Source organism: Chaetodon trifascialis, chromosome 11 (assembly GCF_039877785.1).
Source record: "Chaetodon trifascialis isolate fChaTrf1 chromosome 11, fChaTrf1.hap1, whole genome shotgun sequence".
NCBI classification, from domain to species: Eukaryota; Metazoa; Chordata; class Actinopteri; order Chaetodontiformes; family Chaetodontidae; genus Chaetodon; species Chaetodon trifascialis.
The window spans coordinates 5,169-77,257 of NC_092066.1; the positions used below are offsets into that span (position 1 = coordinate 5,169).

The 72,089-nt window shown below is 42.2% G+C and overlaps 2 protein-coding genes across 13 annotated transcripts; one reads left to right on the forward strand and one right to left on the reverse strand.

Annotated features, from left to right (window-relative positions):
• Positions 1-2,194: 2,194 nt before the first annotated feature.
• On the reverse strand, positions 2,195-42,752 carry amph (amphiphysin). 12 transcript variants are annotated; one of them, XM_070975188.1, is made up of 24 exons: positions 42,551-42,734; positions 31,715-31,795; positions 27,074-27,128; positions 25,928-26,022; positions 24,756-24,851; positions 24,565-24,672; positions 24,324-24,409; positions 21,884-21,959; positions 20,172-20,254; positions 19,357-19,495; positions 15,972-16,091; positions 15,766-15,849; positions 15,238-15,264; positions 15,113-15,136; positions 13,980-14,835; positions 13,126-13,895; positions 12,811-12,840; positions 12,208-12,249; positions 11,305-11,655; positions 9,195-9,239; positions 8,190-8,240; positions 3,427-3,615; positions 3,177-3,278; positions 2,195-3,053 (listed from the first exon to the last, which is right to left on the reverse strand). In XM_070975188.1, the coding sequence occupies exons 1-24, from the start codon at positions 42,617-42,619 to the stop codon at positions 2,949-2,951; spliced, it is 3,684 nt and encodes a 1,227-aa protein (XP_070831289.1). In that variant the 5' UTR covers positions 42,620-42,734; the 3' UTR covers positions 2,195-2,948. The 12 variants fall into 12 exon arrangements, with proteins under 12 accessions (XP_070831289.1, XP_070831288.1, XP_070831285.1 ...); XM_070975187.1 differs by having other exon boundaries at positions 13,126-13,601; positions 13,686-14,835; XM_070975184.1 differs by having other exon boundaries at positions 13,126-14,835; positions 15,972-16,082.
• An 8,696-nt stretch (positions 42,753-51,448) lies between these two features.
• inhbab (inhibin subunit beta Ab) lies at positions 51,449-55,985 on the forward strand. The gene is made up of 2 exons (XM_070974648.1): positions 51,449-51,866; positions 54,933-55,985. The coding sequence occupies exons 1-2, from the start codon at positions 51,449-51,451 to the stop codon at positions 55,709-55,711; spliced, it is 1,197 nt and encodes a 398-aa protein (XP_070830749.1). The 3' UTR covers positions 55,712-55,985.
• The last annotated feature ends 16,104 nt before the right edge of the window (positions 55,986-72,089 follow it).

Genomic DNA, 72,089 nt, shown 5'->3' on the forward strand with positions numbered 1-72,089 from the left:
AAACAGAGAAGAACAGGAAAAGGGTAAACAAACAGTAAAGAGACAACAAAACAAAGCCAAAAAGAGGAAACAAAAGGAAAAACAAACAATGAAGGGTAAAACAAAACAAACAGAGAAGAACAAGAAAAAGAAAAACAAATATTGAAGTGAAAACAAAAACAAAGCCAAAGGAGGAAACAAAGGAAGAACAAACAATGAAAAGAAAAAAGAAAAAATCCAAATAGGGAAAACAAGAACAAAGAACGACAGGACAATTTATTTTTATTAAAAATATTTTTTATTAAGAACAATTCATTTTTATTAAGAACAATAAATAATTGGATTTTCTTAAAAAACAGTAGGTAGGTACATTTGGCTATAAATTCATAATTGGGAAATTAATAGGGCATTGGGAAGAACAATAATAATTAAAAATTGGATTAAAAATAATTAATAGTAATTGGATGGATCATAGGGGGTTTAAAAACAAATATATTAAAATCAATAAATATTATTTACATTAAAAAACATTAAAACAATTTTTAGGGGCTTAAAATACAAATTCATTATAACATGTTAAAGTTAAATTAAAAAAGACCTTACCCAAAAGTTAAAAACCTAAAACTAGGGGGTGGAGCTCAAATTGATATAAAAGCAGGGAAGGCACAGTTCTCTTTCAGTTGGTTTTTAGTTTAGTTAAGTTTTCTTTTTGGGGGGATGTGCACCTGGCCTGAAGAAGACCTAGTCTGGTCGAAACGTCACGGCGGTGCACATTAAGGCCTAAGGGGGGTCTTTATTTTTATTTTTATTTTTGTTTTTATTTTTTATTTTTTTTGATTATTACATATATAACAAAGGCGACATGAGACCAAAAGAACTGAAGGGACTGTAAATAAAAAACAAAGGGGAAACAAACAGTTAAGGGAAAATAAAGCCAAAGGAGGTAACAAAAGGGAAAACAAACAAGGCAGGGAAAAACAAACCAAAACAGAGAAGAACATAAACAAGACAAACATAGGGAAAGTGGTTGGAAGGGGGGCTGGGCACGGCCTATGTAGGCCCGTGCACTTCCTTCTCCTTCGGGAGAAGGTTCTAACCCCAACTCCTAAAAATCTTTCATCCTAACCCCGACCACCCTAACCCTACTGTAGTTACCCCTAATATGAATAAGAATAAAAACAATGATAATTATTATTGATCCCCTAACCCCACTTACCTGTAACCCTAACCTCATGATGTGATGAATTTTGGAGAATTATTCTCCTTCTCTTTTTCCTCCATCCTCTCCGCAGCTCTCTTTCCAAGCGACCTCTTGATTTAATGACATGCTGCTTCAATAATCATTATATCATATATGTTCCTTTTGTAGCATTATTTCATGTATATCCACTCTGTATCATAATGATTACACTCAATATATATTGAACACACATTTATGTGTCATTTTTTATTGAATACATATATATGTGTACATTCTGGACTTGGGGGGGGGGGGGGGGGAGTTGGGCTGATCCGCGAATGGGGCAGTGCTGGATGGAGTGTGCAATGATCGTGCCGTCCCCAAAGGGGAAAAGGTCAAGGTTCCAAGGCTCTAGCTCGCTTCCCAAAGTTCGGCAACTTTTGGCAAATGTTGCCACATCAGCTGTCGTCCCCTTAATCTACAATCTACAATTTCATTTGAAAACTTTTTTAATTTAAGTTCATTAAAACACTCCTTTCCCTTTTTAGAAAACAATTGAAGTTCATTGATGTTTTTATTAAAACAAATGCATAACTACAACATGGATGGAGGTTGGACTGAGGTACGCTACAGCAGGAGGCACAAGTGTACCCGCCAACCCCAATATCCAAAGGACCAGAGGTACGGGGGTCCTATGGGTGTAAGGACAGTGTACCTTCCATCTCCTTCTGGAGAAGGGATTTTGTCCCCTAACCTATCCCATAACTTCGGAACCCTACATCCTACCAACTCCAGAGTGGTACCATTGGACTTGCAGTGGCCACAAATGGGGGGTAGGTCAAGGTTCCATCTCTCTATCTTGCTCGCTGGCAGATCAGACAAAAATCCCAAAGTCCAATTATGATCAACACCCCTATACCTTCCCTGTGATCATACACTTCTGCATGAATAACTGGTCACCTTTAGCTGTCTTCTGATTGGATCCATTTCTTGCAAATATGCTGTTCATAGAACGTGACATATGCAGCTACACAATGTCTTTCAATATTGGGAGATTCTTTATTTTTTTCAATTCTCAGAAAACTTTTTCATGCTGGATGTGGGCTGGATTGTTTACCAATTCTCAGATAATACATATCAAGATTCCTTTGGCAAAAACACTGTAACACTCACTGATGAGTTAATTCATCACCACATCTGCCAAAGAAAACATCATGACACACACTCAAACATGATCTTACAGAAATACACAAACAGTGATTCAAGGGTAATAGTAATGATGTATCTGAAGACAAATAAAATTCAAGAGGTTCGTGTTACACTCAAAAACATTTAAAATGATCACAGCACTACAGATTCTGGCATATTCCACAGCAGAGCAACAAAATCAGGACCACACACCCAGTGCAATGAAGGTAGAGTTTTTCTTTTCTTTTTTCTGCTTTTTGTAGGTGTGGACATGTAGAGATTGCAACATTCCCAATAAATCATACACCATTTTTTCTTTCAACAACAACAACAACAACAAAAAACATGTCTCAGTTCAAGAGGGGTAGACCATACTATCACATCATGCTTATTAATTTTCAGTTATGCTGGGAATAGTACTAGTTTTCATTATACTGAATTATAGTTTAAACAGAGTTTCATCTACCAGAGAAAAGCCTTGCGTTGTCCAGATGCAGCAACTTATAAGGTGTTTGCAAGGATTGGCTACATGCTGATGGCACAGCTAGGACACCAATGTCTCAAACTTCTGCTAATTATTCCCTCCAGATGAAGACACTAATTACTCCAAACGCTGAGTAAAGTTGTCTGGAAAAAGTCCTTTTTGAGCACCAACTCCATGTGTTAACCAGTCACTTTCTTTGATCCCTGTCAGCCAGCCAGCATCCTGTAACAAAAAAAAAAAAAAAATCACTACTAGCCATAACTGCTGTTAAGACTGTTCACTCCTTCCTTCCAGGATGCTTGGCTTCTAATTACTGGAGTTTAAAATATCACCATTGACTCTCACCTGATCCTCTAACGAAGCAGTGGGAACCACCAACACCACATCTCCTCTCTTCAACTCGAGCTCATCTGCATTTGCAGCCTCAAAGTCATGCATTGTCTCCACCTGCAGGAAGAAAAACATCACCACCTCAGCTCACAACAGAATTGAGCATGTACACTAATTACGTATGTACAGCAAGTGTGTATTTCTTTAATTTGCTGCTTTAAATGTTTTATCCTCCATATATGTTCGTATGTGGAGAACATCACACCTTGTAAAGAAAGTCATCAGGGAGTCCAGAAACTCCACCAGATGGACTCATGTGTTTGACGGTCTGATTCTCAGCTGTCACTCCGTTGTCACTGATTGCAGTGGGAGAGATGATGTCAGCATCACGATCATCATCACCCTCATTGCTGGATGCAGGCTCTATCACCACAGAGGGGATCGGCATCTTTTCCTGCAGAGCACAAACAGCACTTTGCTCTCATATCAATAACTTTTGACACAATTACAGATAATTATATGAAATTTGAAAGTACATGTACAACGCTATTTCCAGAAAAGTTGGGATGCTGTCTAAAACGTAAATACAAACAGAATACAATGATTTGCAGAGCATTGAAAGTCAATATTTAATTGAAAATAGCACACAACGACAACATATCAAATGTTGACATTTCATTGTTTTTGAAAATTATGTGCTCATTTAGAATTTGATGCCAACAACATGTTTAAAAAAAGTTGGGACATTGGCAACAAAACACTGAGAAAGTTGTGAAATGCTAAAAGAAAACAGCTGGTGGGACGACTTGACTTGAGAATCCCTCGGCCTTGCAGCGGAGGAGCTGGAGCTTAACATATCAATGTGCTGATCAGCCACAGGGGCTCATTCAGCAACAGACTGATCCATCCCACTGAACGACAGTGACAGAATTTATTTTATTTTATTTTAGAAATAAGTATCTACATTTGCTCCTTCTAACTCTTAAGTGTATTACCTTTCTTGTTTTTCATTTTTATTCAGGGGTTTTATCAAATGGAATTTCCATTTCCATTTGATAAACATTTTTCAACTACAATAGTTTGAACAATGGTTAGGGGGTTGGACTTATGCAAATGAGATGCAATGAGCAGCACTGTGTTACCTGGCTCCCCTGGAGGTGAGAATCTTTCAGGGTGGATTTCTCAAAAAAATAGTTTGAGAAGTATCTACATTCAAATGGCCACATCTTCCTGAAATATTTTCAGATTTCCATGTGTTAGACATCGTTGGAAAGCTTTGAAACTACACTTTCAGGATCTGTAAATAACTCAAAATGCCCCCTGGAGACTTGTTGCTGGTTTTCTCGTGGCTGGTCACATATTTCTATTTAAATGTAATTTACTCTCATCTAAACAAAACAATAATCTTATTCAGCTAGCTCAGTAATGCGTGTAGTGTGTGAATGGATGAAATGCATATGACACATTCAAACTTGCTGCTGCTGGAGAAAGAGAACAGAAAGGGGCTAACAACCCTGCCCACTGGCTCGTGCACCAGGGACCAAAACCAATCTCACACAGGCTGAGATGTCACCATACAAAATTCACTACAATTTCTCTATTGGGGATACAATTCTGGAAAATGACCCATCATCCTGCTTTTAGTATTCTAAAATATTTTGGTGAAATTTTATACAGCTTTTGGTGGAATGGAGAATGTTGTGCATACATTACAAATGAAAGTAAAGCACTGAATGTCACTGTGAATTTATTGTCTGACATATCAGAACACCATCTGTAACATTTGATATCTGATATCCAAAGAATGTCTACATCATTTTTGTGACCATTTGAACAAAGACTTGCCAACATATAGAGGTTAAATAAGTTACATATCTAGAAAAAGGATTAGGGTTAGACTCATGAATTGATCAGGTTGCAGTGAGACAAACTTTAGTCACACTTCATTGGAGGTCGAAAAATATTCAGCTCTGTAGTACATGCCTTTTTTTTTTTTAGTTTGGACTGTGAAATGTCTAGAGATTTAGATTAGTTGTAATGAATTACTTCCAATTTAATCAATCATCATCAAATTTTATGAATTGATTGAGTCTGACCCTAGATGGTATCATATTAATTTTGCATGAATTCACATGGCCAATTACGAGATGTCACATGGTGGCAGAATATTCTAGAATTCTATAGCTAAGTGTGGACTATGCTATCTTTCCAGTAAACCAACCTCCACTCTCCCACCCTCTTCCCTCACCCTCTGTCTCTCTGAGATCAAATCCTGGTTCACCTCCAACTTCCTTAAACTCAACAGTAACAAGACCGAACTTGTTCTCATCGGCTCTAAATCAACCCTATCCAAAACCAACAGTTTCTCCCTCAACACTGACAGCTCCACAGTGTCCCCCTCCCCTCAGGTTAAGAGTCTGGGTGTCATCCTCAGCAGATCACTATCTTTCCACTCTCACATCAATAGCATTAACCGGTCTGCCTATTTCCATCTACATAACATCAATCGTCTCCGCCCCTCTCTCACCCCTCACACCACTGCCATCCTGGTTCACAGCCTTGTCACCTCCCGCCTTGACTACTGTAATTCACTCCTTTTCGGTGTCCCTCACAAGTCCCTCCATAGACTTCAACTGGTTCAAAACTCTGCAGCCCACATTATTACCAGAACTCCCTCCTCGCATCATATTACCCCCATCCTGCAGCAGCTTGACTGGCTCCTGGTCAAATTTCGAATCACTTTCAAAATCCTGCTGTATACATTTAAGGCCATCCACAACCTCGCCCCCCCATATCTATCTGACCTCATCTCCATTGCCACCCCCTCTCGCTCCCTCAGATCTTCCTCCTCTCTCCACCTCTCTGTCTCAGCACCACGGGGAGCAGAGCTTTCAGTCCCTCTTCACTGCCACCTGACATCAGAAACACTGATTCTCTCCCCATCTTCAAATCCAGACTCAAAACTCATCTGTTCCAGACTGCCTTCTCTCTTTAATTTCACTTCTCCTTTTAGCCTGTTTTTAACTTGATGTGTTTTTCATTACTGTGCTCTTTATTCTGTGTATTTTGCTTGTGTTTTTACCTACTCTGTAAAGTGTCCATGAGTGTTTTGAAAGGCGCTTTTAAATAAAATGTATTATTATTATTATTATTATTATTATTATTATTATCTGAATATGACTTTTAATTGCTGAAGACAATTTTGATTTCTGAGTGTTTATGTAAAATTGAACTTGAAGACACATTTGAATACATACATAATATCAAAACGGATTGACGTGTCGAAATTTCCTTGATAATGTTAGATAAGCCAGGTCCACAGATGATCCTGACTCAGTTTCAGGATGATTTTTCCAAAACCCAATTGGTTTCCAAAAAATTTGCAAAATTTGATATATTACAAGAAGAACACCATGGCACAAAAGATGCACATGAGTTCAGTGATTAAAATGATGTAAGAATTTTGACTTTAGACCAAGCTGTTTTCAAGGTAATTCCAAAAATGTAAAGTCGACGGCTATAGCACCAGCTACAGAATAAAAAACATCCAAGATGGCACCACAAGTGGCTGCCTTGGTGCTGTGATCTCTCTTACTCTAGGCATTGGTTAATGTGTTAAATTTGCAGCTCACTTTCCCATTTGAGTGATTTTGGTCTAAGAAATTTACTGTTTAAACACTTCCACTGAAGAAGAAGAAATGAAAACAAAACCATTCGGGCTTGCTTCCTGGGGCCCGTTGCACAAAAATAGGATTAAGACATCCAGGATAAGTGACTGAGCTGAGTTCAACCAATCCAAAACATGAGCGTCCAGGCTTAATCGGTTGCACAAAGACCAAGCCAGGATGAGCAAACACGGATTCAACAAGCCAGGTGAAACCTATCCTGGATCAGTGTGTGCACGCGGCTTCCTCAAATAGACCCCGCCATCGATCACAGTTCACCGATTCACCATGGCAACCAGAGCGGCATACTTCTCCCAGTCGGAGGCAGAAGTCCTCATGGAGGCTTACGAGGAGGTGAAGGACCAAATTAAAAAGAAAGGCAACACCGCCACAGTTAGAGAACAGCGAGAGAAAGCGTGGCAAAGTATTGCAGACTGGACGGTTCATGCCTCCGCGACATCCATTCATTTCTGATAATGGACACCTAGTCAGATATTATCCCTTACATAATTTCCCTTTATTTATATTTATATTGGATGTACATTTTATATACAGTCTATGGGAATCTATCTGATGATTGCAACATCATCTAAAATCATCATTTATCTACAATGATTGAAATTAATTAAAATTGAAATTAATGATGCTTCTGTTTTGTTTTGTGTAAATGATGACGTGGATCAGGTTGGATGTGGTAACAGTGTGTAGTGCTCAGTGGAATAACTGTTGGTTTCCGTTTGTGGTGACTGCTGACTGAGATAAGGGATGAGATTCAATAGATCCTGGAGCTTCGCCTGGTCTGGAGCTGGCCAGCTCCACAGAATAAATCTCCATGGTAACTCATCCCATAACAGATCCCACTTTCTGCTATCCTGCTTTTGTGCAACCAGATCACAGATAAGTTGAGCCAGGATAAACAACATATCCCAGCTTAATCCCTTATCCTAGTTTTGTGCAACGGGCCCCTGGATCCTGAGGAGGATTTTTTATTTATTTCTTGTTGAGGTACAGACTCATTCATTGGTAATTGAACTGTTGGTTTTATATTGAACACTGATTGCCTCCTTTGATTTTACATTTTCTTGAGTCTGTTCACACTCATATAGGCTCATTCAAATAAAATTAAGTTTGTAAGAAAGTGAAAATGTGAAACAGTAATAAGCTAGTTGTGTGCTGTTGCTGCCAAGCTCAACATTAAATTTACACCTGACCTTAAATAAAAATCACATACAGATCTTTAAGTAACAAATCTAACGATCCCTGAAATAGATTTTGCTACTTTTGGAATGATCTGTTGCTGAATTAGTGGTTGTAATGACAGTCGAGTGATGAGTGATATATCAGTTCATTAAGTGGTACTTACCGATGGAGCTGCTTCACCTGGAGATGTTGTGGTTTCATCAGCAGGAGGAATCTGTGTGCAGACACAAATGATTTCATTAAACACGGAGAGTTTTACAGTCATAAACCACAATTTAGAGCAGCAGTTTACAGCAATGCGAGTTCATGACTATTACAGATAAAATTACAAAATCAATCTTTGAAAAACACTTATTTAATGAACTATTGTAGCACAAGATCATTTACTTAGGTTACAGGGTTAATAATGAACTTAAAAATTCGGAAAGTTAGAGTTCAGTGGTCTGTGGGAGGTGATATCGGGAATCTTGCTGTTGTCTTCAATCTGACCTTTTCATTAAGGACTGATCTTCACATCTTTGACAGTATTAAACCATTAATCAAACATGTCGGTTATTTACTGATGACAAGGACTAATAACTACACTGTTACATAAATTAAATAGCCTTAGATTTGTTAATCACTCAATCAGTTACACTTTGAACAGTCATAAATGAAAAACAGTCTGACTTTTTCCTGTTTGGTGCATCCCAGTCATGCAAATTCTTTATTAATTAAATAATTATCAAAATTATCTGAGTAGATTCCTGCTTTGCATTGCATAGCAGTCATTCATTAGAGATATAAGGGTTCGGTATGCTTAATGGAGACTACTCACAAAATCAAATCATCACAAATAGGATTCAGAATGTCCATTACATCCATAACAGAACATTTTTATTCAACATGAAAGTTGCAAATGAAACCAGAGTTTTACAAGAAGGCACATGAAGCAGTAGGTCACAAAAATGAAACAAAATAACGTACTCTGATCTATTTATTGTTTAATCACTTGAGAAATACAATTAATAAATCAAATGATTCATTAACAGCTGTATTTGACATATTAAATTCTTTAGGCATTATCGCCAAAATACTGATACATTATTAAACTTCTTGATTTATGATAACATTGAACAAAAAGCCAATAACTAATAAAAAAAAAAAAAAAAAAATCGAAGGTACATACCTCACCAAGCTCTGCCTTCTCAGAGCCTGGAGATCCAACAGTTGACTTTGGAGAAGAAATCACATTTTTTTCCATTATTCCTTAAAAATAACCAACTCGTATTGAGACACACTCTAACCATAAACCTACCAACTGGACCAAAACCCTAATGAAAGCGATTACAGCAATGAATTCAAAATGTAAATAGGTCATTTAATGTTAAATGTCCTTGACTGACACTTTACTAATGATGTGGATCAAAAGATGATGACATCATGATGAAGATATGATGATGTGATGATGATGAATTCTTCTTTTCTTTCTTCTTATCTTAAAGAGCTCATAGTACCTTATTGCCCCACTCGAACACTGCGTTCCCAGAATGCATTTCCACTTATGGTTCCTAAAGTCTCAAAAAGCAGAACAGGAGTCAGAGCATTTAGCTATCAAGCTCCTCTCCTGTGGAACCATCTTCAGTCTTTGTCCGGGAGGCAGACACTGTCTCTACATTTAAGAGTCGTCTTAAAACTGTCCTCTTTGATAAAGCTTATAGTTAGGGCTGGCTCAGGCTGGTCCTGGACCAGCCCCTAGTTATGCTGCTATAGGATTAGACTGTCGGGGGACATCCAAAGACACACCGAGCTCCTCCGTCCTTCTGTCCCTCTCCATCCGCACGCTCTCATGTCCTACCACGGCGTCTTACTAACTTAGCTCCTTCCCCGGAGTCTCTGTGCTTTGTCGTCTTGCAGGTTCCCATGGACAGTGTCTGAATATGGATTGTGGATTTCAGCTGCGTCTCCTGCCTTGGCCCTGCCTGACATCCACTGCAACTGCTACTGCTGTTATTACATCCACTGTCACTGTTACTGTGACTGCATGTCTGTCTGTCTGTCTGTCTGTCTGTCTGTCTGTCTGTCTGTCTGTCTGTCTGTCTGTCTGTCTCACTCTCCCTCTCTTGCTCTTCCTCTCTCACCCAGCCGGTGGAGGCAGATGGCCGCCCACCCAGAGTCTGGTTCAGTCTGAGGTTTCTGCCTGTTAAAAGGAAGTTTTTCCTCGCCACTGTCGCCAAGTGCTGCTCATGGGGGAATTGTTGGTCCTCTGTAGATAAAGAGTTTGGTCTGTACCAGCTCTGTATGGAAAGTGTCCTGAGACAACTTCTGTTGTGATTTGGTGCTATACAAATTGAATTGAATTGAATTGAATTGAATTGAATTGAATTGAAGCTGATGTGATGGTGATGATGATGATGGTGACCGTAGTGGTGATAATGATATAGTGATGATGACGGTGATGATGACGACGATGATAGTGGCGATGTTAATAGTGATAACAGTGGTGATGATGATGATGTTGTGGTCCTGTTTTTTGTTGTGTTTTGTGTTTGCTCCTACTGACTTCTCTCTCCCTTTTCCTGCAGTGTGAGTGCCGAGGGGCGAGGCGATGTCCTGGAACGCTGGTCTCCTGGCACACCTGCAGCTTGTTCTGCCTAATCAGCCAGCTTCATAAGCCACCCTCTCTTTGTCTCCAGTGCCGGATTATTCTCACTGCTTCTTGCATGTTGTTGCGCTGCCTGAGATCATCTGCCCCTCGCCACGAGTTTAGCCCACCAGTAATTGTTTCTCGAGTTTGTAAGTTTTGGTGCTTTGCCACCTTTTGTGTTGTACTTTGTTTCTGATTTTTCTCCCTGTCTGAAGGTGATTTTGTGTTCGGTGTTTTTAGTTGATACTTTCCTCCAGTGAGAATTTCTGTTGATACTTTGTTCATACTGTCGTTCCGGAAGAACTGAATTTCTGTTGCTACTTTGTCAATAAATCTTTATTTGTTACCACTCTCTGCGTCCGGGTCCTGGCGTCCTTTGTTCTGGCCATAACAGGTGATATAATAATAATGACGATGATGATAACAATGATGACAATGATGATAATGGTGATGATGATGATGATGATGATGATGATGATGATGATAGCAATGATGATGATTATAGCAAAGGTGATGATAGCAATGATGATAGCATAATGATGATGATGATGATGATGATGATGATAGCAATGATGACAATGATGGCGATGATAGTGATGGTGATGATTACGATGATGATGATGATGATGATGATACAGTGATATTCACTCACAGCAGGCTTCTCCTCCTTCACGCTGCCAGGGCATTCTGCTGTATCTTCCTCACCAGCAGGAGCAGCTGCAGGTTCTGCCACCTCTTCCTCAGAAGGAGATGCTGGATATTCGCCTGGCTCTACTCCAGCAGAGGGAGCTTCAGGTTCGCCAACAGCAGGGGGAGCCAGAGGTTCATCGGCAGGAGGAGAAAGTGGAGGTTCCTCACCAGCACAGGAAGCTGGTGGTTCCGCAAAAGGAGGGGAAACTGGAGGTTCCTCACCACCATGGGAAGCTGGAGAATTGTCTTGTTTCTCAGCAGGTTCTGTCTCTGAGGCTTCAGGTGCCTCAATTGGTTCAGCATCAATTTTGTTCTTTGGCAAGGAAATAAGGTGGTTTACCTTAAAACTGTTCAAACATGGCACTTTGGCCACAGATATTTTGTATAGAATTTTAAAAAAGGCTCATAATTCTTTGTGTAAATGGAACATCCATGAATACAATGTTAAGCTTCACGTGCTTGCTTGTTTTGTTCATCTCATACTTCATTAAAGTTAAAAATACCTACCACATGGTACACATTGGATACTTTCTCCACAATATTAATATTTGTACATGATGCAAAACCACAAATAAGTGTGTCAGATTTTAATATATGCCAGCTTTAAAAATATTACACATAATATCAGAATATAATTTTGAGATAAAACAAAAAGAAAACTGTAGATCAAACATAAGCAACAACTTAACTAATGTTTTAGTTAACAGAACTAAAACTGACAAAATGTATGCAACAAGCAGATTAAAGAATACAGCTGCTCAACAGAAACAGTAAATCAAAGAAATTTACACATCATTCCTAATAAACATGCATAAGTTACCTTAAAAAAAAAAATGCACATGATGTACTTAAATTTCAAACTTACCATCTGATCAAAATCAGCAAAAAATGATGGTGCAGTGGTATCCTTCACAGTGCGCATGTTGAAAACACAGAAGAGCATGTGTTGAAGAAAGGACATTGCTGGGGAAAATGCCTCTGATGATTTCATGATATAAGTATGCTGTTTGGATCAATGTCTCTTTTAATGTCCTGCAGCAACTTCTGACCTTTCCAGTGACATTTAACCTCTAACCTATTTTTCTAACACTGCAGAGGCTGACACACCTCTTGTTATCTTGTAACTAGTTGACTAACTGGTCAAATATGATGTGGTCATTTATTTGCTTTTGATGTCTTAACTTTGCATGTGTTCTGCTCAAAGATGAAATATGAAAAGACTTTGTAGGACATCAAACTTTGGCCACTGAGAGTTAACTCAAATCTGAAACCCTAAAAGATACAGCTGGAAGGCTAAACAGTACAATGAAAATGACAATTAACTGGATAAAATCAAAAGTCCCTGCAGGCTGAATTAGACCTGAACATTCTGTGACTGAAACATTACTGAATTTATTTCTGCAAACTGCAGATTTCATAATGTCATCTAGACAATGTGTGCAAATGTAGGTTTAGTTTGAAAAATTACCTGTGAAAATCCATTAAATGCATCGGTCACCTAAATTGAATTGCAAAGACACAGAATCAGTACAAAAAGCATCCATGTAAGATGTTCATGAGTTGTACAGATGGATTCGGTATGAAAATTTAAGTATGGAATGAAGAAAAAGCAAGCAAGAGGGGAGGTGGGAGGAGCTCAGGCTGGGATCCAGGTTTTAGGCAACTACTTTCACTTTGTTTCTCAATATGTGGGAGAGCAGAAAATAGGAAAAGGGTTTTCATTTTATTCTAGTCTACTCTATGCTATAATCTACTTCACTGAAGAGGGGAGGAAGTCCAGTACCTCTTCCTTTTCTGTATCTAGCTCTTGGTACAACTTCCCAAATCTCCGGTTTGCAGCCTCATCTTCGGACATGTCTGAATTTTCTGGTTCTTTGTGAATTCTGGGAACATTAACATCTTTAATTTCTTCTGCTGCTGAGACAGGCGCAGAGTTTCGTTGAGCGATGGAAGAGTTGAAGCCACTGCTGTCACTAATTTCCTGCGAGGACGTAGTGTTGGAAACTCCTGGGAAACTGTTGGCAAAAGGGTCTGTATCCCACCCATTTCCACCCCCTGTGGCCACAACTCTACCTTCTCCACCCCCTTTGTCCCCAAACTGTCTTTCAGCAAAAGGATCTGAATCAAACACACCTCCTCCCTCTGTTTCTGCAAAAGGATCTGAATCAAACACACCTCCTCCCTCTGTTTCTGCAAAAGGATCTGAATCAAACACACCTCCTCCCTGTGTTTCTGCAAAAGGATCGGAATCAAACGCACCTCCTCCCTGTGTTTCTGCAAAAGGATCGGAATCAAACACACCTCCTCCCTCTGTTTCTGCAAAAGGATCAGAATCTAACGCACCTCCTCCCTGTGTTTCAGCTGAAGGAACTGAATCAAACACCTCTCGTCCCTGTGTTTCAGCAAAAGGATCTGAATCAAACGCACCTCCTCCCTGTGTTTCTGCAAAAGGATCTGAATCAAACGCACCTCCTCCCTGTGTTTCTGCAAAAGGATCTGAATCAAACGCACCTCCTCCCTGTGTTTCAGCAAAAGGATCTGAATCAAACGCACCTCCTCCCTGTGTTTCAGCTAAAGGATCAGAATCAAATGTTCCTCCTACTTGTGTTTCAGCTGAAGGAACTGAGTCAAACGCACCTCCTCCCTGTGTTTCTGCAAAAGGATCTGAATCAAACGCACCTCCTCCCTGTGTTTCTGCAAAAGGATCTGAATCAAACGCACCTCCTCCCTGTGTTTCTGCAAAAGGATCTGAATCAAACGCGCCTCCTCCCTGTGTTTTCGATGTAAAAGATTGTTTGTCTTGTTCCCCGGCAGATTCAGAATATGACACTGATGTGAGATTAGTTTGTTTTCCTGGTAGCTCTTCTTCAGCTGAACAGTTTCTGTCTGCTTCACTGCTCCTTGGTAGAGCCTGCTCAGCACCATCACATCCACTTCCCCAGCCCTCTGAATCATTCACTGGGTGACGATCTTCATATGAAATTTCATCATCAGCACTTGCCCACCCTCCCCCCTGAACTCCATCACCCCACTCCTCAGCAGTCTCATATTCAGATCCAGACCCATCTGGAGACCTAGACCACTTGTCTTGTCTGTCCTCTGTACAGTCCTCAATCTGCTCACCATATTCATTGGTGAATATAAGTCCCGGGGTGGACTTCCTGCGGTTGTCCTGCCATGCTGATTCTCCCTCTGAATCTGCCTGCCCTGTTTCATCTTCATCACCTCTGTCTGCAGAGGGATTAAGGTTGGGATTAGATTGAGAGTCCGGGCTGCTAACCTCGACTTCAGTTGCTGTGGCTGCCTCACTGTCCTTAGGAGGTGTAGTTGTGTCTCCACCTGGCTGGGGCCAGCCCTGAGCCCCACCCTGTGCCCCACCCTGTGTCCCCTCTGGCCCTATAGCAGCGGCCTCGGCTCCTGAAGTAGTATCTCCATTAGATGACAATGAACCAAAGTCAGCAGACCAGTTGGCGACGAAGCCGGCATCTGCAGCCTGCTTGGGAAAGGCAGGGAATGGGTTAAAGTTTTTGCCCCCCTGAGTACTAAGTCCAACTGGAGGACCAGTGCATGAAAATATTCTGGGTAAATTAAAAAAACTACAAACATGGCCATCAGAGCTAAAGTAGCCCCATGCTTCATATATGTCATGAGTAATTTGCCAAGTCGATTGCGCTTTGTTGCATTTTACTTTTATCCATTCACCAACAGGGTTAGTAACTGATCGGGTTTTAATGATGGTGAGAAACAGATGAGTAAATGTGTTTACTTACAGGCTGAGCTGTTTGGGTGTTTGCCTTTAAAAAAAGTGATAAAATATGGTTAATATCTACAGACACAAACATATTCAAACTCATACCATTAAGCAACTTAAAATAAGACAGAGGATTTTACTCACCGACCACATATCCCACGGTACAGCTGTCTGAAAAGGCCAGAGTACAAAATGTTAATGTAAATAAACCCATTTCACAAATTCATATCAAGACCAGCTCCTGATGGGACTAAAAGGAACAGACTGGGAAGAATAAACTATACCTTTGATCAAACATCTCCACTCAACCATAAAGTTCACATATATTAAAAATGGATGATGATGATTAAGTTTTACTTATTCTTGTATTTTGCTCCAACACCAAGAGCGTAAATATTAAACTCACTTGAACAAAAAAAGTAACAACTTCATCATCAGGTGATCAGTTACTTGTCTGCCTGTCAAGCAATCAGTCACCTGTGCAACTCTGCAAGTTTTTTGTAATGATCTACTTCAGTTAGTCAACAGTCACTGGACTAGTAAAATGTAGTTTCCACACTGTCATTCAATTAATAAGACCAGTGTGTTGATGAAGCAGGCGGAGCTAGTATTCCTTTATTCAGTTAAACATGTTCAGGTGACGACACTGCTGCACGTGAAATGTGAAGGAACCTGCGGTATCGGTGAAACACTTTCATCTGGCTGAAAAGCATCAAAGTCCAAATCGAGAAGAGATTCTCCAGGTCGTTCATTGGGCTGTGGACAACAACAAAGCAGAAAAAAAGCAAACAGGTAAGCAAGTGGATAGAACACACTATGCATTACTTGTCAGTTTTTATTAATGAAGTAAACAGTAAACCTGTGAGAACTCCACAGACCTGTGATGGTGAAGGTGCTGGTAAAAATTCTCCTCCAAACAGGTCGATGATCTGCTCCTCTGCCACCTCCTTGGTGGGCGTGACCTTTGGTGGTGGAGGCACCGGCGGTCCCTTTTTAAGCTGCCAAAACATATGATGACCCATTATCAAATCAACACAGAGTAAGTTTAATCAAGCAGCACATTTTCAATTTCTCTGATCCATTTCACTGTTTAATGTTATAAATTAAATAGGATGGATGGAGCCACATGTGGATGATAACGAAACGATGACACCACAGTTTGTCTGTTGTTGTTATTATAATTAACTACTACTACTTGAAAATGGCAGCACCTGTGCGGTTGCCACAGTAAGGATGCAATAGTTGGTTTGTAATTGGTTGCACAGTTTCAACAAGTGCTGAAAAATGTGGCACACTGTTAAGTGCTTGTATTTCTATTAACTCTGTCATAATTGCGGTCTTAAAACATAGATTTGAACAGCAGCCAGTTCCTGCAACAACTGCTTTGAATCATGAAAAGTTTAAGGGCTATGGCCAAATCCATATCTATCTTCTTTTTTTTACTCTGTTCTTTGACACCAGAAACAGAAAAATGTCAATGAGATCAATGTCAATTCTGAATTTAGTGGCATTATAACACAGCATAGGTTCTGACAAAGAGAAGGTATATGCTCTGGATAAAGAGAAATAATTCCTCCAACCATCCGTCAGACCTTCACTGCAGGCAGCAGCAAACATTTCCAAGAAAACAGAAAGACTATAGGTGTCGATATGCAGCTTCCCCAGAAGCAAGTTAAATATTTCCATGACCCAAAACATTAGATCATCTTAAACCACAGTCACAAGGCTTTCTCTGTGCCTCACAGTATTTAAAACAAAGAAAGTATTTGCATTGATGCTGTGGAGATGTGACTTTCTAAAATGTTACTGAACAAAACTGATGGAGAATTAAAATATTTTATTGCTGATGGGACACATTGAGAGTAACTAGCTGACTAAGCAACACATTGTTTTGTGGCTGCAAAATGTTTGATCACTCAATATTCAATGTGTGGAGTTTTCTATATAGTCTCAATGCAGCATGGCATGATATCACATTCAACTGCTAGACCAGCATAACGTCAGCCTGGTTCATGGTGGATAAACAACGGCACAGTGAAACAGACTTAACATGCTTCAGCTTTGGGAGTTTCAAGTCAGCTCATCGAAGTTAATGCTGTATGCTAGGTGTGTCGTCATGTTGGTGGCTTTGGACTAGCCCTCAAGTCCAGAGCAGCATTAGCATGCAGATATGTAAATCCCATTCTGTTTGCCCCCCTCCTAAAAATCCCTGCTCGCCACACCAAAATGATGACAGAAAGTTGAAACTGAAAACCAGTGATACAGGAAACAACCTGACACCTTAAAAAAATGTCATGGAAAGAAGACAGACATGAAGAAAATATCAGATTGTCATTGAAAAACACATGAAAATCATATATATCAAAATGAAATCAAATCATTTTTAATGCTTGTGTTTTGTTTTTCAGTGCCAATACTTTTCAAATACAAACGCTTCAATGATAATGTTTCCTTTTCCAAAGGTGCATTTACTGTCACTGTGTTAGCCCCACACAAAACACAGAACTACAGGAGCAACTCTGATTAATTATTCTATAGTTTCTATTCTACTGCTCTAATGGTGGACGGTATGTTCTACAACACTGGTTCCCAAAAGTAATCCTTTAGTGGCAAAGAGATCTGAGATGTTGGTCCTCCACTGTGTTGCAGTTCTATGCAGTTACAGTGTTCTCTAGTGTCTTACCTGGACTCTTCATATATATTGTATGTCACAGTTTCCTTTCAGCTCCACAATTACAATTAGTCATTTTCACACGCTTTTCTCCAAAGAGACATAAATATGAATTCACACACCAATGGCGCAGTATCAGGGACACTTTTGGGGTTCAGTATCTTGCCAAAGGATGCCTTGGCATGTGGACTGCCGAGGCCAGGGATCGAACCACCGACCTCCTGATTGGTAGACAACAACAAGGCTGAATTATTCTTGTCCAGATATGTAGACCCAACTTTCACTTTTTGTATTCATTTTTCTCAGCTGTTTCTTCTGCAGTGTTGAATCATAAGTCCATCAACAGCACACTCAAACATCCAGAGATTTTAGTTCATCTATCAACATGCTGTGCCCTGCAAGAGTCCAGCTCATTATCAGTTAGCTAACAACAACAAGCTGAGCTTTTATTAAGATGCTGGATGAGTCTATTTCAGAAAAGACTGGGAACCAGTGTTCTAGAAACACACTGTACATTAGACATTAGATATAGACACACACACACACACACACACACACACACACACACACACACACACATACTGTACACCACATATAAACAAACATACATACACATATTTGCCCAAATGCATTTGACAAACATGTAAACACTATTGACTACGGTAAACACTAAACAGCCACTGGACATGGGGGGGATATTCTACTTTCAGGTATCAATTCAGTATATAACAGACCTAGTGTTATATATCTGCCCAACACATACAGTAATACAGACAAATGGCATAAACTGGTGTTACATGTTCACTCACCAATTAACAGACAAAAGTGTGCAGCAAAAAAAAAAAAATCATAGAAAGTTACTGTGAAGTTCTAACAGTCAGCTAAATACTAAAATATATAGAAATGCTGTCTGATGTTGCTGAAGTTATTTCACTATATCTATCGATCACTGTAATCTATCAATCAGTATCATCAATCGAGTCACAATTATTAATCATTATCATATTACCTATTACTGTTATCTGTCAAACACTATCAATCATAAATATATTGTCTTATGTCATCTAAACATTTGACTAAACTACGTATTTCATGTTCTCTATGTTTGTTTGATATTTAATGTCTTTTTTTACTGATGCCCTATATTCCTGCTATCCACTTTGCTGCTGTAATACCTGAAATTTCTCCACTGTGGGACTAATAAAGGTACATCTTATCTTATCTTATCTTATCTTATCTTATCTTATCTTATCCAAACCAATTAATATTATACCTGTGATGGAGAACTGGATCCAGATTGTTTAACCTCTACCTCTGCTACGGAGTCAGAATTAGACCTACCCGCAAAGAGCTGGATCTATTTAGGATAACATCTACCCGTAAAGGTGAAGTGGATACAGTCAGGATTAAGTCTGCCTGTGATAAATCTCTGGTTCTATCTGTGATGGAGATCTGGATCCACTGAGAATCACTTCCCCTTGTGATGGAGATCTGGATCCAAGCAGGATAACAACATCCTGTGTGGGAGATCTGGATCCACTTAGGATTAAATTCACTCATTATTAGGATCTGGACATTAATATTTGATCTACCTGTGTAGGAGATTTGGGCCGTGGTGGTCCAGGTGAGATGGGGCGGAGCATGTGATTGGAGCTAGCATCTGGACTCTCAGGTGGACTCTCATCTTCTGGTGGTGATGGAGTTCTGGCAAGTCGCAGTGGTCCTGAATCACTGAGGCGAGACAAAAAACATGTGATCACAATGTCAGAGTCTTTTGACTGGCTGTAGTCTCTCAGATGTTAAAAACAAACACCAGTGTCGCAGGTGTTTTAACTTTATGTCATGAAGTGGACTTGGTATAACTACGTTTATTTGCTAACTTTTCCCATTCTACAGTCATTTTATCTTTATGAACAAAGTAGGTGGGAAAGGAGTCTTTGAATGTTCAACAGACAAATACTTAACATTGTTTATGGAAACATGAACAGAACAGAAAATCTTTCTCATATATTGTACACAAGTAAATCCAGCTGGACTCAATATGTACAAAACAACTACAAACTGGTGCCTTTATGACAAAGAAACAGATGTGAAGTCAAAAACAACAACGTGGACTGGCTTTGTGACTCCTGCGTTGAACGGACAGGCAATCATCAGTGATGTATCACACCCCATCTGTGGTCAATACCAGTTGTTACCATCACGAGGTGCAGGGAAGCGCCTTTTTGGACTTCCCGTGCCCAGCAGTCCTTCATAGCTTCTAGCATAGCTTCCGAAAGGACAATAAACTAAAACAACTAAAAAAAAAGATTTCACTCAAAAATAATTGTAACAAATTTAATGAGATAACTTTCATCAAACTAAATAGAATATTTTGAGGGAACTGATTCCCCATACCCATACTGACCTCGGTGCTCCTTGGATGGTGAACATTTTGTCAGAGTGCTGCTCACCCAGTTTGGTCATCACTTCATACAGCTGCCTACATACCTGAAAAGTCAGAAGAATGTGAAGTTATTTTCCTTCTTTAATAAAAACAATAACCTCCAGCAGCAATAACTCACTTTACCTTTGCATGAAAAGTGAGCACTACACTCTACATCCACAGAAACGCCTCTCCCCAGGTAACATGAATCGGCTCTATTTTCGACTCCGCCACCGGCGCGGTGCAGACGAGGTGCAAAGTCAGGTCTGCTGCGCCGATGGGGCGCAGCGGACCCTAACCCGACATCCCTGTTTCACCTGTGTGCATTCGGTCAGGTTGAGTGACCATTACGCGTGCCGAACGCGCTTGCGATGTTGTCAGATGAGATGCTGATCAAAATATATAAATTTAGGTCTGACTGTATGTGCTGACTCAGATAGTTGCATTGAATTGTCGTTGTTGCTACATATTGATCGCAGTGTGCGTTCGATGACTGACCGAGCACTGCTGAAAACACTGTTAAAACCACGCTGCCGTCTTGTTGACAGTGTGATATATGGCGTCATCAACAACGTTTTCAGTGGATAGCCGTTATTACTTAGCAGCCACCCATCCAGAGGGGTGTCCCCCTGAAAGACTGTAGGGATGCTTGAATTCGCCACGATGAACGAGTCATGTGCCGACCCGGGGAAAGTGGCATACATGTTTGTCACCAGGCAATTTGAGTCACAGATCACCAGACATCCCTGTGTCACCTGTGTACATTCGGTCAGGGTGAGTGACCATTACGCGTGCCGAACGCACTTTCGATGTGGTCAGATGAGATACGGATCAAAATATATAAATTTAGGTCTGACTGTATGTGCTGACTCAGATAGTTGCATTGATTTGCGGCTGTTGCTAATTACTGATCGCAGTGAAATGCCAGACATTGTGGAAACCTGACTGTGAGGTGTTGGTGACATGACGTGAGCGAACGACTCTGCCGGTTTACGAAAATCCGCGTTGACCAGGTCTGACCGAAATGGTCGGCATAATGAGCATTTCATTATGCCGACCTCCCCCCTACTGCGCCGCAACGCCCATCCTGGCGCACCTCTGTACGCCTCGGTTTACCAAAATACCTAGTGCGCCATGCGCCTGCCTGCGCCGGTCGAAAATTCTACTACGCTGGCAGCAGAGTCGAAAATAGAGCCCCATGTCACAAATTTGGCCTAGTCCTATTGGTTGTACAACTGATGACACTGATGGTTCAGACTGAATACAGTCTGTCTGAAACCCAATTGCCAGAATAAATGTTGGCATTGCATGTTTCTGCAAACCATGAATATGTTCAAAGTTTACATTTCTTCATGTTTCAAGGTTAGGAAATGTTTGGCTTATAATACCTATTTTAGTTGGCACAAACATGGCTCATGGCCCTGATGAGAAACTCACCTCATATACATGATACCAGTAATATGAAGTACGTCACTGTGTAGAAACATTGCAAGGATACAGAAGAAATGTACTAAATTAATGTATCCATGGTTTGCAGGCATGTCCAATGCCAACATTTTATTCAGGCAACTGGACGTCTGTCTGTCTGTCTGTCTGTCTGTCTGTCTGAAAGTAAGTTCCTCTAGATTATTCAGTATTCAAAGCAGCTCTAAAACCTTTTGATTGTTTTATTGTGTATGCTGATGTCTCCTCACCAGAGAGATTTCACGGTGAAATTTAGCCTCCATATTTGTCACACTCTTATAGGTGCTGATGTAGAAGCCAACCCGTCTGCAGAGCAAGAAAGACACAAGAATTGGTAAATATTTGTGATTCTGTGAAATTGTTGTTCTCCAGATGATTAAAACATTGTTTAAGAAACTCATCTGCTTCTTGAACATTTCCTTACATGGTCTCCACAACTGTTTACAACAGATGAAGTTCAATAAAACAGACAGTAGTAATGCCAGCAAGTCTTTGGAAAGTCAGTCACATCATAAACATCCAAAGACAACTAAACAATAGCAGAGAAGAAGGAACAAGACAAAATATCCATAGTCACATCAGATCATATCACAACAGAGACACTCAGTTACACACAGCAACACAAATACACAGGGTGACAAATGGTGACACACAGATACACATAGGTACACACAGATACCCACACACAAAAACTATAATCAACAAAGATTTTACGAGCCATGCACAAGCACCTCTCAGTTTGTGTTTCATTTGTGTATTATTCGAATCAATACAAAAAGTATATTCACCAATGTAAATAACATTTTCAGATGTGTTTCCAATATTTACATTTATAATTGAAAAGCTTTGCTTGCAAACTGGAAAAATCTACGTTTGTGGATCAAAGGACACAGCTGATGTATCTGTGTAATTTTGAGACAAATATTCTATAATATGTGTGGATTCACACGTAAAGCTTCTTCTTCTTCAGTGCTACCAAATGCCATACGCATGTTTAGCTCATCAGTGGCACTTTTAGAAGTAGTGGCCAAACTCGCACATACACGCCAACTGTTGGTCTCTGCTGATACTGGTCTGCCACAGAGACATCAAGGAATGAGACGAGTCCCATCAGTAACCCTTTCACAATTGTAGAACCTGAATATGAGTAAATTGGGGTTTACTGTAACAAAACAATATAAAGCTTTACAACATATTGGTCAAATACCGGCTGCATTTGCCACCTCGCATCCTAAGAACCACCAAAATCAAGCCCCGAACACAGACGACATGCCAGCTCTGCTGTGAAACAACATGGACTTCAGCTTGAATGAACTGCTGAGAATCCCTGTTTAAGGCTGCGATGGTGATCTCAGGTCTCATCTCTTTTGATGTGAATGTAAAAAAAATCCAAAAAGAAGTTTCTGTAATGTTTATTTATGTGTATTCTTGGGAGCCTAGTTTAGAAATCATTTCCCAAGGATCAGACGGAATGACGATGTCGGTCAATGTCTGTTCAAAACTCTGCAAACATCAATAAATCGTCCAAATGTTCACGTTGTTGATTTCACACTTGTGTTGTATTTTTTAACCTGTTTGTACTCACGTGGAGCCTCTCTGTGAAACAGTCTGAGGTAAATGTTTGTAGACTGCTGCTAGCTATGGCAAAGTGCACATCCAGTTTAAGTTATGATACAACATCTGTATCTGCGATCAGTCATGTTTTATATGAAAGTCTACAGACATTTATCTCTCACCACAATATTCTACGTCACTGGGTCAGCTATGACAGTCACAGAAACTAAACATATAGAGTTCAATTGACCTGATTTCCACATTTGCACTTTCTGAGGACACTGATGTAGCTGAAGGAACACATGAACACACTGACTGGACCACAGCTGACATTTTAAACCCCTATCTGACACACAAACTGTCACACAACACTAAGATATAAGAGTTGTGACCCTGACAAAACGTTTGGAAATCTCACGTCTGTTTTTTCACCCACATCTGAAAATGTTATTTACATTGGTTAATATCCTTTTTGTTTTTATTCAAATGATGATTTACGAAACACAAACTGAATGGTGTTTGCAATGTGGATAAAGTTAAAGTAAAGTAAAATGTCTATGGATTATAGTTTTTGTGTTTATTTATTTTTGATAGAACTCTATCTCCATAGCTGTGTGTACCCACGTGTATCTGTTTGTTTATGTTTTTGACAGAAATCTAATTCCATGTTAAACACAGTTACACACAGTTGTACACAGATATACAGTTACACTAAGTTGCACACAACACACAGTTGCACATGGTTACACACAGTTACATACATTTGCATATGATACACACAGTTATACATAGTTGCACGCAGATAGACACAGTTGTACACAATAATTCTCAGTTATACACTGTAGTGTCCAGTGATCACATCAAGTTCTAAACAAGCAAGTGTACTATGGTGCTGCCAGATATGTGTGTATGTAATGCGACTCACATGTCCCAGAGAGTTGGCAGTTAGTTGAACACAGCTGCACACAGTTACCCTCAGATACTCTTAGATACACACAACTACACTCAGTTTCACATGTAACCCTCAGTCAGACACTATAGGGTCTAATGATCACTTCTAAACAAAAGGTGCATTATAGTGCTTTCAGGCAGGTGTATATATAAGATCTGCCTCACCTGTCCCAGAGAGTTGGCAGTTCATTCTGCAGACCAACATTCAGCTCATCAAACACTCTCTGAGCCTTTTTCAACTCGTCTTCTGCCTGCCAACAAAAACAAGTCTGTTCAATAATATTAACTTCATACAAAACCTGAACAGGTAACATATTACACATGCACATGTGGTATATAACAACTGGAAATTAATATTCTGAATTTCAAGCCTCCAGCATGTAAAATCACAGGCAAGTGGATTCACCTTCATCATCTTGCGGTCGTTCTTCATCCCTGACATCTGCAGAGTTTCAACATGATGACGAGCACTATCATAGTCGATAAGTTTCCGACTTCTTTTGGCCACACGAGTCTGAAATGTCAAAAAGTTTCAGTTTTTAGATGATGAACCATCAAAGCTGTAAAAGATTCTTTAAGCAAAAGACAAATTGTTACTTTGAGGTCTGGAAACTGTTGCAGGTACGCGTCCAGGTTCAGTAGCGTTGAATCGACCAGTTTGTTATGGAAGTCTTCCCATAATGCATCACAGTCCTGCAGGAAAACCACAATAATGTATGTCGTCAAAGCAACACATCAAAAATTCATAAACATGTTCTGTAAGATCTGCAATGCCATGGGTCAGCATGCCAAGGTACATGTCTTTGCCTGCAGCTTGGCTGACAATGGGGTGGATGTGGCTTAGGAGGTAAAGTAGTCGTCCTCTTATCAGAAGGTCCTTGGTTTGATCTCCAGCCCCTGCAATCTACATGTCAATGTATCCTTCGGCAAGATATTGAAAACCAAATTGCTCCCAATGCTGTGTTATCAGTGTGTGTACTGCTGATAATGAGCAGGTGGCACATTGCCGCCAGTGAACGAATGTGTGTGAATGTGTTAATGGTGACTAGTGTTGAAAAAGTGGTTGTTAAAAAAGCACTATATTATATATTTTATTATTTACGATTTTATGTTCTGACCCTAAAGCTTATTGTCGCGGGTAGTGGTACAGCAAGTTATCAGCTCCATGTACTTTCTTTGTGCTGTGCCTGACCAGGTCCCTGGTGTCGAGACCTGGTCACCAGATACCTCCCAGTGAGCCCCACTCGTGGTCTGGCTCCCTGTTGATGAGGTCCTGCAGCTCCATTGTGACTAATTCATATGGGGTCTGAGAATCATTGTTAGTCTGGCAGCTGAGGCCCATTTGCCTTGGAAGACCCCACCAGGAGCTGTCACCCACATCACAAGGACACACAGACCTCAAGGCCAAATAAAAAGAAAATATTAAAAAAAAAAAAAAAAAAGTTTTCTGTTTAGTAGTTTCCAACTCTCTTGACTGTGAAATTACAATAATTAATAATGGCTTGTTAAAAAAGAAGTGTTTGTGATTAACATGCTACACTTTAGCTGACATAGCTTCTGTTGATGTTAACATTTAAAGGCAGAAAATAAGTTAAGTTTTTAAGTTTAATAGTTGTCAATGTGGGAGAACACTTTGGTTGAAAACCTGTTTTAGTTCAGCTGCCCGTGAAGACACACTGACGATGCGATGTGTTCAAATGTCATCCTGTCTTGTTTGAGTGACGTGCTCAGGTGTCATCTTGTCGTATTTGTGTTGTTGTGACTCTGACCTTCCCAATGACCATGACGTCATCTTTTCCATGCCAGTCTGGTTCGTAGACTTCATGCAGAGACTGTGTCAAGTTGATGGAAGCCTGCTGCATCCCTGCAGGAACAAAAACACAGTCAGGTAATGAAAAACTTAATGGTGACCTTCAACTTTTGTCATGTGCATTTAGAGGAAGAGAGACCATCCTATGCGAAACAGGTCAAAAATTAACTTTACTGTACACTAGAATAGTTTAATACCAGCAGTATGAAGACAGTCATGACAAGAGCGAATGTGTGTTTTATATATGTTGTATAGTATATGTGTTTTATAGATATGCCGTAAATGACTTTAATATTACCTCTGCAGTGATTGTTGTATGGGTATGTCAGATGATGTAACGCTACACTCCCCCCTTTTGGCTTGTCACAACATTTTATTTTGAAAGAGGCTGCTGTTTTCCTCCTGACGTACTTGGAGAGACTTCCACGCTGATGTTAAACTTACAGATCATTGAGGGTACAGGTAAATATTCAAAAGGCGAAAGTATTGTCATGTATCCTGTTTCCATGTTTGTATCTTGAGAAAGGAGTCTATTTTGTAATTTACCTTGTTGCCTTTGTATCATTCATATGCTATTTCGAAGGGCTAATCTATGAAGCACAAGGCTAGCAGAGAGAGCTGTCGTCCACACCCCCTTAAACTAGCGCCCTTGGTACAGTATGCGGATTGAGGTACGAAACATTGATTGTATATATTGTTAAAGAATTTAAATACTTTGGTTCAGGGGAAATACACTATAACTGCATAGTGGTTAGTTTTAAGGCAGTGTACTTTCTAACTGTGAACAAACATTTAAGTTTATTTAAAAGAAGATACATGTAATACATTGTAAGTTTCAGAAGCTATTATTTGACATAATATCTGTTGCTGTAAATCTGTATGTGAGTTGTGAAGCTACAGAAAAGTGTTTCTGAATCTCTTTTGTAGTTTTCACAGTGCAACACAACGAAGATAAAGTACAGACACCTGTTTGAAACTCTCTGCGCCTTGCTTATTTGAGCCAAGGGGCTGTTACATGAGCAATGTAAATATGTTTTATACCGTATACATGATGTGAGAAACATGTGGATGTGGTTATAACAGACTAAACAATAGAGATTCTCACCTTTAATAGCAGACAAGTAGGACTTCATCTCCCTCTGCAGCCGAGAGCCCTCAGACTGACAGAACACACAGATTACTGATTCATAGACACGCACACTAAAATATTCAGCATCATTTTATTTTTGTGCAACATAACAACTCTGTTTATCGTCAAAACTGGTGTCTGTGTGGAGACCCAGCAAGGATATTTCCTGAGCAGACATAAACAGTCACAGGAATTTCTCTGAGTGCGAAACCTTCCTGTAAAGGAAGTTTATTGTTTATGATGCCATCACATAGATAGATAGATAGATAGATAGATAGATAGATAGATAGATAGATAGATAGATAGATAGATAGATAGATAGATAGATGGGGGTTAGGGTTAGTTTGGGGGGGTTTCACCACTTTCTACTGCAAGAGGCTTCTAGTTCTGTGATCTTGCTATTGAGGTCTATTCACAGATGGCAAAAAAATTCCAGGTTTAGATAAGTTAAGACTTAATTCCAGTGGCGTAACATCATGGTGATAGGCCCCAGTGTAAATATTTAAATATTTAAAGCAGGCTCTGAATGCAAGGAGTTGGTCGTGGAAACTTGAGGTCAAATTCCTGCTGTAGTGGTCCGCGAGGCACCATGCGTCCTGGTAAAGTACGTCATCCTGCGCTTTGTTCAGTGTGCCCAGGTGGATAGCGTGGAATACCTTGTTAGTTTCACGCATAGAAATGAATCTCTGTGAAGATGGCTGATAATGATGTCCAAGCTGGTGTTGAAGACAAATATTCTGAAATAGATTTCGCCATCACTAAGCCTTTTATTTTCACAGAGTTCATCGAAGTGGCGTTTCACTCATCTTTTGCGCATTTTCATGAACTCGCTCTGTGCTCCCCATTTTGCCACAAGATTTTGAGCGGTGTGCTTGAGCTGGTTAAAGTCATGTCTGTATGCAGAGAGGGTCTGAATTATGTTTTCGAGGAGACCGACTGCTTTTTGGATGTCGACATCTTTTGCCTGCAACATCTTTGACACTGCATTCACGTTTTTCAGTATTTTTGTTTCCTGTACGTCTAGGAAAATAAAGCTTTTCCATTTGTTTTTTTAGGGCTGTAGCTTCATCCCGTTCCTCTCGTTTTTCGCTGGCGAGGGTGATTTTAGTTAAAGCTTTCATGACATCTGCATAACGGTACCTCAAGGCAGCAAGGGCATCATACCTTGAGGACCACCTGGTGGGGCAGAGACTTTTTTCTGCTATATTTTTTACTCTGTGTGCCAAGATACCAGGGATTAAGGTTACCCCTGGTATCTTGGCACACAGAGTATATTGATAAGACACTGAGCTTTGGTGGAGACACTCAGGGACAAGAAGAAGGGACAAGAAAGGCTGTTTTTATGGGTTTTAGTGCTGACAGACAGTTAATGCTGCTATTCTACACATCCATGACAAAATCAGTCCTTACCTTCTCACTAATTTGTTCATATGGAAATGTAAATGTCCAAAACAGTAATCAGCTAAGAAACATTGTCAAGGCAGCCAGTAAAATCATTGATGAGCAGCAGCTTCTCTTTCTGACAGACAGATGACACAGCAAGCTCAATCCACCACACTGAATCCTGTGTTGTCCCCTCAACTCAGACATACAGGTATACAAAAATTATGTGCACCATTCATTGATCCCATGTGAACTAACTGCTCTAAATCTAATGCACTACAAACTAGGGTTGTCCTGATCTGATCACGTGATCGGAAATTGGGGCCGATCACGTGACAGCAGGACTGCATGTATATTTATTGTTATTTATAATGACATTTACAATATATGGGCTAGTGATTAAAAATAAATGAGAGTAAAATAGTATTTCTTAACTACCGGCGTTTACAGGCCGGGTCTGTGTCTGTGACAGATACCATTGAACAGCGCATGCGCGGAACATGGCAGCACGCAGCAGTTTGTTTTGAAGCTGAGGCGCATGATATGCTGCTGCGTTTATGTCTGCTGTGTGGAAATATTTCAAAGTGAACGACGAGAACAATTGCGCTGGCTCAAATGCTGGTTGGTAACCGGGGCAACAGAAACTCAGAACATACGTTAACATACGTTGTTTCACAGTTTATTTATCACAACGGCAAGACCATAGAGGACACACACAAGCGGTAAGAGGTGCACTCGCCCTCTGAAATGATACTTTGTATCACGTAACATAACGTTAAGCAATCATCTCACTTCCCTCCACTGATTAGGTCTAATATAACAGCTCCGGCCGACCGAGCTGCATGTTCTGTGGCCAGAGCCGGTTACCTTGGCAATGCGTCACAATGAGAGACATTACATAGTCCACTCAGCCACTTCTTATGAAAAACTCTTTATTTTAACGGAAAAAACAACATTTAAGTATTAATAATTGATTTAACATTTATTTCTTTCGTAAGTGACCATGGTATATGTGGGATAATGCCCTTCGAGGTGTCCATTATCAGAAATAAAAGCGAAGTCCATTCATTCGCGTCTGACGCTTCGTGTCGGACAGTTCACGCCTCCGCGTCGTCCATTCATTTCTGATAATGGACACCTCGTCGGGCATTATCCCTTACTTAATGTTGCACTATTCCTACTGTGAAGAAAATTTATTTCTGTGTCCTGTTCTGACTTGAGACTGTAATTTTTTCCTCTTCTGGCTCTCAATGAAGGCGGACGCTTTTTCTCTTGCTCCCTCCCTGCCCTTATCTGCCCTGCTGCTGCTGCTCTTTGATCTACTGGAGCCTCTCTCTGCATTCTCTCCGAAAACCCAAAATCATGGATTCGATTAGCTGGTGTCTCAATGCAATCGACCAAATTTTCTCGACAAAGAGACTGGGTCAAGGTGAGCCCTCCTGCCCTGACGGAACGTTTGCAGCCGGATACACGATGGACTCCTGGGAGAGGTGGAGGATCGTGTGTCTGTCGAGCCTTTCCGTTGAGGATGTTGAAGATGTCTACACATTTGGATTTATGATAACAGGCTTTCTGCTGTCTGGAGTTAGCAGCTTCCTGATTTATCGCAAAGTTCAGAAATTGATGGCAGGACACTTGGCTACCGAGAGGCTGCCCATCATGGTTGAGGGAATGTGCAGGGCTGTCAACACTCTGACTCAAGCAATAAGTGAGATCGGTCGCAAACTGGATGCGATTCTTGATCAAAATCGTAGGCTGGATGCGAATTCTGAACTCCTTCACAGGGTGGATTCCAACTTGGAGAAGTTGTCAGCTCGGCTCGGATCAAATTGACCACCGAATTTGGATATATTTGAATTACAGCCACCGGGAGACTCAGAAAGACTCATGGCAGACGAAAATTGCAGTGTTGGTCTAACCTAAACAAATTGTTATCTTCATTGGCTCCCTGAGATAACCGGCCTTCTCAAGGTCGGTATCTCTCCACTCTCCTGGATGTTATGCAGACAGGACGCTCTGGCCCTATCTCCTCCCCCAAACATCCTCTACTCCCGTGAACTTCCCGTAACCCTAACCCTTCTGGATCAGAACTCTCCGAGGTCGTCTCCATGGCTACGGCTGTGTCTTCGTCATCAGTCATCAGACGGAAGAGACAATGGGTTGGGACTGAGCGGAGATGATGTACATGGGCTTACACATCCACACACACGAAGACACATACAACACACACACCCCCCTTAAACTCAACGCCTTCGTGGCTCCCTCTCCCTCTTTTCCTTGTCGCAGGCGCTGTAATGTGGCTGCGTGCATGCCCCCTCTGTGTCTGTGCTGCGAAACCTACCCCCCCAAAACCCTCACCCGCTCCCACATGTGCAAGTCTTTGAGTTTGTTTGTTGTAATGTCTTAATATATTGCTTGTGTGCTGAAGTGTTTTTTTTCCTAATCCCACACTTTGCCCCCCCCCCCCCCCCCACACACACACACACACACAGGAGTCTAGTTTGGGATTTGCTTTTTTTGCCTCTTCCTCCCTCTTGTTCTCCTTTTTCTTATCTTAGTAAACGGGGCGCTGATCGCTGGATTGTGCAGAACCCACAGTTCTCCTGTTCCTGTACTCCCCATGTTATGTGTCATTGTTCTTTTCATGTTTCTTGGACGGGATGCAACTGAAATGAAATTTCCCCTCCGGGGGACTAATAAAGGCTTTCTGATTCTGATTCTGAATTCAAGCTACCTCATAGAAGTTTACAATACACTGCATTGCATGCATGCACAATTGTGCATACATGTTACATGTTAATGTAAGAGGCATTGGTAAAAAAAAATAAAAATAAGGGACATCCTGGATGTTATTCTTTGCTTTTAGTTCGTTTCATAATGTTTTATAGAAGTATCGGATCGGGACTTGGTATCGGCAGATACTCAAAATCAAATGACTCGGAATCTGGGGCAAAAAAACATGATCCAGACATCCCTACTATTAACTGCCTCTTGGTTCCTGAAATATTTTTGAAATAGTTTTTATTTAATCTTTATTCTTCCTATTGTAGCTTTTGTTGCTTTTATCATGGACCCTTTGTTTTATTCTGAACTGCCGTGATAATGTCTTCAGTTGTCTTAGTGCCTCCACTGTGTTTATGTTTCTCATTTTATGTTTGAGGAAGTAGTTCTTGAAAAGTTTGTCTTCTGTCAGGTTCACAGAAAATACAACTGTGATCTGTACATGTCTCTCACCTCCTGTCTTCTGAAGTTGATGACCACTTGTTCAAACTGTTCATCTTTGGTTTCATCTGCTTTTCCCAGTTTCTGCAGCACCTGAAAAAATATACAAGACACTTAGTACATCTCTTTTTAAAGACAGTTAAGTCTTTAAGACTTTGCCTCCTCCTGCAGCTGAGTCACCTGCACACACCTGCTAAACATTTCCCACTGTGAGTCTTGATCATGCTAGCAACCAACAATGTTTCAGCTCCAATAGGAACTGAGTCAGTTAAAGAACAAGACTAATGCCACATTTCCACTAGCGTGGCTCGACTCGACTCTACTCTACTCTACCCGGTTGTTTTGTGTTTCCATTGGGGATAGTACCTGGTACCCGATACTATTTTTAGTACCTGCTCTGGTGAGGTTCCAAGCGAGTAGAAGCGATACTATATGTGTGACGTCAACAGCCTGTCGGCCACTGACTGGCCGGAGAGTGTCGTCACTGGTCTGCGACGTCCAACACCGGAAAAACAATCCTGCCCCCTCCATTGTAACGCCGGGCAACAGCAACCGCTGACTTTACTCTTTATTCTCACTCGAGGGAAATGGCTGCTCTGCTTTGTGTGTGACAAAAAGCCACAAACTGAGCAGCAAATACAACATCGCCTCGATGTCCTCCATTGTTTGTCGGCTCTGTTTGCGTCGCGTACAAATTGACGTCATGGCAGTTTTGCGCAGCCATGGTATGACGACCCCGCCTACGTTGAGGAGGTACTATGAAGTACTCAATTGTAATGGAAACTCAACCAAACCAAGTAGAGTAGAGTAGAGTAGAACCAAGTCGTGTAGAGCTGGAACTGTGTAATGGAAATGCGCCATAAGTGGAAACCTAGTACATAGCTGGCCTGGGTGTGGTCAGTGGTAGGGTCTATAATGTGAATCCCTGGATATTAAATGTTAATCTGTAATTTCCTGTAGTGGTGCAAGTAATATTTGGTGTTCTGAAAAGGCACATCACATGACAAGGTTAAGACATGTTTAAGTCACAAAACGTAAGAAATGCAGTTGGAAGAACAATAAACTCATATCTTGAGATGTTTGATTTGAAAGTGAACTTACTCTAATTATAACTGTTCTAAATTCTCCCTGAAGGATGTCTCTGGTTTTCCTATGACACCATTTGTAATGACTGTTAGGTCAGACTGATTGCTATTTGAGGTGCTTTAACTGTGCGCTCTCCCCTCTGCCTTCTGCTGGACTGTTACAGTTCGTGAGCATTGCGTCCGTATCTCACAGCATATTTTATGTTTTCCACTTCCATTCCCTCATGGTGAACATCAGGTACTGCACTGTCTGTGTGCCATCTATCAGCATATGGTGTACTGTCATATGCCATTGCACTGTGACACATTGGTGAGGTATAGACAGGTTACTGAATGTTTGTGTAGTGGGCTTGTGTTTGTGCTTCTGGTCCTGGAAGGACTCAGTGAGGCCTGAACCTGCATGAATTTTGCAACTGCTGTTGTTTTATAGAAAGTTGGTGCACTTTTTGAAGATATATACCTGTGCTGGGCTTTGCCTCTGCAAACGTCTGCATTCTACGTCACGATGACTGAAGAGCAAAATTTTTTGGAATCTGAACACACATTTAGGGGCTACGTCCATCCAGTGTTTTTTTCCAGCTGACAATGCCATGCGCTCTTCTGCAACCGTGCAGGTGGGAGCACTTGAGAGCTCAGCATTTATTCTGCTGAGATGCGCTGGTTGCTGTGATACAGAATACCTGCAGAACTATCTTACTGCTGTTCACCTGATAGACCCATGGAGAAAAAAAATCTTCTTCCAATCATTATTTTTCATATTGATATTGTTGTAGAGATGGATGCTAAGAGAAAAGCAGTATCAATTTCTCCTTCATCAGCCCTGTCTGCTAGCTAGAAATTGTATTTGTATATTACTAAATTGTTTTCAGAATTCTCCTCCTTGAAACCGACACCTAATCGTGGTGGAGGAGTTTGAGCACCCGAATGATCCTAGAGGTCCAGGGCGACTGATCCTAGTCGGGCTCAACTCCACGCACAGTCTGGGCTCTGGAACCCAACTCCTTGAGAGAGGCTGGACTCTCTTCTACTCTGGAGTTGCCCGTGGTGAGAGGCAGCGTGCTGGTGTGGGCTTGCTTATAGCCCCCCAGCTCACCCGCCATGTGTTGGAGTTCTCCCCGCTGAGTGAGAGGGTCGCTTCCCTGCGTCTTTGGGTCAGGGATAGGTCTCTCACTGTTGTTTCGGCCTATGGGCAGTGGAAGGAATACTTCAAGGATCTCCTCAATCCCACTGTCATGTCTTCTGTAGAGGAAGCAGAGACTGGGGACTTGGAGGTCGATTCATCCATCACCGGGACTGAAGTCACTGAGGTAGTTTGCAAGCTCCTCGGTGGCAAGGCACCGGGGGTGGATGAGATCCGCCCTGAGTACCTCAAGTCTCTGGATGTTGTAGGACTGTCTTGGTTGACACGCCTCTGCAACATCGCATGGCAGTTGGGAACGGTGCCTCTGGACTGGCAGACTGGGGTGGTGGTCCCTCTTTTGAAAAACGGGAACCGGAGGGTGTGTTCCAACTATCAGGGGATCACACTCTTCAGCCTCCCTGGGAAAGTCTATTCCAGGGTACTGGAGAGGAGAATCCGGCTGATAGTCGAACCTCGGATTCAGGAGGAACAATGCGGTTCTCATCCTGGCCGTGGAACACTGGACCAGCTCTATACCCTCCACAGGGTGCTTGAGGGTTAATGGGAGTTTGCCCAACCAGTCCACATGTGCTTTGTGGATTTGGAGAAGGCATTCGACCCTCTGTTGAGGGCTGTACAGTCTCTGTACAACCAGATGCAGGAGCTTGGTCCGCATTGCCGGCAGTAAGTCGGACCTGTTCCCGGTGCATGTTGGACTCCGGCAGGGCTGCCCTTTGTCACCGGTTCTGTTCATCATTTTCATGGACAGAATTTCTAGGCGCAGCCAGGGGCCGGAGGGGGTTTGGGTCGGGAGCCAGCAGATTTCGTCTCTGCTTTTCACAGATGATGTCTTGTTGGCTCCCTCGGGCCAGGACCTTCAGCATGCACTGGGGCAGTTCGCAGCCGAGTGTGAAGCAGCTGGGATGAGAATTAGCACCTCCAAGTCCGAGGCCATGGTTTAAGTATCTTGGGATCCTGTTTACAAGTGAGGGAAGAATGGAGCATGAGACTGACGGGCGGATCAGTGCAGCGGCCACAGTAATGCGTTCACATTGTGGATGGTGGGCACACAAAGTGCAGGACTGTGAAACAAGAATCCAGAGTTCATGTCCAAACTACTGCTTGTGGTTAGGTAGGTAACAAAAGCACTTTGGTAAAGGTTAGAGAAGGATCACGATTTCAGTTAAATGTTAAGTCACTGCTGACTTGGGACATTAAAAGAGCAACAATGCTAACCCTACCCTCCCTAACATTAACAGCCTTACTATAGCTATAAAAAAGTAGAATAATACTGTAGTCACTACAAGTGGATAGCGCACTGCAAGATTGCCTAGTTTGGTGGAAAACAAATGAAATGCGTTGTCAGTAGGGCTGGGCCGATAGAATGATAGCGATATGTCTCGCAATAGACACATCATCAATATCAATATAAAATGCGTTCGATAAAGCATTCGATAAATTTTTTTTCTTCGTCGGAAGAAACTTGAAGTTGCGAAGCGAGGTTGGTTGCATGAACAAAGGCACTCGCTCTCACGTAACTGAGCAACGTAGGGAGTAATCACTAATCAGTGAGAGAGACACGCCAACATGCCAATCATGTAACAGTATCAGGTTCGGTTGCGCCATCTCGTTGTCACGTGTTTGATGCTCCGCTAGGAGTGAGATGAGAAACAGAAAGTGAGCGCTGCAGCGAGCGAAGAAATCGTCGATAGAACAGGGAAAGTCAGCTCGCCGGTATGGAGTTTTTTGGATTTTATAAGTCGGAGTGTAGTCAGACCAATGTGGTCTGTAACTTATGCAAGACTTTCGTCCCCACCAAGACCGGTAATACCACAAACTTATTTAACCACCATAGCCGCGCTCACTCTTTGGAGCGCAGCCATATTCGCCAACGTCCAACAACATCTGCAACCGCAGCACCACCACACAAGCAGCAGACCACCATGCAGAGGTATCTGCTTCAGTGCCTGATGACAAATCATCTAAAAGGCACGAAGACGTAACGGAGGCAGCGGCATCTCATAAAGCTAAAGACACGCTTCACTGAGCACTGAGGAGAAGCCAGCTTACAAACAGCTCTTATAATAAAAATATAACTGAACAGTTCATGTATGTTCAGAGTAAGAAGAGTGACTGAAGTTGTTCATATGTCTAGGCTGGTTTTATAGTTCAGTCAGTGTTACTGTGCTGTCATCATGTTTGTTTGTTTGTTTGTTTGCATGTTACAGATGTCAAGTCTACCTCAGTTTCTGCTATGTTTCCAAAACACTGCACATATCTGAAAACATTTTATTCACCAGAAGGTGAATCAGCTTATGAACTTTCTGCACTAAACCTGCAGAAAAAAAAAGTTCTCAGGTTTCTCTCTGTTTACATTTTTACACTTTTTTTACATTTATTATTTGAGTGTTTTCCATGGTTGTGTTGACATTTCCTTTCTGCCTTGATAGCTGAGGGGATTATAATCAGAGGAAGGTTAAATTTAAAATAAAAATATTCAAATTGAATGTATTTTTCTCCTGATCCTTATTTTAAATAGGTCATAAAAAATATCAATCATTATCGATATCGACCAATATAAAACACTTAAATCGCAATAGAGTTTTCAGCCATATCGCCCAGCCCTAGTTGTCAGTAAAATGTTTACTGGTATGTACAGTATCAATATTTTTGCAACTTGCCAGGTACCTTAATTAACAAAATGTCCTAAAATGCAATTTGGTGATGAGCTTTAATCATAATCCCTAATTTCCCTCGACATATATTTGCTTTTGCTAATTAATTGAATATTAACCTAATTTCTAGGAGACGGGGCTATCACCATTGTTGTTGTTCAGCACTTATAAGTGTAGGATGCGACAGTTGGTCTCTGTGGTATTTGTTCCACCCCTCCTCCACTGTGACTGGACACCTGGGTGAAAGGTGACAGGGAAAACTCTATTTTGGTCAACAAACCAACACATGTGACTTTTCATTTGAAAAAATGTTTACAGTGGAGCATTTAAAGATCAGGTCTTCTCTCTCGTAGCCAGATCTTGAGATAGTCATTCATGCTTGTATTACATCTCATTTAGATCACTCAAATTCAGTGTTTTCAGGGTTAAACCAAATATATATATATATACAAGTCTGTTTTTTTTTTTTTTTGGAAACAGTCTGTTTTTTCAGAAATAAGTCCAAGCTGAGTGTTAATGTAACACAGGGTTATGGCAGTGTCAATGTGACAAGATGGGGCAGAGGTGAAGTGTGAAGACTGTCGGGGGGGTTCCGGGCCTTGTTAATAAGGCTGACAGCAGACGGGAAAAAACTGTTCTTGTGGCATGAGGTTTTGGTCCTGATGGACCGCAGCCTCCTGCCAGAGGGGAGTGTCTCATAGAGTTTATGTCCAGGGTGGGAGGGATCAGCCACAGTCTATCCTGCATGCCTCCAGGTCCTGGAGAGAAGGGAGACTGCAGTCGATCACCTTCTCTGCAGACCTAATGACACGCTGCAGTCTGCCCTTGTCCTTGGCAGTGGCAGCAGCATACCAGATGGTGATGGAGGAGGTGAGGATGGACTCAATGATGGCTGTGTAGAAGTGCACCATGATTCTCTTTGGCAGATTGAATTTCTTCAGCTGCTGTGGGAAATACATCCTCTGCTGTGCTTTCTTGATAAGGGAGCTGATGTTCGACTCCCAATTGAGGTCCTTGGGGATGATAGTTCCCAGGAAGCAGAAGGACTCCACAGTGTCAATAGTGGAGTCACAGTGGATGATGAGGGCAGGTGAGGCTGAGTTCTTCCTGTAGTCCACAACCATCTCCACTGTCTTTAGAGTGTTGAGCTCTAGGTTGTTCTGGTTACACCAGGTAACCAGATGGTCAACCTCCCACCTGTAGGCGGACTCGTCGCCATCAGAGATAAGTCCGATGAGGGTGGTGTCGTCCGCAAACTTCAGGAGCTTGACAGACTGGTGACTGGAGGTGCAGCTGTTCGTGTACAGGGAGAAGAGCAGAGGAGAAAGAACGTAGCCCTGAGGGGATCCGGTGCTGATGGTCTTTGCTTCAAAGAAGTGTTTCCCCAGCTTCACGCACTGTTTCCTGTCAGACAGGAAGTCTGTAATCCACCTGCAGGTGGAGTCAGGCACGCTCAGCTGCAAGAGCTTCTCCTGAAGCAGAGTTGGGATTATGGTATTAAAAGCAAAGCTGAAATCCACAGACAGGATCCTAGCGTAGGTTCCTGTGGAGTCCAGGTGCTGGAGGATGAAGTGGAGGGCCAAGTTGACGTCTACAGACCTGTTGGCTCTGTAGGCAAACTGCAGGGGGTCCAGGAGAGGGTTGGTGATGACCACAGGTCAGGGCGACTGGTCTGAAGTCGTTAAGTCCTGTGGTCCTTGGCTTCTTGGGAACTGGGATGATGGTTGAGGACTTGAAGCAGGCTGGCATGTGACATGTCTCCAATGAGGTGTTAAAAATGCCTGTGAACACTGGAGACAGCTGATCAGCACTGAGCTTCAAGGCAGATGGGGAGACAGAATCCGGTCCAGCTGCTTTCCAGGGGTTCTGTCTCCTGAAGAGTTTGCTGACGTCCCCCTGAAAAGAGTCGTCACTGAGGTGGGGGGGGGGGGGGGGGGGGGCTTTAAGGTGGCCATTGGTGGAGGTGACTGGAGCTGGAGCTGTTGGGAGATGTCGTGGAGGATGGTTGCTGGACTGTCCCATTGTCTTTCAAAACGGCAGTAGAACTCGTTCAGGTCGTTGGCTAGGCATCGATCGTTGATGGAGTGGGGGGGGGGCTTTAGGCTTGTAGTTGGTGATCTGCCTGAGCCCTTTCCAGACAGACGCAGAGTCATTAGCTGAGAAGTGGTGTTGGAGCTTCTCAGAGTGCAGTCGTTAAGCCTCTTTCACCGCCTTGCTAAACTTGTACTTCGCCTCTTTGAATCTGTCTTTGTCCACACTCCTGAAGGCCTCTTCCTTTGCCAACCTTAGCTGTCTGAGTTTGGCTGTGAACCAGGGTTTGTCCTTGTTGTAACTCACCCTGGTGTGTGATGGAACACAGCAGTCCTCACAGAAGCTGATGTAGGACGTCACAGCCTCCGTGTACTCATCCAGACTGTTGGTAGCAGTCCTGAACACGTCCCAGTCAGTAGAGTCCAAACACACCTGAAGATCCTCCACAGCCTCACTGGTCCACTTCCTTGATGTCCTCACTACAGGTTTGCAGAGCTTTAGTTCCAGCCTGTGCGCAGGAATCAGGTGGACCATGACGTGGTCAGAGTGGCCCATTGCAGCGCGGGGGACGGCGTGATAAGCATCCCTGACAGTGGTGTAACAGTGATCCAGAATATTCTCCTCTCTGGTCGGGCAATTAATAAACTGTCTGTATTTAGGGAGTTCGTGAGTGAGGTTACCTTTGTTAAAGCCGCCAAGGACAATAACTAAGGAGTCCGGGTTGGTCCGCTCCACATGCATTATCTGGTCTGCGAACATGCGCTATGCATCCTGCACGTTGGCCTGCGGCGGGATGTAAACGCCGACCAGAACGAATGAAGCGAACTCACAGAGTGAATAAAAAGCCTTACAGTTAATGATAAAACATTCCAGGTGAGAAGAACAGTGCTGGTGGATCACTATCACGTCATTACACCAACCACACTCAAAACTGCAGATGAAGAAAAGTCCCTGTTTCTACCCAACAGTAGTTGCAGTTCCTCCAGTTTGTTGGACAGTGAACACACGTTATAGAGAAATATACCCGGTAACGCTGTGCGTATTCCGCGCTGGCGGAGGCGCACCAGCCCGTTTTCCTCTCCTCTGGTGTTTCACTGTGTGAGCAAAGGTGAGCACACCTTTGACCAGAATGTCCAAAATTTCCACTGTTGGCAGCAGAAAATTAGGAAATAAATCTTCCCCTGATGTTCATGAGCTCATCTCTGGTGAAAGACACTGGGTACCGTCACAAAAAACAGATTTAACACACAAAACAAAACAACACGTACCAACACACCGAGACAGCCGTCCGTGGCGGCATCTTGGTCTTGGTCTTAAGACCTGAAACCTGGAAAAGAACGGCCTGAGGATCTGAGGTTGCAGGATACTGACATCTTTTAAATCATTCCTCAAAAACCTATTATTAATGCTACCACGACTGTTTTTTCCTGACACGTCTCATCTGTTTATTTATCATTATTGTTGTTGTCTTTGTTGTTGGGGATGTTAATCCTTTTCATTTGCTTTTATTGTAAGCATCTGATTTTACTTGCCTCAGTCCTAAAATATTTTATGTTTTATCCTGTCTCACCACTTTTATTATTATTAGAAATATTAAGCATTGTCGACATACACGTCACTGAGTTTAAGATAAAAACTAGTGCTGTCAAAAATATCGCATTATTAACGCATTAACACAAATCAATTTTAACAACGTCATTTTTTTATCCCGAGATTAACGCTCTTTGTAACCTAGTGAACTTGTAGTTTTTTATAAGCTGTGGCCACTGCTAGTAATGTAACAAAAACTGCAGGATCTGGTTGTAAACCGGAAACAAAACAATAGACACGCCCCACGCACATGTTTGGTCACTAGCTGTAAAAACAGTTGGCTAGCAGTTTGTGTGGATGTCAAGCGCAAAACGCCGAAATGGATGCAAACAAGATTCTGAATGGAAAGTTTAGTTTTCAAAAAGCTGCCAGATGGGTCAACTGACAAGACCGAAGTTTTCTGTGTGTGTTGTCGGTGTGAACTGAGTTATCACTGCAGCACATCCAGTCTGAAATACCACTTCAGGGCCAAACACACAGCAAATGCGAATTCTCCGCCTCATCCTTGTCAAAACCAGGCGACAATGGATGGTTTTCGACAGAGGCATATGGATGCTATTAAGTTTAAAGGAAACTTAAGAAAGGAAAGTTTAAGCCAACTGCACTATAGGCTGAGTCCTAGTTTACAATGATGTGACCTTTGTAACTTTATGTTGTATCACCCTGTTTTGATCCCTTAGAAAGGGCTGCTGAAGGTGCTTTTTCGTAACCAAGTTTTTTTTTTTTTTTTGTCATCTGTTTATTGACGGTGTTAAATTGTGTGAGATTTGATTCATTCAAATGTGAACGACTGCTCAAAGTGAGAATGTTAGTGTGAAATATAACACTACATGTTGTTGTTTTCAATAAAAAAACATTTGCACAAAGCAAGCCCGTCCACTTTTCCATGTTGATGAGAGTATTAAAATGATAATTAGTGGGACATTTAGAATAGATAAAAATGTGTGATTAATTTGCGATTAAACCCGAGTTAACTATGACATTCATGAGATTAATCACGATTAAATATTTGAATCGATTGACAGCACTAATAAAAAAAAAAAACACCATCTGAAAACACCAATAACAATAACAATTTAGTTGTTTTCTGTATTAAAAGGTCTGAAAGCAGCTGTTGTGCTGTGGACAGGAAGTAAACAGCAACTAAAATGTTGATAATGGTTGTTTGAATGAACATAATGCCAGTTTTACATTTGACTGTGTTTTGAAGAGACAGGAGGTTTGTTTGAGTTCCTTCACATCAGAAACAAGCAGAGAGACAGAAATACAAACTAAACCTAAGCAGTGATGTAGCTCAGCTCACAGTGACTGCTATGTGTTTAATATTTAATAGACTCACAGTCTGGGTTGCATTTCAGGATTCACAGTGTGACAGATGTTGGCTGGTTCAGCTGAAGCAAAACTCTTCTGTCCTGTATGGACTCATCAAATGTCACCTTCCTGTGATGTCGTTGCTTGGCTGTCTGTCCATACAGATAGCTGTTCAGCCATAATTCAAGTGTGTCTGTGTAATGTAACTCTATCAGGTGATCTGCTCAAAGACAGACACCAACACTAACTCAGATTAACAAAGAAGCTGAATATGAAAAATGCCTGAGTGAGATAATGCCTCTAAGATTCATTGAGACGTGTAGTGAAATTTCCAAAACACCAATACTATGTGACCGAGGACTTTGCCTGGTTACTGCTGAGATGCAAACCTGAAGACCCAGGGAATATTTCAGCACCATGGACAGTCCTCACTGTCCAATCAGAATAAGAGAATATTTCTAAATTTAACCCTGAAAATCCTGTTCAGGTCACAGAATACGGTGTACCATCAGCAGTGCAGCAGCCCTCTCCTATAAATAACCTAACGTGCAGGTAGCTGATCTGGCGTCAGAGATGACGCCATCACGTCACAGAGAGGGCATCCCCGCCTCCCCTTCTGCCGACCTTGGAGCAGGAAACACCTCCTGGCAGTCACTTGTTTTAAACATGAAATACACACGTCACATATTTCACCGCAAATGTGACGTCATTATGAGCGTTAGAGTCAATGCTAATCCGCCGTCGGTCTGCTTCAGCCAATCAAGACGCTCTCCCTCAGTTTCTGATGATTTTTTGAGCAGATTTTGGAAACATGACGTCAGTCTGTCTGCGCGGATCAACAGCTGATAATCAAAAGAATAAAATAACGTAAAACCCGGAAAAGACGCGAATAATATCAGACGCTCTACAGGCCTGCAGCCTCCAACCAGCTGCACATTCATATACCCCAGTCCTCCACCATCTGTCCTTCACCGCCACCTCTTTCCTCATCCTCATCCTCATCCTCCATCACATCATCATAACCGTAAGCTCTTACCTTTTCCTGCGCGCGGTTCAGTCGTTTCTGCACGTTTTTAGCGAAGATTCCAGTTTTGATTTCCGCCATGATGTCTGTATGAGAGAGAGAGAGAGAGAGAGAGAGAGAGAGAGAGAGAGAGAGAGAGAGAGACGGATTAACAGCGAGAGAGAGAGACGTCCTGACAGAAGGGGGAGGTGTGTGTGAGTGTGTGTGTGTGTGTGTGTGTGTGTGTGTGTGTGTGTGTGTGTGTGTGTGTGTGTGTGTGTGTGTGTGTGTTGGAGGGGAGGGGCGGGGTTTAGCGACAACACTCCGTCCGCTGATTGGATTGTTTCAGTCAACCTCCTGTTTGCTATCATAATGATAGAAGGGTAGGTAGGATAGGTGTAGCAGCATTTTCCATCAGTGTGAGCAAACAGTCAGTTTACATGTAAAAATGTTGAGGTCAAGTAAAGTCAACATGTCTCTCAGCAGGTCATCTGAAGGTGTTTGTGTACAGGTGGAGCAGATTATGTATGTGCTATTTTTGGGTTCACTTTCTGACTGCCCTGTCCAGTAAACAACAGGAAGTGATGTAAAACATGCTAAATTCTTACGTCATCAGAGCAGGTGTCAGACCTAGTGCTGTGTTAGTAAATGCTGGTTTTAAAGACGGTTTCAAAGACAGCCACACTTCACTATTTGTTTTTAATCAAATCAAATCAAATCAACTTTATTTCTATGGCACTTTTCATACAATGCAGTAACACAGAGTGCCTCACAAAGGGTAAAAACAAAAACAAAACAATACAAAACACTTTGATAACCCGAAACCTCCAACCCCCCCACCCCCCCAAATATACACATAGATACACAATTACATACACACTCACGCACATACATAGACATACGGACCGACATACATACCCACACACACAAACATACACACACCCACATACCACATACATACTTAATTAACTAGGAAATGTTCCTTCATATGAAAATGAAAAATAAAAAAAGACTTAAGAGATAAAAACTCGACTTTAACACCAGTGACTTATGACTTTACTTGAATTTTAGCCCTTTGTTCCGGTATGACCTGAGATCCATATTAAAAAAATATAGTGCCAGATCAAATCCTGGATCACACTGCACAAGTAGGATGGAAAAGTGTCAGCAGCTCACATTATTTACACATTAAAACACTCAGGTCAGTGCATTCAGAGTCAGAAGAAAGGTGGAAAACATCACTGAATACCCATCACGCCTCTGGACACAACCTGTTCCAACTTCTCCGCTCTGGTTGGTGCTACAAAGCTGTGCACAAAAAATATCCACAATAAACAGTCTCTTCCCACAGGCCAGTTAATAGTTCAATTATTCATACAGTCTCAATTGCCCTCTATTACCAAAACATCCACTTACATAAAAATTGCAAATTATATATTCACAGTTCCACCCCCTGCATGAGACAGTGGGGGCTTTAAACAGCCCCTTCAGCAACAGGCTGATGCATCCACAGTGTGTGATAGAACACTACTGCAGGTCCTCCATTCCAACAGCTGTCAGACGGTTTAACACCAGCATCATCTAACATTTTAACTGTCAACATCATTTAATACAGCACTGTGTTATACTAATTTATTTATTTACTATTTCTTTACTACCATACACACATCCATTACATGTTGTGCAATATTACACAATTTTTACTGTTTTATAGTTTTTTCTGCTTTGCAATACTGCAAACACTGTATTTATTATGCATATTTGACTCATGTTCAACAGTATTCTTATAATCTTCCATTTGGAATTTCCCCTCGCGGGACAAATTAAGGAATATTGAATTGAATTGGTCCTGCAATCGGCTGGCGACCGGTTCAGGGTGTACCCCGCCTCTCGCCCATTGTAGCTGGGATAGGCTCCAGCCCCCCGCAACCCCGAAAGGGATAGGCGGTATAGATAATGGATGGATGGATGGATGGATGAATTGAATTGAATATTGAATCTTGTCCACTTAGGTCCAGAAATATTTGGACAGTGAGACGATTTTCATAATTTTGGCCCTGTATGCTACCACAATGGATTTGAAATGAAATAACTGAGATGAAATTGAAGTGCAGACTTAAGCTTTAATTTGAGGATATTTCCATCAAAATTGGAGGAAGGGTTTAGGAATTGCAAACATTTTCATACGTAGTACTAGGGCTGGCCGATATGGCTGAAAACTGTGTTATATGTCGGTCGATAATGATAATTATTGGTATTTTTTATTACCTATTAAAAATAAGGACCAGGAGAAAAATACATTCAGTTTAAACATTTTTATTTTAAATTGAATCTTCCTCTGATTATAATCCCTCAGCTATCAAGGCAGAAAGGAAAGGAAATGTCAACACAACCATGGAAAACACTCAAATAATAAATGCAAATAAAAGTGTAAAAATGTAAACAGAGAAACCTGAGAACTTTTTTTCTGCAGGTTTAGTGCAGAAAGTTCACGAGCTGATTCACCTTCTGCTGAATAAAATGTTTTCAGATATGTGCAGTGTTTTGGAAACACAGCACGTAAACTTGTAAGAGCTGTTTGTAAGCTGGCTTCTCCTCAGTGCTCAGTGAAGCGTGTCTTTAGCTGTATGAGATGCCGCTGCCTCCGTTACGTCTTCGTGCCTTTTAGATGATTTGTCATCAGGCACTGAAGCAGATACCTCTGCATGGCGGTCAGCTGCTTGTCGGTGGGCTGCGGTTGGCGGACATTGGCGAATACGGCTGCGCTCCAAAGAGTGAGCGCGGCTAAGCTGGTTCAATAAGTTTGTGGTGTTACTGGTCTTGGTGGGGACGACAGTCTTGCATAAGTTACAGACCACATTGGTCTGACGACGGTCCGACTTATAAAATCCAAAAAACTCCATACTGAGCTGACTTTCCCTGTTTTATCGACGATTTCTTCGCTTGCTGCAGCGCTCACTTTCTGTTTCTCATCTCACTCCTCGCGGAGCATCAAACACAAGACAATGAAATGGCGCAACCGAACTTGATAATGTTACGTGATTGGCGTGCTAGTGTGTCACGCCCACTGATCAGCGATTTCTCCCTACATTGCTCAGTTACCTGAGAACAAGTGCCTTTGTTCATGCAACCAACCTTGCTTAGCAACTGTTTCTTCCAACGAAGAAAAAAAATTATCGAATGTTTTATCGTACGCATTTTTTATTGATCTTGATTACGTGTCTATCGCGACACATATCGTTATCGTTTTATTGCCCAGCCCTACATAGTCCCCTCATTTCAAGAGACCTAAAGTAATTGGACAGTTGAGTCAAAAGCTGTTTCATGAGCAGGTGTGGGCTATTCCCTCGTTATTTCTTCATCAATTAAGCAGATAAAAGGCCTGGAGTTGATATCAGGTGTTGCATTTTCATTTGGAAGCTGTTGCTGTGAATCAACAACACGCAATTGGAGCTCTCAATGCAAGTGAAGGCCATCTTCAGGCCTTTCCATGGTAAAGAAGAACCTCTTCACAACATACAGTGAAGTGAAGAAGACTCTCCAGGATGTTGGCATAGGCAACACTCCCCATCACTTCAAAAACTCCCAGGATTTTGCCAACAAAGTGGCAAACTTAAAACTGGACTCAGATGAAACTATGGTATCTTATGATCACCTCTCTCTTCACATGCATCCCCACCCTGGAAGCAGCAAAGAAGGTAAGAAAATGACTGCTACGGGGCAGCACCCTCTCCAACAGGACCAACCTCACACCTGAGCACATTAGACTTTAAAGCTAAAGTCTGCACTTCAATTTCATCTTGATTGTTCCATTTCAAATCCATTGTGGTAGCATACAGGGCCAAAATTATGAAAATTGTGTCACTCTTCAAATATTTCTAGACCTAACTGTACATAATGAACATATACATAGTTCATTATTAGTGATACTAAGCACTGAACCACTATTGTTCTTCTGCGTGTTTCTTCTTCTTCTTCTTCTTCTTCTTCCGTACAAATTTTGATTCGCTACTAGTCCTACAGTTTTGAGAGCACCCAGGCGAATGATATATCAAAACGTGCGGCTCGATCGGACTCGGTGTGCTATTATTTTTCTCTACAGAATACGAACACGAAAAAATCCCATAAGAAATGAATGGGACGAGCCGAAAAATGCGACAAAATCTCCTCCTTTTTCAAAGGACTACTGCTCCGGCATACTTTGACCTAGAGACGCCGTTCCAACTTTAAAACGTAGACACAAGTCTCATGTATGGGTGTGTTAAGTCTCGTTTTGATAGGTCGTATAGTTTTCGAGCAGTCGCAGTTCAATGACCGTGAGCGTTTTGGGAGAAATTCTGAGTTTATAATGGGTGTGTATTGCACGGAATGTTCGCGCTAGAGTGGAGGGGATTAACTGCCAGAGTGGAGAGAAGCTGTGAAAATTGTGTGAAACTTTTGTCTTTCCACGCTCCTCCAAAGCATAAATTTCGCTCTACGTGCGCGAAACTTTCCAAGGTTGTAGTGCCGCTTGCGCTGATTCTCACGATGTGCCTGGCTAAGCGATAGGACTTACGGTTTTTGAGTTGTGAGCCTCTGAGCGACGAGAGCGCCTCTGACCTCGCCCATAAGGTCCAATACAAATGAAAAACAGGAGAGACAGAAACCAGCTGTTTTTTGACTCGCTGTAAAATCCGCATTTTTCAGCCCAGCGAAAAAAGAAAGTGATCAGAGTGTACAGCAAAGCCTTGTGGCTCTCACGGTGAAGAAATTTCGGCAATAGGAGTTTCGGTGTCGGCGTGAGAAGCGTTTGTTCGGAGGGTGCGCGGAGGCCAAATTCAGACGTTTCTCAGAGTCTCACAGACCCGCAGGTGGCCTGATCTCGAGTTGCCATGGCAACCTATGAGCCTGAGTGCCTCTCCCACACACACACACACACACGGAGCTTTAGCTGTGCAGCTCAGTCAAATGATCAGTTCTCCATTAAGCTCTGTAGTGACATGCTAACCAGCCACAGCCAAGCTACCTACTGGTGAGTTATATGTGTTAGTCATGTAATGAGTGATGTTGGCCTGTTAGCATTAGCCACAATGCTAACATGCTAATGCTAACATGAGGTCCTATGAACTTCTTGGTGCGTGGAGGTTTGACTAGTGATGTCGGGTTGTTGTGCTAACATGCTAATGTTAGCATGCTAATGCTAATATGCTAACATACGTTAAAATGAATGTTCATTGCGTTCTAATGATGGTTCAGAGGTTCTTAATGTGTTATGTGACATGCTAATGTTAGCATGCTAATGCTAACATGCTAACATACATTAAAATGATTGGTAAAGGCATTCTAAGGGCGTTTGAGACCTTTTCAATGTGTTTTGGACTTGCTAATGTCAGCTTAGCATTGTCACTGATAGGCACGCGCACAGGCCAGCGTTTGCACACTGTATCACTCTCCAAATTTCCCGCCGAGGGGAATTTGTCTAGTTTTTATTTATTATTCTGTTTCCCTTTTCATTGCCTTTTTGATCTTTTTATGCCTCTCTTTTTATACTTTTGTTGACTGTAACAATTTGATTTACTTAGCGTGGGATGAACAAAGTTTTACCTTATCTTAAACCTGGCTTCACCAGCAGGTTTGAACATAGGCCACTGCGTGAGGCATGTAGCAGCATGTTTTAAAAATATCGCAATAAATATTTTTAGCAAGGTATTATTGTACTGTGAGTTTTTGGTTTCGTTACATCCCACACACACACACACATATATATAAAACAATAGTGATATGTCTCGCGATAGACACGTCATCAATATCAATAAAAAATGCATTCGATAAAACATTCGATAATTTTTTTTTCTTCGTCGGAAGAAACCTGAAGTTGCTAAGCAAGGTTGGTTGCATGAACAAAGGCACTCGCTCTCAGGTAACCTAGCAACGTAGGGAGTAATCGCTAATCAGTGAGAGAGACACACTAACACACCAATCATGTAATATTAGCAAGTTTGGTTGCGCCTTCTCATTGTCTCGTGTTTGATGCTTGTATGTTTAGAGTAAGAAGAGCGACTGAAGTTGTTCTTATGTCTAGGCTGGTTTTATAGTTCAGTCAGTGTTACTGTGCTGTCTTTGTTTGTTTGTTTGTTTGTTTGTATGTTACAGATGTCAAGTCTACCTCAGTTTCTGCTATGTTTCCAAAACACTGCACATATCTGAAAACATTTTATTCAGCCGAAGGTGAATCAGCTCGTGAACTTTCTGCACTAAACCTGCAGAAAAAAAGTTCTCAGGTTTCTCTGTTTACATTTTTACACTTTTTTTTTTTTACATTTATTATTTGAGTGTTTTCCATGGTTGTGTTGACATTTCCTTTCCACCTTGATAGCTGAGGGATTATAATCAGAGGAAGATTCAATTTAAAATAAAAATGTTTAAATTGAATGTATTTTTCTCCTGGTCCTTATTTTAAATAGGTCATAAAAAATATCAATAATTATCGATATCGACCGATATAAAACACTTATATCACAATAGAGTTTTCAGCCATATCGCCCAGCCCTAGCTAGGGATACCAGTTCGGAAGCATAATGACCATCAGCCACTTCCTTTACATGGATGACATCAAGCTGTATGCCAGTAATGAGTGAGACATCAATTCCACACATCTCTAGGATCTACAGCAATGATATTGGGATGACATTCGGAATAGATAAATGTGGGTGGATGGTATCAAAGAGAAGGAAGATGATCAGAACGGAGGGGGTTGAACTAACAGAAGGCAGCATTGCAGATGCTCAGGACAGCTACAAATTCCCTGGGATACCACATGCCAATGGGAACCATGAGGAGGCTGTAAGGAAGTCAGCCACAGCCAAGCAACAGCAACATCAAGAAGGAACATGAGAAGTTCAAAAAATACCAAGGGCTGAAAGAGGAGCTAGAGAAGATGTGGTGAGTAAAGGCAACGGTGTTACCAGTTGAAATCGGAGCACTGGGGGCAGTGACCCAGAAACTGTGAGAGTGGCTTCACCAGATTCCAAGAACAACATCTGAGGTGTCTGTGCACAAGAGTACAGTCCTAGGAACAGCTAAGATACTGAGATACTGAGGTAGGGGACCCTAGCTTGAGGAGAAAGACACACACCAGCTCCCTTGGGGAGTGAGAGGGTTTTTAACACTTTTTTTTATGTTCTTGTTGTCCTTGTTCAGCAGTTTGCATTTTTCTTAGAAATTTCTTGTATGTGTTCACATTGGGTCAAAACAGGTGATTTGGATTCTGATTTATACAGGTGACTCAGTTATTAGTTTATCAAACACACTACAACACTCCACTTCAACACAATACATATATTGTGTAAATTGTGGTCTGGTTTCAAAACTTTCTTCTAACCCATTCCGAGTTAAAAGGGTGCCGTTTGCTGTTTCAAAAGCATCCACCAGAGAGCAGCAAAGGTCCAAACTGTAACTGGAGCTCAACACTACAATGCAGATATGAGAAGACTGACTACAGACCAGACACACTACATTGATGACAAGGCTGCAGGTCAGATATCACAACAGTGCAATACAGACATGAAAAGACTGCAGTACAGACATGGCAACATTGCCACACAGACTTTGTTTAAAAAGGTTGTTTTCACTGATACTATGAGGTCAAAGATAAAAAGGTGTTCAAAATCTCTTTAAAAGTGGTTATTATGGACAAAACAAAGGCCTGAGAAGGAATTTATTAAATTCATGCATTCATTTATCTCATATTTCCAACTAAAATAACTGAAGAGCCTCCTGAAATGTAACCGCATCAAGTGAAACATTTTGTCATAACGGGAACCAATTTTTTTTCATGTTACTGGGACAGACAGGAGACAAAAGGTGAGTGAGAGGACACAGCTTAGGTGAGGAGGACACTGTAACACCTGACTCCCACCAGAAGAGGGCGTGCTGATGTCACAGTGTGTGTGTGAGTGTGTGTGTGTGTGAGAGAGAGAGAGAGAGAGAGAGAGAGAGAGAGAGAGAGAGAGAGAGAGAGAGAGAGAGAGAGAGAGAGACAGTCTGTTCTGAGCATGTTCCATCTGCTGTGTGCAGGACTCTGATTATAACAACAAAGTCTCTTTTTTCAGTCTAAAAATTAACTTCACACCAACAGAGTTTCTCCTCCACGTGAGGTGATGATGACGCTGTGCTGAGTCATCAGGTTGTGTGTGTGTGTGTGTGTGTGTGTGTGTGTGTGTGTGTGTGTGTGTGTGTGTGTGTGTGTGTGTGTGTGTGTGTGTGTGTGTGTGTGTGTGTGTGTGTGTGGTATGAATGAATCAGGGACACTCTCTCTTCCTCCTCTTCCCTCCTTCCTCCTCTTCTTCTGTCGTGACGTTCATTCAGGAGGAAACACCACAAACAGTCCTGAGATATTCTGAGACTACTCACTGTGTGTGTGTGTGTGTGTGTGTGTGTGTGTGTGTGTGTGTGTGTGTGTGTGTGTGTGTGTGTGTGTTTTACTCACAGGGAAATACCTCTGTGGATGGAGGGAGGGATTAAACAGGCAGAGAGGTATAATTACAGTAACAGAGGAGAGGAAGAGTAGAGTGACCCTGCACTCAGTGTGCTTTCAGCTCAGACCACCAAACCATCAGGACCACGAAGGACCATAACCATTAGGACCAGACCTGCAACACAGACCAGACTGAGGACCAGAACAACACCTGCTCTGTCTTCCTGCGTGAACTCTGCTGATACTCTGTGGGAATTTTTTACTTCACCATTGGCTGTTGAAGTCTGTTCTTGTTCTATTTCCTCACTCACCTCAAACACCAGAAAGACTCTACTAACGCTACAGCCACTGTGTTGTTCACCAGCTGCTCCCTGGTTCTGCATCAAGAACTGCTGCATTACTGACTGTACTGATATTGTGAGTCTCTGCAGAATCTACTGTCAGTGTTGAAGAATAAGGGTCAGCCATAACCCATCATGACCTCTCTGTTCGCCATGTTTTTCTTCATGGCCATCGGTCTTCTTGTTGACTCCTCTCCGACGGCCTCTTCAGTACCAGAGGTTGACGTGGCATCTCAGCTCCGGGAGAGGGCGCCGGCCTCGGACTGTCCATCCTGCTCTCTGTCTCAGATGAGGAAGAACTCATCTTTGTCAGGAGAACAGAGTGACATGGTAGAGGCGGTGAAGCGTCACATTCTCAACATGCTGCACCTTAGCACTCGGCCCAACCTGACACAGCCAGTCCCACGTGCCGCTCTGCTCAACGTCATCAAGAAACTCCACGTTGGCCGAGTGGCCGAAGATGGCAGCGTGGAGATCCAGGAGGAGGGCCAAGGTCCCGGGGCCTCAACTCCACCTGAACCACCCTCTGAAATGATCGTGTTTGCAGAACCCGGTAAGTCTGGCAGCCAAACAGAAATGTCACTTTAATTTTAGCTTCAGCAGCTTGAAGAAAACACAGAGATGCAGAGTTACAGCTGTACAGTTACAAACTTCATTACAGCTTGAGTTACTGTTACCGTTAAGGTTACCGGGATATAGATACAGAGTTACAGTTACAAAATTACAGAGTGACAGACGTACAGTTACACTTGAAATTTACATAGTTCCAAAGTTATAGAGTTACAGTTAGTCAGATACAGAGTTACAACTAGAGTAACAGTTCCAGAGTGAGAGTTACAATAACAGAATTACAGAGTTATTATTACAGTTACACAGTTGCAGAGTTCACTGAGGCTGGAGTTATTCTTCTGCTCAGAGACATGGAAACATCTCTATGAACCTACATAGGCGTCAAACAATCAGGGGCTCTGTTTGACACAACATGTCAAGGTTCTACCCAAAATCTGTAAAAAAAAAAAAAACAGACAGGTGTCAACATAAAGCCTGAATAATCATGTTCCTGCCTCAACACTGCCAGAACATGGAACGGATCCCTTCTCATGAACTCAGTAATGTCAGTCGACTCAGATTCTACTTAACTGACCATCAGCTGCACTACAGATGTCTGCCTGTCTGTGTGGTCTCTTATCAGTTCATTCACAAAATTCCAAAAAGTTCAAAGTTTGTTTACAGATTTCCACAGTAAGAATCCAGCGGCAGCCACACAGTCTGATTCTATTGACTCTATCTCTGAGTGCAGTCTGTTTTTAGTTATGTTTTTCTCTCTTTTCTCACACAATGTAAATTTCCATCAGTAATGAACCTGAACACACCTGTGTAGTGCAGGTTTCATGCAGAGCGCTGATTTGGCAGCTGCAGCCATGTGATTTCTCCCCCATTTCTGTGATTCAGAAGATGGCAGTGAAGCCAACATGAAGGAGGGTGAAAAAGACTCAGTAACCTTCATTTTCTCAGGAACATCTGACATGATTTAATATAGAAAAGTTATTTTAAGTGTAAACAGAGATCATCATTATGAAGTCAAAGACCATAAACACATTATTTTGGCTCTAAAACTGAAATCAGTCCTGTGTTAAAACAGCTGAAGGCTTTGTGCTGGAGTGTTGTTTAATGAAATCTGTTTCAGTTTGTCCAGTCCTGAGTGACAGATTAGTGAGTCTGAGGGTTCACCCCAGAGGTTTATAATACTCAGATAGGAGGTTTCCACAGAGACAATGGTTTAATCCAATAGTAGAAATACAGTGTTTACATTGAAAAGTCAACCATCAGCAATGTGTGATGTATGTCCGCATTCACTCAATGCAGTGTGTTGCTGGATGAAGTTCTGACAAAAGTTGAGTCAGGTTGTTTTTAGTCAGACGACATCACTGTGACTTCAAACTGAAAGTTAAATAAGAAGCTAATCTGAAAGAAATTCCAAAGTTAGTCATGGGAAACTGATTCTAAGTCTGTATAAAATCTGCACGAGCGTCAGTCTCCTCGTCAGTAGTAAAACAATCGTCAGTTCGTCTTTTTCTATCACAAACTGAATCGAAGACTGTTTTATTAAGTTGTGCAATTAAAAGAGACCCTGTTTAAGTCATCAGTCCAGTGCTGTTGTGGTTCATCAGGATGTCAGAATACATGAGGATGAATAAGAGTCACAGTGTTTCACCTTCTTAAAATCGGAGATGTGAAGAATTCAAAACTGTCAGCACAAGAACAATGAATGACAGTTTCTATCAGATAAAATGTCATTTAAAGTCAGATGAGGACACTCTGGGTGTCTGTCCAACTGTTCGCTGAGCTGTAACAACAACAATAAATACTACTCTGGGGTGATCTGAAGAAGTTCATACCCTGAATACAGTGAAGGATCGAGAAGATGATGAGTTACAACTTTGAACATGAACAACATGCTTCAGGGATGATACATTTGTTTGTAATGGATAACAGATAATCTGACAGATAATCTGACAGAAAACAAGCGATCGGACTGTTTTAAAGTTTTCTGTGAGCGTGAACCAGCTCGTTACTGCTCACATTGTCCCATCACTTGTTTGCTTACATAAATGTACAGAATGGCTTTGTGCTATAAATAGTCTCCTCTTTGAGAGGAATCTTCAATTAAAAAGGTCCTCAAAGGCTTGAAATTAGAGGACAGTAACAAGAGGGGGGCATACCGAGTGGGCTCAGGCCGTAAATAATCTCTTCATTCAGAAAAATCTGGGCCTCAGTAATTATTTGGCAGAAGAGACAAAGAGAGAGAGAGAGAGAGAGAGAGAGAGAGAGAGAGTGTGTGTGTGTGTGTGTGTGTGTGTGTGTGTGTGTGTGTGTGTGTGTGTGTGTGTGTGTGTGTGTGTGTGTGTGTGTGTGTGTGTGTGGCCTTGTTAACGGCATTCCCTGAAACCAGGCCTTTCTTTTTTTAGTGTTTCTGCACATATTGAGTATATTTAGAGGCAGCGGCTCCATTCATGCTTTTATTAATAATGACATTTTCTTTGTTCATTCAAATGAGAGGAAGACAAAACAGAAGGGGCAGTTCAGACAGCAGGGTCACAGCGTCTTTATCTTTATAATTGCTCACTTCATAGAAAAACGAGCAGGACAAAATAGATGACGTTTTCTTCAGTTTATCCTCAGATGTTCATGTTGTACTTCAAAGAAGGAAACAATAATTTTTAAAATTGAAATCAATCTGGTGTCAATAAAATGTTTGTCATTATTTAGAAGTGTAGAGTTCAGATGACTGAGAGCTTCGTTTTGCTTCTCAATGAGGGACAAAGAGAAACAGAATATCTTTATACTCATTATCTTCTCTTGAAGTGAAAATACATTTGTTTGTCATCAGGTTTGGTTTTGTATTACACAAATATGAAATCAAGATAAAGATCTGTAGGGACCAGTACTTTCCAGTACAGACCAGTAGCATGTAGTAGAGACACGTCCAGTCCAGCAGAGACCTTCTGTTAGGTGATGTCTTTCTTTACTGTCTCATTTTTATATTGCAAATGTTTCTTTTATGAGCTGATGAATGTAATAATTCCTGCAAACATGCTAACTGTGCTCTCTACTGCAGGAAACTCTATGAACACTGTGAACTTTGACATTTCAAAGGAGGGTGACAGCTCGATGCTGGTAGAACAGGCAAATGTTTGGATCTTCCTGAAGGTGTCGAAAGGAAACCGAGCAAAAGGCAAAGTGATGCTGCAGCTGCTGCTGCAAGTGGATGATCGGGAGGAGTGTGTTTCAGAAAAGATGGTGGATACTCGGCGCAGCGGCTGGCACACCCTCAGCATCTCTCCCATTATTCAGACTCTGTTGGATGGTGGCGGAAGCTTGTTCAGCCTGCAGGTTTCCTGCCTGCTGTGCACAGAGGCCGGTGCCTTGCCTGTCCTGGTTCCTGCCAACGGTGAGCGAGCAGGAGAGCGAGGACAGTCTCATCGACCATTCCTCATGGTGGCGCTGCGAACTCGAGAGGAGGCGTCTCAGCATCGAGTCAAACGAGGTCTGGAGTGTGACGGGAAGATACACGTCTGCTGCCAAAGACAGTTTTACGTCAACTTCAGAGACATCGGCTGGAATGACTGGATTATCGCTCCAGCAGGTTACCATGCCAACTACTGCGAGGGTGACTGTCCAAATCACATGGCGAGCATCAGTGGCTCGTCCCTCTCTTTCCATTCAACGGTCATCAATCATTATCGTATGAGGGGCTACAGTCCATTTCAAAACATCAAGTCGTGCTGCGTGCCAACGAGGCTGCGTGCTATGTCAATGCTCTACTACAACGAAGAGCAGAAGATCATCAAGAAAGACATCCAGAACATGATTGTGGAAGAGTGTGGCTGCTCATAAAGATTTTAGAAATACTTCCTGCTGACAGCAGGAAACACATCAGATCAGCTCTTTCCCAGTAATGATAAAAGTATTTATGTTTGGTGATGAAGCATTGTGTTTCTCATTGGGAGAGACTGTTTTCCACATTGGAACGACTTAAGAATTCTATGCAACACTTTATCTTCTACGTTTATTTCTGCGGTTTGTCTGTTGGATTCCATTGTTTGTCTGTTGTTTTCTATTGTTACAGAAAACATGTTAGAGGATCATTTTTGATACGTTTGACTGTTTACTGAAGGCTCAACCTGTGTTGTCTCTGATGTTGAGTACTTTCAAGAAATGCGTTCAACTGGCTGCTTAGCCAAACATTTTTATTATTATTTTTTTTTATTACTATTATAACCCCGATTCTACAAAGTTGGGACTGTGTAAAACATAAATAAAACAGAATGTGATAACTTGTTAATCCTTTCTGACATAAACTCTCCTGAAAACAGCACAAAGTCAATATATTTAATGTTTTTCCTCATCAGCTTCATTGATTTCTGTAAATATCTGCTTATTCTGAATCCGATGGAGCAACACGTTGCAAAGACTGGGAAAGTTGTGGAATGCTACAAAAGCACCTGTTTGGAACATTCCACAGGTAAACAGGCTCATTGGTAACAGGTGATAGGATCATGATTGGGTATGAAAGGGGCCTCCTGGAAAGGCTCAGTCGATCATCGAGGGTGGAGCGAGGTTCACCACTTTGTGAACACATGATTGGATTACTACATGGACGCAGGAGCACTTCAGAAAACAGTGATTGTGAATGATTATTTACATTTTACACAACGTCCCAACTTTTTTGTAATGAGGGTTGTAGTATTATTATCATTATTATTTAAGTTAACTATTGATATTTGCACAACATTCCTGGCAGAAATTTTGATTCAGAAGAAAGCCAAAGACTGCTGGGTTTAAAATTATTTAAATGGTTAAACAAAAATAGTAAAACATCAGCTTTTGGTTGTTTCTTTATTGTACAAAAAATGTTACCACCTCTATATAATTGCATTTTTGCTCTTTTTTTAGCTTCACCATTTAACAGTCAACATTCTCATCACTAGTTATTTAAAAAAAAAAACAGACAAACAGACACCCACAGACAGATTTAAACATCCGATTAAAGTCTCATTCATGCTCCTTCGAGGATGAATCCTTTCAATGTCCATGATTCCATGAGTTTTCTTCTGGCCCCACCATCAGGACAAACTTGTAACTGGTGAGACTAAGAACTGATGAATCATCATGATGTAATTTAAACACTTGAGCCTGTAGGAGACATTATCAAGACCAAATGCAACCACACATGTCATTTTGGAATCTGAAACAAGATGAAAAGTTCAGATAAAATGTGGAACTCAGATCAGAACATATTTTCAGGTCAGGTGATATTCATGCTGCAGATTAGTTGTTTTCTTGGTGATTTTATGATCCAGGCTGACTCTAGTCTTGATGGTCAGTTTGAGGTCACCCTCTCTGTTTCCTGTTCAGGTGATTTGTTTTCAGAGATCAGAATCAGGACTGAGCTCCACTCTGTTTTCGCACTTCCACAAAAGCAGTCATAGTGACGTAGAAACCCGACACTTGGCTCTTTGTTCGCAGGTAAAAACTGAAGTGATGGTCGGCAGACTGAGAGGCCCCTCCACTTCCTCCTCTGACTGCTGGACCAAATTGTTGCTGATGTTGATAAAGTTAAACCCTTGCAGGTCCACAAGAAGTGAGGCAGCCGCAGTCAGTTGGCACAGCGATGCTCTGTTTGTTCATTGACCTACAAACTCATCGCTGAGTCGACAAGTTGATTTAAGAAACACAAAGACTGCTGCTGAGGCAAACACAAAGCACTCTGGGTACTGGAGCACATCATGTTAACAGAAACACTTCTTGAAAACAGCCTGAAACATTAGAAACATCCAAAGAAACATAATAAACTTTATTGGTATAGTATCTTTCATACAAGAAATACAGCCTAAACTCCTTTACAAAAAATCACATGTGCCAAGCACTACACATAAAAAATAATAAGAAAAAACATTTGCTGGAATGAACATAAAAACAGGGACAGAAAATCAATGCAAAACAAGATAGAGAATAAAATTCACCTGATTATAGTAAAAATAACAAGCGTTAAAGGCCGAAGTGAAGAGATCAGTTTTTAGCTTTCTATTAAACATATTCAGTGAGCTGCTTTCCTGATATCCACTGGTGGTGTGTTCCACAGCTTTTGGGCATCATTGACAAAGACTGCATCCCCAATTTTCTTTCAGCTGTTTCTGGAAACCTCCAGCAGCAGATGATCGCAGAGTTCTTCAAACAGTGAACAAGGGAGTTAGTGATGTATCTTGGTCCTGGCTCATTAAGGGCTTGGTATACGAGGAGGAGGACCATAGAATTGGTCCTGAATGTTACTGGAAGCCAGTGCAGAGCAGCTGAAACTGGACTAATTTGCTCTCTGCTCTTAGTTCTGGTTCATAGTAGAGCTGCAGAGTTTTAAATGAGCCGAAGTCTCTCAGTGGTTTTCTTCTGGGGGTCAGTAAATAGTGCATTACAGCCATCGAGTCGGCTTGAAGTAAGGGCATGAATCCGTTTTAAGCGTCTTTTTGGGTTATAAATGGTCATACTTTGGCTGTAAATTTTTTGATCTGGTTGGTTTCTTCACCTTTAACATTTATCAAAACTGACCTCAGGGCTGTTGCAAAACAAAAGAAAAACATGTTACAACATTACATTTATTTAAATCAAATTGAAATTCAGATGTTATGAAACCAACCACAGAAAACTTGGCTTGGCTTGAAAACGAGGCTTGTGTGTGTTTGACTTATGATTGGCTCGTGACCTTCCCATGTGTTATCTACCTCTCACACAGTGCATGCTGGCATAAATTCCAGTCTGTAGACAGTGACCAGTTTCAGCTGAGAGGTTTGATAGTCTTTGATGGTCTGTTTGTGAGTTTTGGTCTGACCAGAAAATTTAACTGTGTGAACAGAATCACACATAAACCTCTACAACACAAGAGAAATAATCTGCTGTCTTTAAAAGGCACATTCAGATAGTTCACTTTGTGATTGGACAACTAACGGTATTCAGCCGTCAGACTCCACTTAAACATACCAAAATAGGTTTGTTTCTGGTTTCTGCCTCACTAACAAACCAGAAATCTCCAGCACAACACTAGTATATCAACTGCTGAACATGACAGAAAATCTGGACTGAACTGGTGAAGTACCTGAGAGTACCATCACTGACTGGTTAACTGCTTTGCTGATGCCGCACTTAACCATTCAATTTTTAAAAAATCAATAATTACATTTTGTGCTTCATTGATTAGCTATAAAAAATATTTCATTTCAGCCTCATTTCAGTCTCACTGGAGATAAATTAAGTTATTGAAACAGAAACAACAGTCCATCCCATGCTCACTGTTGTCTGCCCCAATATTTTTATTGATATTAACACCCCCAGCCCAGTCCTCCATGCTGCAGCCCCCCTGTCCCCCTCTACAACACTCAGCTCACAGCCACCCCCCACTGCTCACCTGATCAACCCAACCCCCCCACCCACAACTTCCAGCACACAGCCCCCCTGCTCCAACCTGTCCCTCACAACACAAACCAGCTTTGGAGGATCAAGGCGAGAAGGGCTGCAGGCCCAGACAGCATCAGCTCCAGACTCCTCAAGTCCTGCGCAGATCAGCCTTGTGGGATTGTTGATCACATGTTCAATCTGAGCCTGAAGCTGGGGAGAGTGCCACAGCTGTGGAAAACATCCTGTGTGGTACCGGTGCCTAAGACTCCGCACCCCAAGGACCTCAGCAGCCACAGGCCGGTGGCACTAACATCCCACTTGATGAAGACCCTAGAGCGGCTGGTCCTTCCTCATCTCACCCCTGGTGAGCCCATCGCTGGATCAACTTCAGTTTGCCTACCAGCCTGGCATCGAGGTGGATGACGCCATCATCTTCCTCCAACACAGAGTCCTCTCTCACCTGGAGAAACCTCGGAGTACTGTGAGAATCATGTTTTTTGATTTCTCCAGTGCTTTCAGTACCATTCAGCCTGCACTCCTGAGGGACAAGCTGAAGCACACCGGGGTGAACCATCACCTCACACACTGGATTCTGGACTATCTCACCAACCATCCACAGTACGTGAGGACCCGGGACTGTGTGTCCGACCTGGTCTTCTGCAGCACGGGGGCCCCGCAGGGAACGGTCCTGGCTCCGTTCCTCTTCACCTTCTACACTGCAGACTTCTCATACAACACGCCCACCTGTCACCTGCAGAAGTTCTCTGATGACTCTGCAATCGTCGGCCTCATTACAGATGGGGATGACAGAGAGTACAGAGAACTAACGCAGGACTTCGTGGACTGGTGCCAGTGGAACTGCCTCCAGATCAACGCAGGGAAAACCAAAGAACTGGTGGTGAAGCTGACAGGAAGAGACTTGACAAACTGATCTGGAAGGCCAGCTCTGTCCTGGGATGCCCCCTCAACTCAGTGGAGGTGGTAGGAGAGAGGAGGATGATGGCTAAGCTGTCATCCATGATTGAGAACGACTCCCACCCTCTGCAGGACACTTTAACAGCACTGGAGAGCTCCTTCAGTGACAGACTGCTTCACCCAAAGTGTGTGAAGGGACGCTATCGTAGGTCTTCCTTCCTGCAGAAGTCAGACTTTACAACCAGCAGAGCTCCCAGTAGACCACACACTCACCAAGACTTTCAAACTGACTGCACTATAATACACATCAACTGTGTTCACTTACACTGTGAAAATATCTTATTGCTCGGGTGAATGTCAACTAAAGGTGCAATATGTCAATCTTTCAATCAGGTATATTATCACTCCTATGTGCAATATCATTAGTCCAGTCAAGAGTACTATCACCCAATTGCAATATCAGTAACAGTTGTTCATATTTTTTATATGTTGTTCATATTTTTCATATTCCTTGTTTATATTGTTTATACTGCTTTTTTGATATTTGATGTCTTTTTTACTGATGCCCTCTGTTTTTACTATCCACTTGCTGTAATACCTGAAATTTCTCCACTGTGGGACTAATAAAGGTATATCTTATCTTATCTTATCTTATCTTAGGGGGTATCTTCAAATGCTGTAGTAACTAGGCATAGGCATAATCATCATTGACTTTTAAAGGAGTTAAATTAATCTGCATATTTCAGGGCTTCTGTGTGATTAAAGTGAACGGAGGTGAACCTAACCGCAGATCAACACCATAAACACATAGAGTTCATTACAGGTCCGAATTACAACCAGAGTAGTGTGTTGCGAGAGGACAGACAGGACAGAGAGAATCTGATAATCAGAGAGGAAGAGACTGAACAAACAGTCCAAGTTCATTCACCTGACTGCAGCCGGAAACATTCGATGACTGCCAAATACTGAAGTAACATTTGTACAACACATCAGTGACTGACACGCTGGGGAGAGAGGGTCACTGCACACTGAAGCTGACAACTACAGATGTCTGGCTAGTGGGGTCTTGTCCCTTGTCTGCAGGTATTTCACACAAAGTGGAATGGGAATATTCAAATGTGCGCCGAATTTTACTGGCTCATCTAGAAACTGCAGGCAATTTGTGTGGCAGCACTAGAGACCCAAAATAACACCCCAAATCCCAGAAAAAGTGAGTTTTTCATAATATGGGACCTTTAACAATGAGTAATAGGCTGCCCTGGCATTATGGAGGGCCTTTCTGTATGTCTTGGGACTATCTTGCCAGGCCAATATGGATTTTCTTCCATTAGGGTTAGGGTTGCCTGGGAACACCATTTCCCAGGCAGTGATGAAAATGGGGAAAGACCAACAACGCCACCTGGGGGGCAGCATCCCAGGAACTATAAGGAAGGACAGGAGCTGCTGGGGAGAAAAGTTAATATACATATGAAAATTACCGCAACCACCAAGGGGAATAAAACTGGTACTGCAGTAGTTTGTTTTTGTTTTGTTTTTTTAAAGAAGAAAAAAAAGTTTCAGTAAAGAGTTTGGTCTGTACCAGCTCTACATGGAAAGTGTCCTGAGACAGCTTCTGTTGTGATTTAGCACTATATAAATCAAACTGAATGGAACTGAATTGAATACAACCTTTAAAACTGTAACTGAACCCTAAAGTACCTAAAGCTGTTTGTCCAACATAACCTAACCTAAGCAAAACTTGTGGCGAGGCAGACTATGCTGAGGGGTAAACCATAAGCCTAAATAATGCAAAAAAAAAAGGAGCAAAACAGCAGCAGGAAAACCTGCGAAGGAAAAGAAGGAATCAACAGGACTGGTCCTGATTAAGGAATTGTTTGGGGGACGAGCCAGTCCTGGGGCTGTGTTCACTAACACAATATCTGCATTCCCCACCACAGATGCTTCAATTTCATTTGGGAGGTATGCCATATAGCTGCGCTTCTTTGTTTTATTATGTTCTTTTTTTAATCAGGCAAAGAGTTGAGTGTTATTGTCATGAAGTTCACGGACTCACTCTTAAGTAAGTAGTAACTTCAAACTCGTTTTATTCAGGAGCTACAACACAGCTAATAGCCAACATGTCAACACAACTCTTGTTACTTTGCTAGTCACAACGATGATAGCATTACCCAGGAGCCCCCACTTCTCTGAGCCCACAATACACACAGTAAAATCTTGTGGTGTAACGCAATATAGCATCCAACAACTAAATCACATCACAGTTATATACAGTGACCTGCTGCACGATCAATAAGATGATCAATTTGGGAGAGACCAAAGTCAACATAGAAGTTCTCTGTTATATTGACACATGGCACTGAATTAAATGCTAATGTAATCACTTTAATAAAGTAAGCTACAGCCCAAATAGATAAATGTCACAAGCCTTCCTCCCTGTTGCGAGTGTATTTTGTTCATTTCAGCCCTTTTAGTTTAAGTGATGGCCACTTGATGTGTTAGTTTTGTCTGTCTGTCTGTCTGTTCCTCTCCCATCTCGCCCTCTGTCTCTCTGTCTCTCTGTCTCTCTCTGCACATCTGCCCATCATCCAGAATCAGCACACCTGCCTATAATCAAAAAATTACACTATGAGAACCCTGCACCAACATCCAGTACCGGCAGTGCCCTGCCAGACTAGTTATACCTGTGACGTGTGTGCACGAAACAGAACCCAGGAGCGGAAACGGAAAAGGTTGAACAAAGATTTATTTACAACAGGGGCAGGGAGTGCACAAACAAGTACAAAAAATCCAAAAGGGCTGGAGAGTGCTTGGCTGTGTGGGAGACGGGAGGCACTGGAAAAGAAGAGGAGAGACACGAGTTAGAACAAATTCAGCAGTTGTCACGAGAGAGGGAATATCAACTTCTCACAAGAAAAAACCAAGCCAGCAGATACTACGCAAGCTATCAGGATACTCTGGCGCAGAGGAGTGTCTCTGCAGGCCTTAAGAAGGGACACTGATGGTAAAGCAGGAACAGGTGTGTTCAATCACTCCTCAGCGCAGCAGGGGGGAAGGGTGCCTCAGGAAGAGCAGGTGACAAGTTAGCCCACAACAACCCAGCCAGGAACCAGTGTCACCAAAATAAAAGTCCATGAACCTACCAAAATAACAGCCCAAAGCATACAAACCACAACAATACCTCCTCTTTTTCTTTGATTTGAATTTGGTTTATCATCAGTATGTCTGTGAAGATTCTCATTCATCCAGGTCATGGTACTTCGAAGTGCTTCCAAAGGCAACTGGACTTCGAGAAGTTGTTTCGCCTCTTATCCAAAAGGCTTCTTTTCTTCTTTTTCAGTTAGAACTGAAGAAGCCTTTTGGATAACAAGTCCAGTTGCATTTGGAAGTACTTGGAAGTTCATCATTAGTTTAAGCAGATTCTAATTTGACTTTATTTTGATTGAAGTTGTGTTGTGTTGTCATCTGCAGGTTGTAGTTGTTGTTATTTGCTCTTATTTGTTCTTGTACATTTATCAACATCTACAGTGAGTATGTTCATAGCGCCGCAGAGCTGTAATATGCTGCAGGAGAGCAGGAGAAAAATCGTGTAGGTTAGATTAATCTCACTCAAATTTAATTAAAATCTAAGAATTTAGTCTGTTTGGGTGTCAATGTGATGCCAAAATTATTTCAAAATGCATCCATCCATCCATTTTCTATACCCGACCATCCCTTTTCGGGGTTGCGGGGGGGCTGAACCGGTCGCCGATCAATTGCAGGGCAACAGACAAACACATACAACCATTCACGCTCACACTCATACCTAAGGACAATTTAGAGTCACCAATTAACCAAATGAGCATGTTTTTGGTCTGTGGGAGGAAGCCGGAGTGCCCAGAGAGAACCTCCTACCTATTGTGGCATGAATCAATGAAGCTTCCGGCACAATGGCCCCTGGCTTTTGCTGGACCCTGAACACATCAGTTAACAACACAAATAGGTGGCTGTGCTGGGCTCTTAGAAGGGGACTGGAGTAGGTACAGATCAAGCCGTGGAGGGGGTGGTGGTGGTGTCCGTCAGTGCTTAGGTGGTGGAGGGAGACAGGGTGGTGGTAGGGCAGGCGTCTCAAACTCATTCCACAAAGGGCTGTGTGGCTTTCCTCCAACCAATCAAGAGCATGCAGTCTGACCAATCAGCTGTCTGAAGACTGAGATCAGCTAATGAAATGAGTCAAGTCTGGTGTGCTGCTGCTTGGTTGGAAAGAAAACCTTCAGCCACTTGGCCCTTTGTGGATGAGACCTGTGTTGTAGGGGGTGGGTTGGAATTTGGGGGGACAGGATCCCTACAGAAAAAAGACATGCTCCAACTTTAAAAAGTGCAAGTGTTTGCATGGTGGAGGGGGTCGGGATAGATGGTATGTGTGTATGTGTGGGGAGGAGGGGTAGTGTGAATTGTGTCGTGTTCAGGAGACTGACTGCACAGGGGAAGCAATTGTTCTTGTGGCGTGTGGTCCTGGTCCTGATGGACCGCAGCCTTCTACCGGAGGGGAGTCTCTGGAAAAGACTGTGTCTAGGGTGGGAGGGGTCAGCTGAAATTTTTCTTGCCCTCCTCAGGGTCCTGGAGGAGTGTAGGCTATGCAGAGAGGGCAGACTGCAGCCAATCACCCTCTCAGCAGTGCGGATGATGCACTGCAGTCTTCCCTAGTCCCTAGCTGTAGCGGCTGGGTACCAGACTGAGATGGAAGAGGTGAGGATGGACTCAATGATGGCTGAATAGAAAAGAACAGGCATTGGCATGGGCAGGTTACCTTTCCTCAGTTGCCATAGGAAGTAGATCCTCTGGTGTGCTTTCTTGATGAGGGTTAGGGTTAGGCTGATGTTAGATTTCCACCTGAGGTCCTGGGAGATGATTGTGCCCAGGAAGCGAAATGGCTCCACAGTGTTCACTTCCGCCTGTGGTATCATTGTCATGGATGATCGTTGTTGGGTTCGTTCAAATGGTTCTCTTCTTCTGTCAGCTTTATTGACGGTGGACCTGCCTATTTGGTGCACTACTGCCACCAACGGCTGGGCATGGAATTGCATTCACCTATAATCTGATTGTCATTGTCTAGCAAAACGACAGATGAGTGACAGGACAGGGGCACTTCAGGGGGCCAATTAGATTTCAGATGGGGCCAATGCCCCTGTGGCCCCGCCCCTAGAACCGCCACTGGCTCAAACGATTTCATTGCTGCAGAGGTCAAGGCTGTGGGTTTGTAGTCATTAAGGCCTGTGATCTTTGCTTTTTTGGGCACAGGGATGATCGTTGAGGCCTTGAAACAGATTGGCACATGACATGTCTTTAGTGAGGTGTTAAAGATGTCGGTAAAAACTACTGACAGCTGGTCGGCACAGTGCTTCAGGGTGGATGGAGAGACAGGGTCTGGCCCCACTGCCTTGCAGGGATTCTGTCTTTTGAAGAGCCTGTTCACATCTCCCTCAAGTATGGAGTGAGGACGTGGTGATGGAGGTAATGGGGGGGGGACTTCTGGGGAAGTGCACCTGGACTCCGCAAGAACCTACACTAGGATCCTGTTTGTGGATTTCAGCATTTTAACACCATCATTCCAACTCTGCTTCAGGAGAAGCTCTCCCAGCTGAGCGTGCCTGACTCCACCTGCAGTTGAATTACAGACTTCCTGTCTGACAGGAAACAGTGCGTGAAGCTGGGGAAACACGTCTCTGATGCAAAGTCCATCAGCACCGGATCCCCTCAGGGCTGCGTTCTTTCTCCTCTGCTCTTCTCCCTGTACACTAGCAGCTGCACCTCCAGTCACCAGTCCGTCAAGCTGCTGAAGTTTGCGGACGACACCACCCTCATCGGACTCACCTGTGATGGCGACGAGTCCGCCTACAGGTGGGAGGTTGACCATCTGGTGACCTGGTGCAACCAGAACAACCTAGAGCTCAACACTCTAAAGACAGTGGAGATGGTTGTGGACTACAGGAAGAACTCAGCATCACCTGCCTCCATCACCCTCTGTGACTCCACTATTGACACTGTGGAGTCTTTCCGCTTCCTGGGAACTATCATCTCCCAGGACCTCAAGTGGGAGCCGAACATCGGCTCCCTCATCAAGAAAGCACAGCAGAGGATGTCCTTCCTACAGCAGCTGAAGAAATTTAATCTGTCAATCTGACAATGATGGTGCACTTCTACACAGCCATCATTGAGTCCATCCTCAGCTCCTCCATCACCATCTGGCACGTTGCTGCTGCCGCCAAGGACAAGGGCAGACTGCAGCGTGTCATTAGGTCTGCAGAGAAGGTGATCGACTGCAATCTCCCGTCTCTTCAGGACCTGTACACCTCCAGGACGCTGAGGCGTGCAGGAAAGATTAAGATTGTGGCTGATCCCTCCCACCCCGGACACCAACCCATCGAGACACTCCTCTCTGGCAGGAGGCTGCGGTCCATCAGGACCAAAACCTCACGCCATAAGAACAGTTTTTTCCCGTCTGCTGTCAGCCTTATCAACAAGGCCCGGAACCCCCCCCCCCCCCGACAGTCTTCACACTCCACCTCTGCCTCATCTTGTCATTGGCAATGTAATCCTATGTGTTAAATTAATGCTCTGCTTGGACTTCCTTCTGAAAAAACTGACTGTGTTCCTGAAAAAAACAGACTGTGCTTCTGGGAAAAAAAAGAACAGACTTGTGTATATATATTTTTTTATTCTTATATTTTTTCTTTTTTAATAGTTTCTTTTTAATAGATATGTCATGCACCAACCTCACCAAAGCAAATTCCTCATATGTGTAAAATTATACTTGGCAATAAAGCTTTTTCTGATTCTGATTCTGGAAACCAAAATCATCAACCCATTGAGGGCAGAAAAATCTAAGTAAAAAACTGAAATGACAGCCTGATCCAACGTGTGTGAATTTCATCGCAGCAACTCACAATGGGACTAGTAGTGTGTATGGCCCCCACCTGCCTGTATGCTCTCCCAACAACATCCAGGCATGCTCCTAATGAGTTGACTGATGGTATCCTGGGGGATTTCCTCCCAGATCTGGATCAACGGTGAGCTGCTGGACAGTCTGTGGCGGTCCTTCTAAACAATTTCCCCTTGGGGATCAATAAAGTATTTCTGATTCTGATTCTGATTCTGATTGGCATTGCCAGATGCACCGATACATAATGTCCGATAGGTGTACAATAGGATTTAGGTCAGGGGAACAGGGTCTCCTGCCTTGGCCCTGCCTGACATCCACTGCAACTGCTACTGCTGTTATTACATCCACTGTCACTGTTTCTGTGACTGCATGTCTGTCTCTCTGTCTCTGTCTCTCTCTCTCTCTCTCTGACTGCATTTCTGTCTGTCTCTCTCTGTCTGTCTCACTCTCCCTCTCTTGCTCTCTCTCTTTCACCCAACCGGTGGAGGCAGATGGCCGCCCACCCAGAGTCTGGTTCTGCTCGAGGTTTCTGCCTGTTAAAAGGAAGTTTTTCCTCGCCGCTGTCGCCAAGTGCTGCTCATGGGGGAATTGTTGGTTCTCTGTAGATAAAGAGTTTGGTCTGTACCAGCTCTATATGGAAAGTGTCCTGAGACAACTTCTGTTGTGATTTGGCGCTATACAAATAAAATTGAATTGAATTGAAAATGAAGGTCAGTCAATGGCATCAGTGCCTTCATCATCCAGTAACTGCCTACACACTCTGGCCACATGATGCCAGGCATTGTCCTGCACCAGGAGCCAGACATACACAACAAAAACTGCTCCAAGTAATCTGTGAATTATCTGTGCAATAATCTGTGCAGTCCAACCTGTACATAACCTGTCTGCAAATACAATTTATAATTTCTTAAGATGATGTTTATTTTTATTACACCATTTTGTATATACTTATCGTTTTTACTCTATCCGCTTTATTGGTGCTGCTGTAAACTGGAATTTCCCCTTGCGGGACTAATAAAGGAATATTGAATTGAATTGAATTGAATTGAATTGAATTGAATTGAACTGAACTGAACTGAACTGAACTGAACTGAACTGAACTGAACATCCCAGTACCCAATGGCAGTCAGGGTAGGGTTCTTGCTACTGTATACTTGATTGGGCTGCAGCTACCACCTCATGCTACCAGTAGTGACAAGGGCACTAGCAGAACTCCAGACTAGAGAAGAATCAGTCAGGAAGGATAAGGAGAGACACATGCAAAACCATTCCCTTTTGGGGGGGGTTATTGTTTTTGCCTCTCTATTGCACCTATTGTCACCAAAGCAGGTTTGATTGAGTCAAAATCACTTGCACTTCCTAAATGGACTGATTGATATCCCTGAAGTTTAACTGACTTGGCATTGTACTGTGATGATTAACTTTTCCCTTAATTTTTCTGAGCAGTGCATATTATTACTTACTCTCAAAAAATATGCAATATTAAAATGGATATCAGATTAAACCCTGCCAGTTGGAATTTGGATTGCCAAAATTGAACATTCTATAGAAGTACTGAAAAGTACATGTTGGTTGAGAAATCAGAGTAAAACCTTTTTTTGATTGTGAGCAAAAACGAAAAATCACCTGTGAGGTCACCACAAACAAACTTTGTATAATCTGTCCAGGACCAGTAAGAAGCCTTGCATCGAGATAAGATAAGATAGACTTTGTTGATCCCACAATGGGGAAATTAAGTTGTTACAGCCAGCAAGTATTAAAAAAAGAAAAAACAGTGACACAGAAGAATCAGAATCATTATGAAGAGGTTTATTTTTACAGGTGAGCTGTTTTTCTGCAGTCTGACGGAGGCAGTGATGGTGTGCAGACAGACTGCGAGGAGGGAAGACGTCCAGAGAAACGTGATGCGAGGTGGAGGATCGTCATGTGAGTCAAACTGAAGGATCTATTTTTTGTGTGTGGGCATGCTGCAGGACACGTCAGTGCTGTTAGCTAAGGCAAGGCCTGATAACCTCGACACCACCTCCACTACAAACTGCTACTCCATCACTGAGCATAGACTCAGCTGCTGCTAAGATATTCACCCCCACAGCTTCACTCACACTCTGCCACTGCTAAAATAGACCAGGGTTCAGTCGTCAGGACACCAGCAGAGTCATCTTTGTCTGTACTCACTGATGTGACTAAATGGAAACAAGAAAGAATTAAGAATTTTTTATTTTTACTGAGATCTGAAAATCATATTTCCACTGGGGTGAAATTAAAATCAAAGACATTTCAAATAATCAATTGATAAATAATCAATGTGAATTGCATTACATGAAAAACAATGGGGCATAACTCTTTAAAAAAACAAAAACAGATTTGATTTGAAAGGTGAACTAATCTTCATGTATTATCACCTGGTCCTGTGAGAAACATCATCTCATCTGCCATATGTGTATTTCATGGATATGGTTGGACAGTTACAATTAAATTAACTTGAACTATAATTTTTGAATCTTATTAAATAAACAAATGTTTTAGGACTTAATGAAAGACAAAATAAATGGCATGATCTGCTCATTCTTTCTGTTTAACATGATGAAAACTCTTATGTTTTCTAATCAGATTTTATGCGAATGATGGCAAAAGGGTTGAAAATAGGCAGTGTCTCACTACAAGAGTGAGGAGTATGTAGATATCTGAACATCTTGAGGCTTTTTTTCTTTCAAAGCAGTTAAGAGGGCTTTTAGAAAATCACCTCTGCTCATCTTTGTAACATCAGCAGGGTTGGGGACTAATTGCAGAAGTCTGAAGACTAGTTGTAGAGATCTGGGGACAAGCAACAGAGGTTCAGGGACAAGTAGCAGATGTCCATGGATTAGTAGCAGAGGTCTGATGACTAGTTGCAGAGATATAAGGAACACTTAGGTCTAAGGACCACTTGCAGAGGTCCAAGGACTAGTTACATAGGTTCAGGGACTAGTTGCAGAGGTGTGGGGACACATTACAGGGATCTAGGGGCTAGTTGAAGAGGTATCTCTCTTTCATTCACTGGCTTTGTGCTCAGATGAGAGTTTTCATTCAGATGGTCAGAATCTTTTTTCTCACTTTCTTTTGGCTTCTGCAGTGAGTCAGTTTGTTCAAACGCCCACAGAGCAGAGTGACAAATGACTCATCTTCATCAGGAGGAGGAGAGGTGCAGTCTGATTTCAGCGGCAGAATTTTTTCCGATAATGTTTTTAAATTAAGCAGAATGTACCTTTAATCCAGTGTGGCGGAGCGGCGCTCCTGACATGAAACAAAAAACCTGAATATGCATGACTCCAGACAATGAGTCAAATGCTGACACACAGCAGATTCAGGTCGCTGAGTTTTTAGGAAAAAGCTGCTCAGTGTTCTGAACAAAATCAGTCAGCTACTCTGTGTGTACTTGTATTTCTATGCTTGTGTGGTCACAACACCAGAAGGTCACTTGCAGTGTGGTGTCCGACAACTTTGTTGGGATCAAAGTGCTAGACCATCACAAGTGTCCGAAACAAGTGTGTGTGTGTGTGTGTGTGTGTGTGTGTGTGTGTGTGTGTGTGTGTGTGTGTGTGTGTGTGCGCGTGCGTGCGTGCGTGCGTGCGTGCGTGTGTTTGGGAACTGCCAAGTAACAGTACACCTTTGTCTTTATTTATTATGCACAGATCTATGAATATGCAAATAGCCCCCACCTCTATCTCCACTGCTCACCTGCAGCTCTTCTCATCAGACATACAAACGGCACTTCCTGGTAGAAAGCCCTGAAGGAAAACTTCTCCCACATGTCATACACACTTCAGTCACCTCACCGTATCCTGCTGCATCGGCAGCTTTGGGGGACAACTTTTGTCATGACAAGCTGCCGTCATGGTATTATCATCATGATCATTATCGTAATGAAAATAGCCATCATCTAACTCTGCAGCTTAGCTGACAAACAGTTCTGAGAAAGTATATAGTATTTGCTTTTGTAACTTTGTCTCTGCCATTATTTTTTAAAATTGTGAAATTTAGTTTCCAAAATAGCAAGATGTGACTACTCCTGGCTTCTCCTCTGATACTTTTTAACTGTAGCCTCCTTGTAGATGAATGTCATGTGACTGTTCTGCTGCAGTTCACTCATAGGTCTTACTCATTTAGAAAACATCACATGGACATGTTGACTAGGTAAAACAATTTTCGTTGGAGGAGGTATTCAAACATGTAGACATTAAACATAAATGTTTTCAGACTTTAATCATTTTTTCCTCTAGTGCTGGCTAAGGTCTAAACTGGTATGTACTGTCTCCAAGAAATGACCACATCTGAGCTGTATGGATTGTATTGGTTGTCTTTTGTTCTTGCAGAGTAGGAACATACTCAGTGTTTCCTCTTTAGCTTTTGTTTCACTTCATATGATTTCGCATTTGACAGCAGAGAGCTGAGAAACTGCTGGATCATGAGGTTCAGTTCAGAGTTCTAGGTAACGTCCACCATGAAGGTCAGATCACACAGAGACTTTCTATCACTGAGCTTCACATCAGGTTGTCCTTCGTCTCTGTGAATTATTCAGACAAACTGACACTTTGGGACAGTTTGACTTTGTCTGCTGCTCTCAGCTCCACAGCAGCAACAGGGAACTCCTTCACAAACTCTCCTTCTGAAGGAGATTTCAGCTTCTTAGCTGTTAGCTTAGCACAAACCTGCCTGCAGAACACTGTCTCTGTCAGAATTCGCCTGTGAAAGCTGCTTGTTGAGCATCAGACTCCACTGAAGAGCATTAATTTTATCCAGGAGCATCTGCCCTGCAGCTCATACAGTTCAGCAAGTTTGTAGTTGTGATGACTCTTCAGTTTGACCTTTTTCATCACTATGACCTTGTCCTCATATACTGAGACACACTGGTTTGTCTTTTACTTCAACAAACGAAAGAGTCATTTGTCCATTTGTCTTGATAAGCAAAACTCTGCACCTACTAATGTTTTGTGGACAGGCACCATAATGCAA

Coding starts and splice junctions, on each gene's coding strand:
- amph (XM_070975182.1), bottom strand. CDS start 42,619: ATGGCGGAAATCAAAACTGGAATCTTCGCTAAAAACGTGCAGAAACGA. Junction 26,023..27,073: donor CTACTTGTCTGCTATTAAAG/GTGAGAATCTCT, acceptor TTGTTCCTGCAG/GGATGCAGCAGGCTTCCATC. Junction 15,137..15,237: donor TACCGTGGGATATGTGGTCG/GTGAGTAAAATC, acceptor CTTTTTTTAAAG/GCAAACACCCAAACAGCTCA.
- inhbab (XM_070974648.1), top strand. CDS start 51,449: ATGACCTCTCTGTTCGCCATGTTTTTCTTCATGGCCATCGGTCTTCTT. Junction 51,867..54,932: donor GATCGTGTTTGCAGAACCCG/GTAAGTCTGGCA, acceptor TCTCTACTGCAG/GAAACTCTATGAACACTGTG.